Source organism: Cryptotermes secundus, unplaced genomic scaffold (genome assembly GCF_002891405.2).
Source record: "Cryptotermes secundus unplaced genomic scaffold, Csec_1.0 scaffold346, whole genome shotgun sequence".
Lineage (NCBI taxonomy): Eukaryota > Metazoa > Arthropoda > Insecta > Blattodea > Kalotermitidae > Cryptotermes > Cryptotermes secundus.
Window position 1 is genome coordinate 360,646 of NW_019727093.1, and position 61,972 is coordinate 422,617.

At 40.8% G+C, this 61,972-nt stretch overlaps 1 protein-coding gene across 1 annotated transcript; it reads right to left on the bottom strand.

Annotated features, from left to right (window-relative positions):
* Window positions 1-16,491: 16,491 nt before the first annotated feature.
* On the bottom strand, window positions 16,492-51,210 carry LOC111864369. The gene is made up of 12 exons (XM_023851579.2): window positions 48,891-51,210; window positions 38,431-38,614; window positions 35,124-35,241; window positions 34,258-34,503; window positions 31,425-31,637; window positions 29,272-29,459; window positions 24,869-25,105; window positions 23,900-24,139; window positions 19,875-19,994; window positions 19,656-19,738; window positions 18,410-18,451; window positions 16,492-18,291 (listed from the first exon to the last, which is right to left on the bottom strand). Exons 1-12 carry the CDS (start codon window positions 50,846-50,848, stop codon window positions 18,159-18,161), a joined length of 3,762 nt encoding a protein of 1,253 aa, XP_023707347.1. The 5' UTR covers window positions 50,849-51,210; the 3' UTR covers window positions 16,492-18,158.
* Window positions 51,211-61,972: the final 10,762 nt, after the last annotated feature.

The window sequence follows — 61,972 nt, forward strand, 5'->3', positions numbered from 1 at the left end:
GCTCATTTCTATTAGAGGCTGAGTCGATCCCAGAGACATAGTGCGGCTGGAAGGATTAGGTAAATTGAAAAAATCCACCTCATCGGGACTCGAACCCGCGACCTTCATACTTGTAGCATGGTGCCTAAACCAACTACGCTACGGAGTGTCCCTACAAATATATCAGCACAGCCCTTAGTAATGAATCCAGGGATGTCAACTCGAGCACATTCAGGCGCTTAATGGCTTCGATAACATCAGAATCAGAAACAGACTCTGAAGATAAAAATTCAGAAGATGACAAAAGGGTGGAGAAGACAATAAGACAAGGATTCTGGTATTTTTTCCTTTGGCGCAACAACCCCAGTTTGGGCCTTTGCCTGCCTCCATGAAACTCTCCGTTTCAATTCGGTTTACTAGATCTTAGACATTTGGTAGGACTCATCAGCTCGTAGAAAGATCTCTACTTACGAGGGCTGGAACTTTAATAGTGGCAACACTGCTGTTGAGACGCCATGCAACGGACCCAAATAATGTCGCATATACCTCACGTTAGTTACATACCTACCATTTTTTTTTTTTGTATTATTGCTAGTGGGGTGGGACTAAGTACCTTTTACTGCGGCCACGTCTGGCCTATTGTACCAGCACCAGATGATAGGTGAGGGTGATTGTGGAGAAATTGGTGGAATGAAGATTGGCAGGGAAAACCGAAGTACTCGGAGAAAACCTGCCCCAGCGCCACTTTGTCCACAACAAATCCCACTTCACTAGACCCGGGATCGAACCCGGGCCGCCGCGGTGGGAAGCCAGCGAGTAACTGCTTCAGCTATGGCGCGGCCGTTACATACCTACCTTACCTCAGAACAAATGGACTCTCCCTTCCCACATCACGCGCATGCGCAGTGACGAGAAGAACAGAGCCTCGGGTTAGCTGGCGGTCTAATTTAGTGTTGTCACGATGTTCTCGAAAGAGGAACAACGGAATGGATAAAGATTGAATGTGCAAGAGGCCGTACAGCACGACAGTGTCATCAAGGTCTTCAAGAGGCTTGCGGGGAATCTGCATTGCCTTACAGAACAGTGGCAAGGTGGGTAAAAGCCTTCAGCGAGGGACGCCAAAATGTGGCAGACATGCGTCGGCCAGGTCGTCCTAGTGTCAGTGAAGAAGTGGAGAGTGATCGACGCCATACGATTCGTGAGCTGGCCCGAGAGACAGGATTAGCGCACACAACTGTGCTTCACATTCTGAAGGAATGGGCATGAGAAAAATTGCATCACGATGGGTTCCGCATTATTTGACGGAAATGCAGAAATGGCTACGATACGACGCTGCTCGTAACCACTTGGGGCGCTATGAGCGCGAAGGAGAGGCTTTCTTACGACGTATCATTACGCTGGATGAGACATGGGCCAAATCGTACGAGCCACAAATGAAACGCCAAGCGAACGAATGGCGTCATTACAGGTCACCACTGAAATCAAAAGTTCGTCAGAACCCCAGCAATGTGAAGTTTAGGTGATTCTCGTGTACGACTGTGATGGTGTTATCCTAACGCATACCGTTCCCCGACAGCAGACCGTCAATGCGCAGTATTACTGTCCATTTTTGGAACACAACTTGCGACCCATTTTGAGAAAGAAGCAGCGACACTTTCTGCAGAACCCACCCATCATTTTGCAGGACAACGCTCGGCCGCATGCAGCGCAAGCTGTTGCTGATTTGTTCAAACGATGAGGCTGGGAAGTGCTGTACCTTCCACCATACTCCCCGGACTTAAGCCCTTGTGACTTCGACTTGATTCCTAAAATGAAGGAACCACTTCATGGCATTCGCTTCAGAACTGTTCCAGAGATTCTTCATGCAGTAGACCGCTCCACTCGAACTATCAACACAACAGGCGCTGCTAAAGGCTTCCACATCGCTGGCAACGGGCTGTACACAGTGCTGGTGACTATACTGAAGGACAGTAAAACTTCGAAACATGCATCTATTTTGTATCAGTTGTAAATAAATAGTTGCCACTATTAAAGTTCCAACCCTCGTATAAACAAACAAAGAAAAACGCACACACGCACAAACACTACATATCCATGCACTGAATGGGATTCGACCCAACGATACCGGCTTCCGAGCGAGCGAAGATTGTGCATGCCTTGGACCGCTCGGCTACCGTGACCGGCCAAGGACTGTTATATACTGATTGACAATGCTTTGAAAATTCATCAACAACATTAGGTCCGATTAAATGCTTACCATCAACCTCAAGATGGATGGAATTAGAATTTATCTTCATAAAGGACGTCACATATTTCCAGAATTGCTTTGGTTGCGACTTTAAATTTTCGTCCACAGATTTCAACCATTTAAGTATGTCAGACCTAATAGTAGTTTTAACAAGCTTACAATAGAAATAAACTTTTTGGTAAAGGCAGAAGGATTTATTTTTTAAGTCTGTAAAAAAAATTATTTTTCTTAATATAATAACTTAAGGGAGCACAATACCAGTGTGGGACTTTCGAATTAGAATTTATGACGCCACGGGGAATTGCATGTTCCATGGCATTTTGAACAACAGTATTCAGGCAGGCGATGGCAAAATCGACAGAGATGGTACCATACACACAAGACCAGTCCAAAGTTGTCAGGGTATTACAGAGCAATGCATAAACCCATACGAGAATTTACGGTACGAATATACGTAATTTTGAACACAGGTGGCAAAGGGCAGATAAACTGATAATCAGAAGGGGATGATAACTGTCAGACTTTATAAGTCCAGGGTCGATAGGAGTAATACCTCAGTTAGGTGTACTGCTGCTGCCGACAGTATCAATGCACTGGTTAGAGTTAAGAAGACATGTGGACGTGTAAATCGCATCTCCCTTAAGTTTAGAGTCTGGCTCGTGTGTCCGGCTCGGCGAGGAGCCGGGCTCGGATTAATTTCACCACACACGGACGAGTTTGGCTCATTGGAACCCGAGCCGAGTCGGACTCGCGAGCCAGACTCGTACGTGTATGGGCCCTCTAATAATGGGAATTGGACGCAGACAGACCATTTTTCCAGTCAATACCAGGGGCGTTGAAATCCCCAACCGTAATTACAAGAAAATTATGGGTATGAAGCTTATTTTCTAAATATAGAAAGTAGACAGTAATGTTTTCAAGTTTAGTGTCGGGTGGAAAGTAACAATTTCCAATGGGCAAGTTAAGACGGTCTAAAGTGGGGACTATCGCAACACTTATAATGAAATCAAATATTAATATCAATGGAATTTAAACCTAGACGTGTTGCCCCCTCTTTTGATATCTCACCCGATATTTATTAAAATTTTGTATTTAACATGGACCTGAACAAGCAAAATCCTATGTTCTTCTAAAAACATGGAAAAGGTTATAGAATCAATTAGGCCGATATGGTTTACCATCTGCCAAACATTTGACTTGGTTAAAGCTAATATAATGCTTAAAGATAACATACTTATATAAGATCCTGTGGATTGCAACGTTTCAATAGTATAGTATAATTAGATGTAATTTGGATTATGGACTTTGGGGTTATGGAATCGTGAATTTCTAAGTTATTACCACCGTTTAGAGGAATAGGTTTCCTCCATTTTCAGAATAAAATACCCTGAACAAGACGGACACAGCATTTACCACCTAATCATTGGTAACTACCTCCCGGATTACATGGTGTCATAATCCAGAACACAACCTAAATCGTCAACCTTGTTAAAACCTAAATACAATCTAATAGTTGTCGAACTGCTGCTTATTCTGTGGCTCTATGTTACCACAGTAAAAGACTACAGTTGGTAATAAAAGAGGCAGTTAACAAATCCTTCGAAAACGCAGAAACGTTGAAACATTTGGAATGACAAGTAGATTCCAGAGGGTCCTGACAATGGTTTATAACACTCAGAATTGCTGGGGTCTCGGACTTTTTCCATCGTCCAGTATTCTAGAAACTAGAAAACACGTTTCGGAAGCTGGATATATTTCCGTCCTCAAGTAGGGGGAGGGGGGTTAGCTCTTTGTAAGGGACCCAACAGAGTAGGTGAATGAACATGAAGCAGTTGGTGGAATCAGAATTTGTAGGGGAAACCGAAGTACTCGGAGAAAACCTGCCCCAATACCACTTTGTCGACTACAAATCCATGACCTGGCCTGGGATTGTAGCCGGTCCTCCTCGGTACGAATCCGGTGAGTAACCGTCTTCCCCACACCGATCTGTATACACATCTTCGGTGACGCTGCGTCACGCGTGTGCTTTGTCTGTTATGCATACCGTGAGAAACAGTAAGACAGAAGTTGGGTTCTGCGAGTGAAATCCGACGGGGGAACGGGCATAAAGTTCCCTCATTGCACTGAGCATTAAACAGAGACACAGTGAGGATAATGATAAATATTTCTGTGCTCACCATTTGTTCCAGGTTCTCCGCTGCCGGTAGAACTCGAAGAGCCTGCGTTTTATCCTGCTCATAATTTGTATCATCACTTAAAACGATAAATTTCAATCTACTGCCTCCGTAAATAATTACAATATAAAAGAAATTTAACCTTTTCCAAACACAGAACAACAGACCACTTCATAAACACGTCACACCGTATCACGGATCAAGTGATAGAACAAGACCAGCCAGTGAATCTGACCACACACTATAACGGTGTTATCTTCATATTGTTAATTATAAAGTTTTTACGTCACATGATTTTAGAACTCCACTCATAAACCTTACATTATATCTTTGTTAAATACGTCCGTTCTTATCCCAGCTCCAGCCTGTTCTTTTCAGACTGCAACAGAAGATTCATGACCGCGCTAAACGTCAGTGCGCTGTCATCAGCGTCATCGGTGCGTTCATAAAGCAAGATAAAAGAAAAGGCACAGGCGAGAATGTGACCAGGCTGAGGTCTCAGAATGCATAGTCTGTGAGAGGAAGACATGCACAGGCATATCAAACTCCGTGCTTCGACGCGAATATCTAACATATGAAATGACTTGAGTACTAAGACTTGGTACGAATTCATGTAATAATACTTCCCCCCCCCTGGCACTACATCGCCAGTGGGCCTAGGCCTACCTCCATGAACTTCTCCATTCACTTCGGGTTTTCTAGATGTTACACATTCGGTAGGACTCCTTGGGCGGGTGATCAGCTCTTCGCGAGGCCTCTACCTGTACACAAACACAGAAAAACGCGCACACAAACTAAACATCCATGCACTGAGTGGGATTCGAACCCACGATCCCGGCTTCAGAGCGAGCGAAGACAGTACATGCCTTAGACCGCTCGGCTACCGTGACCGGCGTAATAATACTTTACAGCTTGTAAAACCGTCAGTTTTCAATTAAGTCCACTACAGGAAAAACAACCTATTAAGCGAGGCGCACAATCTGCGTCTATCAATAAGCTCTTAATGGTGTTTCAATGAATAAATGGTTGCCTAGAAACTTTGCAGGACGCAACAGCAGCAACATATTTTCAGTCTGAGCCAAATAATATACGATTTTCCGCGGGTTATAATCCAACAGAATACAAAATGAATTAACTGTCAATATATGCTACTGATTGCATCGTAAGTTGTTTAACGATGGTATCTCAACGTCATACTCGTAAGTCAGAGCACATTCAAAAAGATGTAAATATGCTCATGAATTAGTAGAGAGGAATTAGAAAGGAGACGGTCATAGCCTATTTCAAAATACTGGCCTGGTATTCGACGAAGAGGCTGAGAATAACCATGAAAAGACATGGAGGTCCCGGCCAAGATCTGATGAACGGATTTCCCTTATATTGTGAATGTGCACCACTACACACACAGACTGGGTACAGTAAAGTAAAAAAAAAGTAAATCTATCCCCGAAGCAGACCGTGAAGGCCCATAGGGTTGTGAGACGTTGAGGGTCCCACACTGTCTACACAATCGGCTCAAAGATGGCGGCAAGGTTGTCAGTCTTAGGCGCTGGCCGCGCTTTACTCCCCAGGAAAATTATTTAATTAATTCCTGGTACTCATTTCTGTCTGGAAGAAGGAATTCATTTTGCCGCATTATTCAGAAACGGTCGTTTCTAAAAGTATATAGGGCTATTAATATACGACAAAGATAGTAATTTGAGAGATTAGGGGAAAAGACAGTAACTTATTTTGAACTAATATATACAAACAATTTAGTTTTCAAGTCTCTTCAAAATGATCTTCACAACTTCCATGTTACTTTAATTTGAAGAAACAGAAACTATAAAAGTAAATATCAGCCTGTCTACCTATCATCACGCAAATCCGAACTAGGCGAATTATTTATTGAAGAAGTTATCTGTTCCAATGGTCCGATATCAAATTGATATCCTTACGGCCAAATGTTTAGCGCCTGTGCCTCCCATAAAAATCAGACAAAGGATTCTGAGACACGACAAAGAGTATCATCGACGCTTAATAATTATGGTTTTCATGTTTAAGTTTTGCACAATCATAACTGAAGTTCGGCACGCGGTAGCGTAGTTGGTTGAGGCACTATGCTACAAGCCGGAAGGTCGTGAGATCGAATCCCGATGTCATTGGATTTTTTCAATTTATCTAATCCTTCCAGCCGCACTATGGCCCTGGGGTGGACTCAGCCTCTAACAGAAATGAGTAGCAGGAATATTCTTGGAATGTTCTTGGGGGTAAAGGGCGACCAGCGCGTAAGGCTGACAACCTTACCGCCATTTACGAGCAGACTGTCTAGAAAATGTGAGAACCTCAACATCCCACAACCTTATGTACCTCAACGGCCTGTTACAGGGATACGTTTACTTACTTACTTACTTTTTTATAACTGAAGGTCTTTCCTAGTCGCGATTTGCCTTGTTCAATTATTTAACGACACTGTATCAACTTTAGAAGCTTTTCAGCAGAGGGAAAGGGTGAGATGAAGTTCCGTAATCTACTTGAAGATACCACACGCCGGCATTCGCCCGGAACGGCCAAGGAAGACCACGAAGCGTAGAGTGAAGATGGTTTGTCATTTGGACAAGAACCGAACAGGGCACTTTCCGAATGAAAGCCGCATGCGAAAGTGTCGATGACCGTTTGGTAACTTTGAATTGTTGGAACGACCCTGCTGCTCTTGTCAGAATACACATGAAGAAAACGCGTCTGGCTTTTCATCAATTTACAGCTTCCGTCCCCGTCACACTGAAATTTCCCTCTCTGCTGCCATCACGCTGCTGCTTGGCGGGTCTCCCGAGGATAGACGCGCGCTTCTCTTAATGTGATTCAGCTACCAGAACTGCAGTAGAACGGGACAGAACAAATGGAAAATACGTCAAATTTGAAGGCTCGTTATTAGGTTATACAATATAAGCTTCATGGTTCGTACAGGTTCGCTCTCTGTGATTAGCTGCGGTGCTGCTCGCAGCGGAAAACTACGGAACTCACTGAATCACGTCATTGTTACCAACCCGCGCCTCTGACCAGCTTGATTCTGCAGCTTGTAAAGCATGAGAGGGTGGTGTTCCCCTACGTCCCTTGGTGTAGCAAAAACTGCGTACTTTTTGTTCCATCTTCAGTGGTAAAGGTAAAAAGGTACAGCTGTTCCTGTGCTTTATTAAGCAATACACCGTGAAGGGTGGATGTATAGATCCACATTTTCTTGACCTTGGCACTAGATGGAGGTGAGTTGTCAGCTTTATGCCCCAGCACCCATTGGATAGGAGGCTGGGTGGACTCCAGAGCCAGTCTGGACTACACAGAGAAGAGAAAATTCTTCACCCCACTGGGACTCAGAACTCAACCTGTCATCCAGCACGTAGCCAGTCACTATACTGACTACACTATCCTGCCTTCTTCTGTCTTCAATGGTTCTAACAGACAATCAAGCTCCTAACACACACCAACACCCCTACCACTAGGGCCTTGCAAACCCGCACACTGCCTATCACTAGAGACAGAGTTCTGCGAAAAACATACTGTTGCAGACTTCTTGAAATTTGCAGTGGTATTTTATACATACCAGATACAATGGTTATATCATCATATACTCAGGGCTTGAGGTGGGGCAGGATGGTATCCTGGTTCTTTTCTAAATGGCTTAAAAGCATCCCGTTACTTCTTTGGCAGTAAATGCCTATGAATGAAATGTCTATGAATTAAAAGGGGAAAACCATCCCGGTTCTATTTTCATTCCACCTCAAGCACTGCATATACTCCACATTAAACAGCCATTTTGTCACCTGTAGTAATAACATTCATCATTCAATTGCATGCTAGTTCATATTAATAAGGCATTATCTGATAATACATTTTAATTGTGTTAAATATAAAGTTTTATATGGTTTATAAGGTACATAAATTCATAAGTAATGTAAATAACAACACTGATTCATACAAAACTACAAAAATACTTTTAAGGAACTTGATATACAATTATGCCTTGATTTATATACTTAAAAATAGTAAATTCAGATTAGCAGCAGAAATATATCAAATGCAGAATAAAGCGTATGCAGTACTTAATTTGCCACACAAGATGCAATTATGGTTTTCAAAGACTCTTCATTTCCTAGGTATTAAAAAGGCACAATAAAATAAAGAAAAATAAACCCCTTAATTGCTAAGACATTTAAATATCAATGAGCCAGGAAGTCAAGCCTACATAATCACAAACACAAGCTTCTCAACTATATAAAAACATGATACTAACAAACGTATGTAAAAAAATGCACATGATGGGTCAAAAGTTGTGGATTTGTGATGACTATGGGATTCTGAACAGTTTCCACAGGCTTAAAACAAAGTTAAGACCTAAAAGTTTGTGATGATGGTACATTAATACAAATATTATGTTTCAGACTTTAGCCATCATCCTGTTCTTATCTAAAACACTGTCCTGTTTATATTACAAAACACATCAGTTTGGAGACTGGATTCTGTCTGCATCTTCAGGTAAAACTTGATACAGCCAGTCCTTATCTTCGGACTAGCTCTATCAATTGGGCCCAATTGAGTAGGTTTTACTTGAAGACAAAGATAGAATCCACTCTCTGAAAGGATGTGCTTTTAAACAAAATCAGGATGATGGGCAATGTCCAGAAACATAATATTTATATTAAAAGGATGTGCGTCATACTGATCTGTTGTTTGTGAATTCTGCTGTAAACATCCAGAAAGACTATATTAATCAAATTAAACATGCATCTGAATATTTATCACCATTAATGGAATGCCTGCTGAAAGTTCAGAAGAAAATCTGGCAGGTCCCATCTCTAGCTACAATTCCCACACACAATCCCCCCCATTGATACATTCTTACACATTACTGCCACTGAGGGACACTCTGAAATTTTGATTTCACTAAATATGCACTCTGTGAACTTGCATAAAGTTCTAGAAAAATAACTTGAAAGAATAAGCATAATGATGATAGTCTAGGAGTACCTTTTACAGCAAAGGTGAAGACTAATACTGACTGATGGTGCTGTAAAACCAGCTACACACTCACTTATTGCTGCCATTTTGTGTCTCTATTTCTAACCAAGGACAATTTTGCTTTTGGTTTCCACAAAAACAACATAACAAACATTATAATATCTTCCTTAGACTAATTATACATATATATAAAATTTTTCCTTCTGAATAATAATTAAAATCTCTATGAAGGTGGGATTGCAAAGCCACTCTGTGTGCACAATGATTTCCTGAAGCTTGTATTATGATCTATGAAGGCATCTAACATCAGGATTAAGGAAACATAAAATAGTTCAACAAGAAATAAGATGTAGTGAACTGTCCTGTGTTGAGACGTGGGCTTTCTGTCCTTTATGCAATGAATTTTCTTAAACATTTCATTGTTTATAACACAATTATTATGCACTTGCAGCGGTTACTAACAGAAAACATTAACCTGTGCTGTGCCTTACAAAACAGAATGAATTAAAATCAGCTGTCCTCTGTTACACATAATATATCACATTTTCCAGCATATTAGATGCATAATGGTTTATGAAAGATAAGTTAGAAAATATCTTTTCAAAGCCACACCGACGTATAAGGCACTATGACTTTTAGTATCATTTTACAGGAAAATTAACATTCCTTATACACAAGGAAATATGGTATGAAGGGAATTTCTAGTAACTTGCATGACAGGTATCAGGATATAGAAAATTTCATGGCACAGCAAAAAGTTTAAATTAATTCCTGTATTACTCGTTGAATCCTACATTTAAAAAAAAAATGTAGCAACAGTGATGTTATACGAAGAGTTTTACATCTGGATGCATCCAGCATGCATGCAAGAATACTGTATCCTTAGACAAGCATACTATTTACTCTTACTTCTAATATCTTCTTTTCCATCCACCACTTCAAACATTTCTGGCCTACATTATAAGGTCATTTTTTAAAACATATTTTAAAATAAACACTCTTTTATGAATATATACATATATATGTAAAACAATTTCATTATTAAATGGTAAATTTGTATGTACAGCATATGTTTAAAAAAGATGAACAGCATTATAAGAGGAATGTAATTTATAGTTTGAAATTAATTGCTACTAGCAGTACAGTAATCCTTTGCTAACTACAGAGACTTCTGTGTATGTTTGTATCTGAAACCACAAAAGAAGAAACTGCGGTCTATGGTAGCAAGGAACTCTGGTAAACTGAGGATCTATGGGCAGTGATCACTAAGGAGTACCTGAAGTTCTACAGAACACACTTGAAGCCTGGAACTGAATCACCTACACTTCAAGTATACAAAAGTGTAAAGAAAACATAAGTACAAAGAATACAGAAAACAGGTCTGCATGGTGAGATTCACTAACTGTGAAACAGATTAACCTTTTCAGCAAGACTCAAAATTCAATTTGTTGCCTAACTTGACATACACTGTTGCTGCATCCAGAAAGCCATGACATACTACTACACATAGTATGACCATCTTCTGAGAAACATAAGAACTATGTGCAAGAACTGTGACACTGCCTATAGAAACACTGGGGTATAACAAACACTTTACAGCACTGAGCCCAAAAGTTTTCTGAAATATGCCAGGTAGGAACAGACAGTAAATTACAAAAAAACTCTCAGAATACCACTGATGCTGTTCACACAGAGCAGAGGTGGAGAGGGAGAGAGATGTTCTCCTACGCATTTATATACGTATGCATCCTGCAGTAATGGTTAAACTTAGCCAGAGTTGTACTTAGAAACATGCATACTGGTAACATGATCAGTAAAACTGTATGTAATTAATTAACATAGCAAACAAAATTTGTGGTTAATCAAGGGACTCCTGTACTGCCTACTGCTGATCCTTTCATCTCAGTAAATTCTGTTACTTGTCTACACATGCATAGGATCATTTCCATAAATGCTACATCATCACATTTCATTCTAGCATTAATTTGTTATATTGTAAAATTGCACATGAAAGTCAATTTAAGTGAGCAATTAAATATAGCACCAATAGAGCTGGTCTTCTCAGTTGTGACACCAAGTTGCACACCAGAGGAACCTACTGCCTCCATCTTCAGAGTTGAAATGAATGTAATCTCTCAGATACATGGGAAGGGAGGGGGGGATGTCCAAACCAACAGGAATGGTGAACAAGAAATGTGAAAGCAAGAAAAAGCTGTTATAAAGGTTCTAAGCTGTAATGTTGCAAGAGAGACATAAAATTATGAGCCTGGTCCAGGCCAGTAGGAATGGGGAACACGAAATGCACAAAAACCCAGATCTTATTAGGGAACAGAATGGTGATGTCACAGGCAGGACAGATGTGATAAAACTCTTTTGACACTGAAGCTGGAGACAGCATGCTCCTCTAAAATGTTGGTATCAACCTTGAACATTTATTACTACAAAGTAGCATAACCCAGATCACTATCTGCACACTCACCGCCATTAAAACTTAAAAATTATACAGTAACAACATTCCCTCTACTTGCTTTTACCTTTGCAATATATGAACTGAGAAAGTCAGTCCAAGCAGTAATGTGGATAAAGCATACAAAAAAGTTGAGTGGTTGATTCTTGGGCCACTTAGCAATGTGATATCAACTGCAGACTATATAAGGTATAGTGACTGCGAACGCTGAGTTGGGAAGGAAGTGAAATTGGTTGTGGCCTACCTTACTGTACTACCTCAGCAATGTTCTGAAGAGAAGATGGAAAACCACAGAAATCCCAAGAATCATCAGTCTATAGCCCAACATTCCAATGCAGGACATCCTGCATAAGAACGAGAAGTCCAAGCATTCAATCTCAATGCTTTGTACACATGACATAACCAGATGAAAACTTAAATAGGCCCTCCCACTAGTCTTAACAGGCGTTTCATGGTATTTGTCCAAATGCACATGATTCCTCATTCGTGGCTACAGTGCTTAATGTCATGACCTGCTCATCTGAAAAGTTAAGCCTGCAAATTTGTAAGTTCCAGGTTCAGGTAGACAAGCTAGACAAGTCAAAAGTTGAGATTAGATGAACGGCAGCCCCTGGTCCTCCAAGTCTGCAGTTGGGCTTAAGGCTGACAGTATAAAAAAGATAGGTTAAGCAAATTCACAACAGTTGTCAGAGGAAGAATGGACATCTGTTGTTAAGGAGACAAAGGTTCTTAGAGATCTGTACAGCCAAGAGAGTAAGAATGTCAGAATGGTACAGTGGGATAGGCCAAGATCACTCAGTCCCAAGTCCTATTCCCTTTATCATGCATAATCAACCTCTAATCTCACTGGACATGTTATTGCACTCAGCTGATATTCAAATGGATCACAAGATAAGAAGCATAGAAGAGACACATTAAGTCAGATATCTGTATCTTAAGAAAGATCTCCTAAATGAAGAAGAAGAACTGTATTACTGAAGGAAGGATTTGATAGTGCGGAGAAGAGACTGGCAGACCATAACTGAAGGAAGCAGAGGAAGAACTAATCAGCTAGCAAGACCATGTAAACAATGCAAAATGACAAGCTGGACCAAGATCAGGACTCAATTCAAGATCAGCATCTTAGAAACCTACGTATAAACTAAGAACTGTGTTAATTCCACAGTGGATAAACACTGCCTGCACATTATGAAGACTGTGGAGCATAGTCCCACTTTCGGATGGAGCACTGGCTACTTCATGCTTCTCAAGCAACTGTCAGAACTGTACTTAACCCTTCAGCGTGGTTTGCCATACACGGTATGCTGGTATTTAAATGGTCCTATCTGCGATTTGCCGTACACCGTATGCCAAGGTGTAAGCTTAATTTTGAAGGCCCATAAATAAGGAACGAACCAATCCAGCATGATGACGATTGCACTGGGCTGTTGTGAAAAGAATGTGCTCTCTGTTCGTGTAAACATAAGATTCAATTTCCTGCAGCTCTGCCAGTCAGTCTAACTAGAATGCTGACCTCACAGTTGCGATGGCTGAGTGACTATGATATCAACATACCACAAAGATGATATGCGTGTGGTTGTGAATAAAGCAAACAAGAAACAAAGCCCTTGGTTGTTTGTGATTACAACAAAAACATGCTAGGAGTGGATCTGATGTATCAAATGCTACAGCCGTACTTTCTTGAATGAAAGAAGTTTACTAAGTGGTATCAGAAGTTATTCAAGAGGCTACTCAATGTAGCAATACATAACGCAATGGTCATATATTGGTGTCTCCCGAATAACAAAAATATGGGCACGCTAAAGTTCAGATTTTCACTAGCACAAGGCCTCGTGGAAAATCACGGTTCTGGTGTTCTTCGTCCTGCATACGGCCGTCCGTCAGTTGATCCGCCGCCTAAAAGACTCACAGAAAGACATTTCCTGGAGCGTATTCCAGCCAAAGGAAAAAAGCAAAGCCTCAAAAAAGATGTGTGGTGTGTGCAAAACATGGCAAAAGGAAAGAATTTATTTTTGGTGTAGTGAATATGAGGCAGGGTTGTGTTTAGAAGAAATACCATATGAAACTCAACTTCTAATCCACTTGCTTCCATTGCTCTGATACAGGGCCCTCATATTATAAGGTAAGATTATAAAACCATATTTTAAGATGATTTCAGTGAAAAATTCATAATTATACCTCATATAGTTCAAAAGTTATGATACATAATATAATTTACAGCAACATTTAAATGGGTAATTAAAAAATACTACCACAGGAGGCCCCACAACAGCAAAATTTAAATGCCTGCACTGAAGGGTAAATAACAGGCTGCCACTGCCACCACCCTTACTGCCTCACCATACAAGATGATCCTCATTGCATTTGGTGCTATATAATGTCTGCAGCTGACAAAGTATCATTAAACAACACAAACTGCTCTTTTCTGAGATCTGTGGTCTATGATGATACTACCTAAGACTACATAGCATCTAATGGTAGGATAATCAGTGAATAATGAATTGGAATGGTTATGGAAGGAAGAAGTTTTTTATTATTGCTAGTGGGGTGGCACTAAGTCCCTTGTACTGTGGCCACTTCTGGCCTATTGTACCAGCCCCAGATGATGGGTGAGGGTGATTGTGGAGCAATTGGTGGAATGAAGATTGGCAGGGAAAACTGAAGTACTCAAAGAGAACCTGACCCAGTGCCACTTTGTCCACGACAAATCCGACTTGACCAGACCCGGGATTGAACCCGGGCAGCAGCAGTGAGAAACCAAGGAAGAAGTTACCGGACTGAAATATATAAATTCAAAAAGTAGTATGTATACCATATAGAGAATTATTCTTTCATATAAAAGAGGGAAAAAGGAAGCACTCTCTAATGTTGGTTTAATTTTTGCTACAAGGTACTTTTCTGGAGAGAATGAGGAGAAACACAAATCCCTCAGTCAAAACAGAAACATTACTGTTTGAGCCAACTTGTTCCATAAAATCCTCTTTCCAGTTAGTTATTATGTGATGAAGGCACAGCTGTAATAAATTAAGCACCATGACATGGAGACCATCATCCTTTAAATTCCCGTCTTTCCTTTCCATTTCTCCATTCAACAGTTACTATTTACTACATGCAATATTACATTACTTTTCAATCCACATTCTTGGGAGTGGGGTAGATTTTCCAAGATGTTTCCACTTAATCCAGATTTTGTATCAGACAGGTTTCACTGTTTACAGGTACATTTACATGTTAAGTCTATAAACCTATTATCAGACTGTAAAGGTAAAAGGTGCCGGTCATGGTAGCTGAGCAGTCTTAGGCATGCACTGTCTTTGCTTGCTCGGAAGCCGAGATCGCGGGTTCGAATCCCACTGAGGCCGTGGATGTTTGTGTGCATTTTTCTGTGTTTGTCTACAGGTAGAGGCCTTGCGATGAGTTAATCACTTGCCCAAGGAGTCCTACCAAATGTGTAAGATCTGGGAAAACCGAAGTGAACGGAAAAGTTCATGGAGGTAGGCCTAGGCCCACTGGGGCTGTAGTGCCGGGGGGGGACGTAAAAGGTAAAGTTGACCCTGTGCTTAACTAATTAAGCACTAGCCATGAAGGCATATGGGGGAGTGGATGTATACTTCCACATTTTCTTGACCTCGGCACTAGTTGGAGGTGAGCAGTCAGCTTCACACCCCTATTGCTTTACCCCCAGGACCCATTGGATAGGAGGTTGGGTGGGCCCCAGAGCCGGTCTGGACGCTGTGGAGAAGAGAAAATTCTTTACCCTACCAGGACTTGAACTCTGATTGTGTTGTCCAGCCTATAGCCAGTTGCTATACTGACTACGCTATCCTGGCTCATCATCATCAGACTGTACAAAAATAATTTATAATACAGTTTATTTTCTACACAAATCAAATTAAAACTAAATGCCTAAGATTGGAATATAAATTTGTAGATTATATGCTCATTTCATCCATCCTTGTTTTGTACGAAGGTCACGTCTTCTGGGAGGTGACACCCTAGAGTTTGGTAGGTAGGTGTAAATGCTTCAGAGGAAGAGGAAGTGGGCAGCACACTTGCTACCTATCAATCAAACCACATGGTGGCTCATTCAAGAAGACCAGGATCTTAACAGTCACTGCTGTGAGAACTTCAAGTTTGGTATGTTGACTTATATGACCAAGATTTGTCATTGTCATCATGATCCAGTATCAAAACTCTGCACATTAAGTCACTTATTCATATGATACTACTAACCATCATACCGCATAAAATTTAGAATTTCACTAAAAGTCAGTAAACTAAAATTCATTTCATCGATTTAAAGACAATGTTATCCCATCATCAAACAGATCCTTCACCTGAACATACAGAATTCTTCATAAAATACCGCTCATCCTAGAGGGAACATGAACATAAAAACCTCAATTTCTTTATTAAAACCATCACAACACAACAATATTAAGGTCAGTGCTTAGTGTGGCTCTGCTACATGTTTCAGCTATTAATAGCCATCATCAGGCAAATACATGGCTAATATACATATTGAACTGCAGTACTAATAGCCAAAACATGTAGCAGAGCCAAACTAGGCACTGACCTTAATATAGTTGTGTTGTGACAGTTTTAATAAAGAAATTGTATATTATAAGACAACAGGATGCATGAAACGAAAAAAATACAAACCTCATTTACCAAAATGATCCCTCTGAAATTTTATATTTTAATTTAAGGCACTGTGATTCCAAAGGTGTCATCAGACATCATTATGGAAGTATTTCCTTTGACAATCATTCACGTGACATCCTGTTGAATTTTGTTCTCAAATATAATTAATTGTAAGATCCATCTACACAACGCACAGTCATTATGTGCTATTTCTTTTTTTCCATTCCATGGTTCACTCCCTGACAACTGTTTCATATACTATGTTATCACAGAACGTCACTGATCACAACGCACCTTTACTTCACAAAGGGCACTCTGTGAAAGTTTACACAACCACAGTGAACACTGTCACCAAAATATTATGCACATCCCAATATAATTAAATCCTGACATTAATACTTGTTCTTATTTATTGTCTCCTCAAACTGTTGCAAATGTGGCAGTAGGTGAAGATATAATCGCTGAATGACAAACATCTGTGAGAGGAAGGGTTTTTTCTTCTGGGATGCAACGCCCAGTGAAAGTCAAAAGGCATTTTAGGGGAACTCGTCAGCTCCATTCTCTGAGTTCAAGAGTAAGCCAAGGAAGAAACCAGGATGAAGTAGACAGCAAATACAGCAGAGCTACACTGGGTGACTTTCACCAGACTGCAAGGCATTTTATCCCGGAAAACAGAACTCTTCACAACCAACCCTGTGACAACTTCAAATCCTACATTCATGGCAGGATTTGAAACAATGGCAAAAGCATGCACCTGAACCTGGGACTGTCTTAAAGTGTGCAATACAAAGACCAGTAAGTTTCTATGTTTCAATGGACCTTATTATGACCAGGAAGGTTTGTATGGTGTTATCACATCCAACTTACACCTAGGGGGTACCCAGGTTTAATCTTGGCAAGGGCAGTGCCTTTCCTATCTGATGTTATACGATTTTCCTCTGCCACTCGAGTTCAATACTGGGATAGTACCTGGACACTAGAGACCAGCAATTCCTGCTTCATTCTTTCCAATTCATTGTGCATAATCATCCTCTCATCCCATTTAACATTAATAACCTCTGCACTTACTTCTGTCACTGAAGGGCTTAAAAAAGGACCACAGACAAAGTAAATTATTCAGAGAACCTATTCAAATGTAATTCACAATATCTATCTTTCTGTTAATCTCACACTGTACCTTGGAAAAAATACAAATACAAAAGCTGTTTTGGGGGGGGGGTAGGGGCACTTGAGAAAATTTTGTTGTTCCATCCATGTGTCTTGATCCAAGGTCATTTCTCTCCAAAATCTTTCCCCTGGGACCAAAACAGTAAGTACTGTTATAATCAATAAGCAAACAGAACTAAGTTCACAAACTGCAGAATGGCTACTTGCATAATGTTACTTCTTGATTAATCTATTTTACCAATTGTAAAATTAATGGTTACAAAAACAGTAAAGAGGTATTGCAGAATGATTATGAAAGACAAATTGACAGGAAGTGGTCGTGACCTATGTGAAGTACCATTCCAGCGCTTGTTTGAGGGAGCTGAAGAAACTTGCACAAAAGCTCGAGGCAGATAATGCACTTACCAAATCCAAAACCCTTGTATGTAAGTCATGTGCATTACAAGTCTGTGATTTGCTCGAAGGCCAACTCTATTTCAGACACTCATTACTGCAAAAGAACAGGAGATGGCAGCAAATTCTGTGGATGTTCTGCAGCCAACATTGCTCCTATCCATCGAACCTGCTCTTCCTTTGATGTCCCAGCAATTGTACATCCAAAATATGGGTTCTCTTTTGACCTGTTAGATAAAAGGACTTTAATCAGGCACCCCCAAATAAAAAGCAGGCTACATGTCTAAATGTAACATTTAGTTTAAGGGGTAATGAAATTGCTTGAATGAGCATTATTTAACTTACCTTTCCGGCTTGTTGTGTTTGTCAATGAAGGTGACAGCCCACCTGCAATGTTAAATGAAAGTAAAATAGACCCTTCATGATAAATGAAAAATCTGGGTAACAAGTAAAATGCCACCACATGCTATATGTGATACATATGAATTTTTTATTTTCTAGTAAAATGTTCTGGAAAAAGTAACATTTCTGCTGCATTCACCCGAATATAAAGTGAACTCCCTTCTGAAAACTTAAATTTATGGGGCACTAATTTACATTTGGTTTAAACACTAAGACTGATTTTTCCTCCAAACCCATATAAATTACATGTAAACCAATTTATTCCCATTACAGTATTGATATTAATATGCATCAGTAGTACACATATACACAATCAGAAGTCCACATTCACCCTCTACTGCTACAGTATTTTTATAAACTATAACTAATATAACAGAATCCAAAGATTCACCATGAATATCAAATCCACCAAAGTCTTGATGGTAGACTTCATTATGAATGTAAATCTAAATTTATAAACTCACTTTGGAGTATGCCAAAAACGGCCAATTTAAAGTTTAGAGAGACAGGGGGAAATATTTCTGTTAACCAATAAAGTCTTACAGTAAATATGTAAAAGGTCTAAAAACAATATACAGCAAAACTGAAATTTAATGCCTCTTTGGGGAAAAGTGGATATAACACTTTCAATTGCATATCTGTAGTTGACCGTTTATCAGTGCTCTGTCCAGATTAACATATCTGACCAAGGTCAGACAGTAAAACACCATAACAAGGCAAAATATTTCTCTTTCAACACACATTTTATGATTCTTTGGACATATACAGATCACCTGCTATTCATTTTTTGAAAGCAAAATACTGCAAACCACTAGTCTGCTATGAAAAATGGCCATGAGACAAGTAACATAACATCAGAGTTGCAGGGAATTAAGAGAGTAAAATTATACTGAGGAAAATCTAAAATGTAGGATATTTTACAATGAGATTACTGACTTGGGCTCACTGAAATTGAACACTAATGTGGATGAATCTTAAATCAGAGAACACTAAATGGGATTTCCACTGTAGATCAGCGTTAACATGTTAGTGTTATGTAAAGGTTTTCTTGTAGATGCAAAATAGTTTTTCAGTAACGGCGGCTTTTATTTTTTTTTTTTACCAGAGGTTTCATTAACTTTGAAGTGTTGAAAAACATTGTCTTACATCATTTACAGAATTCACATCTTTCTAAAAGCAAAGTACATACCTCATCTGCGGATTTCTTTTTGGCTCATATCCCAAGTACCATACAATGTCTTCGATTTTCCATTCACCCAGCTTTACGGAACCCTGTGGCATAACAGAAATCATGACATCCTGGTGACAGCATTAGAAAAGAATACAAGACACAGCCACCATTAACACTCCTAATATGGAGAATGGCCAAATTATTTCTCAATTTCCTTAAATTCTTTGGTATACTTACTCTTTTATCTTTGTAATAACAGAGCTTTGCTTGACTGAATTCGAACAGGTATGCCTTGAATGACCTGGTTTTACGATCAGCAAAACGAAGATCCCCACACAAAGCCAATGGATATTTGGCCTGAAGAAGAAAGAAACAAATTGGAATTTACACACAAATTTAAAATTCTCATGGTGGTTATGATCTTCTGAGATGTGACGCTGTGTATCTGGTACACTATTACTAACATTTCACAGTGCTCTGCTTGTCACTTGCTTGCCCGACTTATTCATCAACCCTGAAGATGGATGCAGTACATTCCTCTTCGACGGCATTAAAATTCTACCAGACTATATGGCGTCACAGCCTAGAAGACAGTACTCCTCAACAAACTGTATGCTTTGCAGATTTAAATTGCTAAAGTGAACATCAACAATTTTCTCTTATTAGTCAGAATATCTACTACAAACAAGGTAGTTCAAATATGACCCAGGACTGATTTCTTTTTTTAGACCATAACTGCCAAACACTTACTTGCACATGTCAGTCTTCAACGTACTCCCCTCCAGAGTCAACACATTTTTTCCAACATTCTGGAAGCATCCTGATGCCCTTTTCAAAAAAAGGCTTGTGATTGGCAGTGTATCCACTACCGAACAATCTGGATGATGGCGTTGTTGTCCATAAACCGCATACCTTGCAAGTCTGATATGAGCCTTCCAAACAGGATGAAATCACTTGGGGCCAAATCGGGACTGTATGGCGGACGTGTTAGAAGGTTCCATTTCAATTTCCAGAGGGTTACCATTGTTGTTTTGGCCATATGGGGGCATGCATTATCTTGAAAGAAGGCTACCCGCTTTACACCTGTCTTCAGCTTGGATCAGAACTTTTCCTTCATGTCTGTTGCCAGGAGGTCTGACTAATAAGCTGCATTGACTGTTCTGGCATCTGTCAGAAAGTCTACACGAATAACCCCCTGCCAGTCCCAGAAGAACTGCGCCATCACTTTTCCTGCCGAACAGCTCCTCCGTGTTCTCTTGGGTTTGTGAGAACTGGTATGCCACCACTCGCGTGATGACTGCTGGGACTCAGGAATGAAGTAGTGCACCCATGTTTCATCGGTGGTCACTACAAACTTCAAAAATGCATCACCTTCGTCTTCAAACTGCTGTAGGAGATGACTGGCAGCTTGCATGCGCACCATTTTGTTCAAGTCCATCAAAGTGCGTGGTACCCACCATGCATTCACCTTTGCAATAGTGCAGGTGGTATTTCACAATGTCTTCTACACTACCAACACTGATAGACAGCATCGCTCGAAGTTCCTTGATAGTGATACGCCTATTTTCATAAATAAGCGCGTCTGCACGATCATGCGCTTCATTCTCCACACGCTATCTGCCCTCTCTGAAGCACTTACACCACTCAGACACACGGGTCCGTGAGAGACACTCTTCCCCATACTGTTGTTGGAGTCTGTGGTGAATTTCAGCTGATGGGACATTTTCTTCGAGGAATTTGATCACAATGCGTTGTTCCATGCTCCGTGGTACCTTCTGTTCGCTCATCACTCTAGCAACTCCCAGACAGGACTGAACAGGTTCTAACCCGAACAGGAGGGTGGGTGGAGGTTGTGGCTTCATTCTCTCAAGGTCGCACGACTGCTGCACAGTGTGACTTGTTTACACACAAATCAGTCCCGGTCATATTTGAACCACCTGTACATTTACAAGTGAATTCCAATTTAATGTTCCTCTCGTCAAGACTGATCCCCTCTATGGTCCAGTGGTCAGAATTCCTGGCTACAGATCCAGAGGCCCCGGGTTCGATTCCCGGTGCTACCAGATTTTCTGTGAAGTAGTGGGTCTGGAATGGGGTCCACTCAGCTTTGTGAGGATAGAGCGGATAGAGCTATTTCAAGGAAACAGTGGTTCCGGTCTAGAAAATCGAGATTAATGGCCGTGGGGATCTGTTGCACTGACCACACAACAGCCTCTATCTGCAAAAGTGGACATTAACTTCGCCGACAAGCGGCAGATGCTCGATCGGCATAGTTCGCTTTCAGTGTAAAGGCCACAGAGTTTGTTTTGTCTGTTTGTTCTTAGTCAAGATTTTTCCTTAAGTTACTTTCATTTTCTGCCATCCTGGCCACAGCCCCATATAAATTACATGGCACATTGCCACCATTCTTGTGGCAAACCAGTGTTCCATTGCACACACTTTGAGAAACACTGTTGCAATCTCTTCTGATGCCATAAAACCTTTGCAGCTGAATCATGCAATCAAGGAAATGAACCTAGCACAGGCTACATGCAATACATACATTTATTTTATTAATTATGTGTAATTTAGTGAACAATACTGTCAAACTATACAGCATACTATATACAGAACAAGCTGTGAAATAAACTTATAAGCCTGAATTATGGGGGGGGGGATCCGCACACGCGCACACACAATACCTTTAGTTCGCAAAGAAAGCAACTTCATCCAAACAGCTGTAAAAGATATTACACCCGGAATAAACATGTTCATATGTAAGTAAGAAAAGCAATGTTACCCTTAGGCTCATATAATTAAGCACCAAGCCATGAAGATGTATGGAGGAGTGGGAGTACAGCTACATCACTCTCAATTTCAACACTAGATGGAGGTGAATGGTTAACTCCTCACACCTGCCACTTTACTCACATTGAAAGAACCCTCAGTACCAGGGGCGGCCTGCGTATAGGCACTGCGGAACTGCAGCACCCCCAATTTCCACTTGATATTATCGATAACATTTATATAATGAGTCCTTTTTTCTTTAATTCTTTCTTTATACTTGTACAATACAATATATAATCCTTAAGCTTAATGTCAGTAGCCAAATCTTTGTATGGAACTGCGCGTTTTACAGTTCCAGCGGGAGAGGTGTTTGTTGACTGTGCGCATGCGCACATAGGAAGCTGCACGCGAGATAGAGCGAGAGAGAGCACTGTCTTTCCCGCAGTGCCGACCACGCCAACCCTGGCGTACTGATGGTAGTTTTTTTTTTACTCCGCGTGTGTTGTGCTTAAAAACCATGTACCATATTCTTGAATGTGAATTAATTGTAGAATTAGATTATTATCCTGCTTCCAGCTATTCTATTTGATTCATTTCTTTTCGGTTCTTTTATTTAACAGAAAACTTTAACCATGGCCTTGCATCCCCGAGAAATAAGTTCTGTGACTGTAAGTGAACTTCAACAGCTTAAGTTTTCACAACTGTCTCTCCATGAGAAAGTTGCAGTTAAGAAAAGAGGTCGTTTAACACCTGATATTCTAATATCTCAGCCAGGCATAAGCAAGAACAAGAAATATATTCGTAGCTTTAATTCTGAATGGTACAAACGGAAAAGTTGGCTTTGCGGCTGTGAAGTAAAAAATGCACTGCTTTGCTTCCCGTGTTTGCTGTTTGGGGGTGATGTAACGTGGACAAAAGATGGTATTAGAAATATAAACAAAATGAAAGAAAAAACTGAAAAGCATGAGAAGTCAAAGAAGCACGCTGATAATGTAGTTTCACTGTCACTTTTAGGAACCGTAAGTATTAAGGAGAAACTTAGTGAGGCATACAGACTTTCAATCAATGAGCATAATATAAAGGTTAAAAAGAATGGATTTCATTTTTAAATGAATAGATTAAGCTTGAACTGTAACAATTTAGGTTAAAGTAAGTAAAAAATGTTTGATTTTCTTCTTTTAGGATTTTATCAAGTTTCTGAATAAATTTTCTTTTTATACATGTTTGTTTCCTTTTATACAATTTTAAAACAAAGGCTACAAATTTTCTGGAGCAGCACCCCCACTAATTTTAGCTACGAGCCGCCACTGGTACCCAATACATGAGAGGCTGGGTGAGCCTCAGAGCTGGTAACATTATGAAGAAGAGAAAAATATCTTGCCCCTGCTAAGAATTGAACACTGAGTCTTCAGTAATCCAGCCCATAGAATAGTCACTACACTGACTGCACTGTCCCAGATTTTTGTTAATAAACATAACCCATGATAATTACAGACCTGTACTGCTGCTTCTTTGAAGACTGTGTTCTGACAAAGAACTAGGCAGTTGTCCTTCCGATCGATGTCACTCCAATAGCCCCAACGCAGCACGACATCCAGCACTCTTTCCATGTGATGCAATGGTCGTGTGAGTGCTCCCCCACATACAACTTCTTCAAGGCAAAGCTCATGTGCTGGGAGAGAGACTTTACTTGCCAATTCTGCACACACTTCTCCAGCCAGCCTCTGTGGTCCTACCTGTTCCCAGCAACAAACACAATGAAAATCCTTAACATGTCTGTGGCTAAGTGTCACTACTTAGAGAATAATAAGTGGAAAGGTGGAGTGCACATATCATATTGTGACATGATAGCTGAAAGCCAGAATGGTGGAGCCAGAGCAGACATCCATTGATGAGCAACAGCTTGGAAATCCAAGCTCCCGCTACAACGAATAGCACTGAACGAGTCGTTGCCAGGTGGCAAACTGCTAGACACAAGATGTTTTGTAGCAACAGATAACACAGAATAACAGAGGACAATTAACGGTTAAACACGGTGGTGACTTATATTCAGGTCACGTGGCAGTTATATTCATAAATTAGGGAGATTCAGATTAGTCCGAGATTCTTCATACAGCATTCATCAGACAGGAGTTGTAATGTGTAAGCTGTTATAATTGACTGTAATTGTAAAGTGCCAATAAACCTAAACATCAAATCCAGAACCCATTACTATTAGTCACACAAACCCTGAATATGTGACAATATTTTGAATAACAGGCCCACAAATTAAAAAAACAGAACACTTACAGGATGCCTGAAGTTTGGTACCATATATATAAATGCATGTATATTAGTGAAGGATAACTAATATCCAGTGGAGGGAGAGCAACTGTGAATGTTACACGGCGCTATAAGCAACACATGCTTCCAAATACAGTAAGAAAATGTCGCCCTTTTTCCTTCTGCACTACATCCACACTTACTGTTATGTTTACACAGTTGGAGCTATCTTTATGTTCCAGATGAACCCAAATCTTCAGATCACCAGACGATTTATTCTGTGGGGTTGAGCTGTTCGCAGAATGATAACGCTCCAGCACCTCCTGCATACGTTTCTCAAGTGATAATTCAGCTTCATTGACTTCAAAGATTTGGGAATATAGCAGGATCAAATCTGACACAACTTCAGACTCTGATTTTGCCCACACTAAGTTGTCACCCTGGAAATTCAAATACACAAGCAAGTCACTCCAAAGATCTGTTGTTTACTGAATGAAATTCAAAGTGGTAAAATAAATGTGCAATCCATAACAGATACAACAGCCTTTTGTTCATTTGCTTTACAGTTAATCAAACAGGGCTGGTAGTCTGAACTGGATTCAAACTGGCTAATTATAGGATCCAGCAGTGGGTTCTTGCAAACATGGTAATGATCACTCTGGTTCCATAAACAGCAGGGAATTTCTAGACCAGCAGAGTGGCTATTAGCTTCTTAAGAGGGTTTATACTCCATGGAGTTGTTAATTCACACATTCACTCACCATACCCAATAACAGTTGTTTATTAATGCTCCTTCCAGATGATATCCAATCATTAACACACCGTGACAAGACAAAATATTCATATTTGAGAACACAGCTATTTTCCTTTGCTGCTAGATGGAGTTGCAGCTGCCAACTGCAATTCTACAGGCATATGTGGATCCTGCAAACCACTAGTGTACATATATAAATCACTGGGCTGGTAAGTAAGTAAGCAGCTGGTGCCCTGGTGCACAAATCTGCTCCATTTCAGTTCTTACTGTTGATGCTCGCTGCCTCAAAGAAAGACAGCATTTTGTTTTCTTCAGATGCAACGTGACCAGCTGCTTAAGAGAGTACGAAGGGGGACCCAAAAATAACCGGAAACGACCTGTTGCGCGCGCATGCTTTGTAGTTACGAGTTGTGCTGCTAGGTGGTGTTAGCTGGGGGTCTCTCGCGACTGTTAGTGAGCTGGCATCAGTCTGAGTTAAGTGGTTTGTCTGTGGTGCTCTGTTGTGTGCGTTCCTGTTTCAACCCTTTGGCGATTAGTGAGATGGCCGACCAGAAGGAACAAAGAGTGTGCGTGAAATTCTGGATCGTTCTGCACTTCACTCTTCAAGTCGCGGCAAACATTCACGCGGTTTTCTCTCTGGTCATCTCCGAGCAAGCGAGGAACAAATTTTGCAGACACCCGTCTCATGTGCAAACCTTCGGTTAAAATTCGCTGGACCGTGCTCCATGAGATGTTCGTTTCCTCAGAAAGTTGGTCAATGGTCTTTCGACGATCTTCATCAATTTCACGCACACTCTTTGTTCCTTCTGGTCGGCCATCTCACTAATCGCCAAAGGGTTGAAACAGGAACGCACACAACAGAGCACCACAGACAAACCACTTAACTCAGACTGACGCCAGCTCACTAACAGTCGCGGGAGACCCCCAGCTAACACCACCTAGCAGCACAACTCGTAACTACAAAGCATGCGCATGCAACAGGTCGTTTCTGGTTATTTTTGGGTTCCCCCTCATACACTGTGGTCAAAGTTCCACTGCATGCTGTAAGGTCATTAGAACTGAACTGCAAGCCATTACCTTCACTATCGTACTATTTTTCCAACCCACTTGTAAGCTCCACCTTTGGCAACTCTATAGATAAGGCATGGTAATATGACTTATACGGCAGCAATTGTTCGAACTGTGACATCATGTAGGCTTGTGGGTGTATATTAATGTTCAGCAGAACATGCTGCCTCCATCTTCAGGGTTGAAGTGTGTATAATTAGCATGTGGTTAAGTCTCCTCTTCCCATCACATGGATCTGAGTTACCACTTTCATTTCTTGCAATTCTGTGTTCCTCCTCTGATGTGGGACCCCAAAAAACTGTATTGTCACAACTCCTGTTCACTTATCCTACAGGCCTGGAATGTGTGCTGTCTCCCCTGTCTCACTGTCGTGGTGACATTCGTTGCAACTTGCCTGTAGAGCCTAACCACATACTCGCCATACTCACTTAGATTCAGAAGACAGGCAATATATTCTTCCTAAATACTGTTAGTATTCCTTTAGAAGACTAGATGATGCCACAACCCAGATGATCATAATTTGGAGATAGCATATTATTTTTAATTTCTCTCCCATAAACGGAATTTGTTTACATGTATGGAAACATGTCTGGTGTACCTATCAGGGTTGAATGAATGATGCAGTCTGTTAGAATTAATTGTACAAAGCAGACTGAAAGACATAATCGTCTGCAGCTATAGCCAGTGGTAAATTTCTGATTGTTCAGCATAAAGATAATTTTATGAATGTAAAATTATACATAAAACATAAACATTTGGATGCATGTACAAGGTGGTTCAAATATGACCTGGATTGATTTTCTTTTTTAAAAAACATAATTGCCAAACACTTACTTGCACATGTCAGTCTTCAACGTACTCCCTTCCAGAGTCAACACATTTTTCCCAATGTTCTGGAAGCATCCTGATGTCCTTTACAAAAAATGCTTGTGGTTGGTGGCATATCCACTCCTGAACGGTCTGGATGACAGCGTTGTCCACAAACTGCATACCTTGCAAGTCTGATTTGAGCCTTCCAAACAGGTATAAATCACTTGGGGCCAAATTGGGACTGTACAGTGGATGTGTCAGAAGGTTCCATTTCAATTTCCAGAAAGTTTCCATTGGTGTTTTGGCCATATGGGGGCATGCATTGTCTTGAAAGAAGGCTACCCGCTTTCCACCTGTCTTCTGCTTGGATCGGAACTTTTCCTTCATGTCTGTTGCCAGGAGGTCTGGGTAATAAGCTGCATTGACTGTTCTGGCATCTGTCAGAAAGTCTACATGGATAACACCCTGCCAGTCCCAGAAGAGCGCTGCCATCACTTTTCCTGCCGAACGGCTCCTCCATGCTCTCTTGTGTTTGGGAGAACTGGTATGCCGTCACTCACGTGATGACTGCTGGGACTCGGGAATGAAGTAGTGCACCCACTTTTCATCAGTGGTCACTATAGACTTCAAAAATGCATCATCTTCGTCTTCAAACTGCTGTAGGAGATGACTGGCAGCTTGCACGTACACCATTTTGTTCACGTCCATTAAAGTGTATGGTACCCACCATTTTGTTCGTCCATCAAAGTGCACGGTACCCACTGTGCATTCACCTTGTGATAGTGCAGGTGGTATTTCACGATGTTTTCTACACTACCAACACTGACAGACAGTACTGCTCCAAGTTCCCTGATAGTGATGTGCCTATTCTCATGCACAAGCGTGTCTGCACGATCAATGTTTGGTTTGGTGACGGATGTTTGCGGCCGACAATCATGCGGTTCATTCTTCACGGACTCTCTGCCCTCTCTGAAGCACTTACACCACTCAAACACACAGGTCTGCGAGAGAGACTCTTCCCCATACTGTTGGTGGAGTCTGTGGTGAATTTCAACGGACGCGACGTTTTCTCCGAGGAATTTGATCACAATGCGTTGTTCCATGATCCGCGGTACCTTCTGTTCACTCATCACTCTAGCAACTCCCAGACAGGACTGAACAGGTTCTAACCCAAACAGGAGGGAGGGTGGAGGTTGTGGCTTCACTCTCTCAAGGTAGCACAGCTGATGTGCAGTGCAGCTTGTTTACACACAAATCAGTCTCGGTAATATTTGAACCACCTTGTACAATAAGGGTCAATGTTCTGAAAGTTGAGAAAGAGCAGATGGAAGATTCTTGGAAAAACGATGTTCACTTCTGAGATACAAACCCCCAAACAAATTGTTCTGTTACTAATAATTCAGAAAAAGAGAAAAACAATGAGAAGTAAGGAGTTCAAAAAGGTATTTCTACATGATATGTTTGGTTTTCATATCAGAAAAAACCTGAACTGCATTCCTGTGTGATGTTAACATTGTATGGGTGAGACAGCACAGAAATACACTGAAGATGCAGGCAGCATTCACTACATGGTGTCATGAACAAGAAGACATAATTTAAGTTGTAGGCGTTTTCAATTAAACAATTTTTATTTTTGTGAAAGACATTTCAAAATAATACAAAGTACATGAATCCAGGGAATGCCAGAACTTACTATGGTTAAGAGTCCAATGTAAACTGTAAACACCACAGTCAGCCATTACCTTCGAAATCGTGGATCCCATCTTACAAATACTCCCATGTTAAAATCATTCACCCTCATCAGGTGGGCACAAACCATAACTGGTGTTTATTAGGAATTATAACAATAAAAAAAAATAAATCAATAAGTAAATAGTAATGCAAACATTACTCTTCATTTTGCCGGTTACTGTACTGAAATGGGGCATAGAATTGAACCAGAAAATCAGATATTAATCCAAACCATTCCAGTACCTCGATATGCATGAGGGTTGGCCCCCAGATGGCTGCCAAGTTCTCCACTGGCATCAGATTCTTCTCATGCTGCTCATGAATGAAGTGCAGGTGGCCAATAAGTTTGCGTGTTGTCAGGTAGTTAATAGGCGGAAGTTGCTCCAGCACTCGACGATAAGGTACCATTTTATCAGAGCCCCTCTTTCCAGCTAGAATATTAATAGCAGGTCACTCTGAGACTGGAGCAAAGTAAAGGTAATGTAGCCCCTTGCACCTAAGCTTGGTTATTTGTTTCTTAGATTACATGACACTGTTTCAACAGCACAGCTTATATAGAAATGAATGAAGAGATAGATGATCATGAATTATGAGAGATGAGGATATGTAAAAAGGAAGACATGACTAATGTGAAGATACTAACAAAACATTCACCTGGAGGTCTTACATAAACATTATAAAACAATAAAAAACTTCAGTCAGAATAGACAATAGTTCAGAAATTATTATTTTTCTTTTTCTTGGGCTACATAATGACACTTCCAGTATCAAAACTATGCAGCGCTGGATAGCAGGACAACAGATGAATTGGAAAGGTTCAGTCATGGACCAATTAAGAATCTGGAAGGTGTCAGTTACAGCCTGAGGTACTGTCCTGACATTTGCCTGGATGGACTGAGGAAAACCATGGTAGCCAGCCAGGATAGCCAGTGTCCCAGCTGAGTTTTCAACTGAGAATTTCTCAAACACAAGCCCAGACCATTACCTCTAGACCAGTTTTCAACCTTTCACAACTCATGGCACACTGAACTAGGCCCTAAATTTGTCAAGGCACACCATCAATTTTTAAGGAGAGATTTTACCCTTAAAAAAGTAGCATTAAGATTGTGTTTAGAAGTTCAATGGCTAAAATTCTACTTGCTGTGTTTTTTAAAATAGTTGATCATGGTGTTCGATGATTTTTTATTCCCAAATTTTTCTTGCTTCTTTCTGACCTTCCCCCAAACTCCCGTGGCACACCTGCAGACCCTTTGTGTCACACCAGTGTGCCACGGTACACTGCTTAAAATCACTGCTCTAGACCAGCCTGTTCAGCAGAAATGGCCGAAACTTGTAACACTTGATGTATGTCTACAGCAACCCTGCTGCTCCAGCCCTCTCAGCACTTCAGTACCATGTATAGTTGCTCCACTGCTCCATTAAACACATCATCATGTATGGGGAGTGGGAATACAGCTCCATGCATTCCTCATCGTGCCGGTCACAGTATCTGAGCAGTCTAAGGCATGCACTGTCTTCGCTTGCTCAGAAGCTGGGATCGTGGGTTCCAATCCCACTCAGGACACGGATGTTTAGTATTTGTGTACAGGTAGAGGCCTTGTGATGAGCTGATCAGCCGCCCAAGGAGTCCTACTGAATGCCTAAGATCTAGTAAACTGAAGTAAAACAAGAGAGTTTCATGGAGGTAGGCCAAGGCCCAAATTGGGGCTGTAGCACCAAAGGAAATTCCTTATCTCAGTGCTAAATGAAGGTATGTAGTCAGCTTCATCCCACAGGAGAAAAAAACTCTTGGTAATTACTGTTCGAGATGTGTCTATTCATGAAGAAACAGTTTTGATAACTCCTTACGCAATGAAATAATACGATTACACACTGTAAGCCTTGTAAGAAAATGAACAGTTTCTTGACACAATTTTGAATATTATCTATTTAGTGAAAGACATAGTATTTCCTCACAGATTCATTAAACAGACTTCACTGTGCTTTCCTCCAACTGAAGGCCACGCCATAGCTCAAGCGGTTAACCACTGGCTTCCCACCGCAGCGGCCCGGGTTCGAGCCCAAGTCTGGTCAAGTGGGATTTGTGGGGGAGAAAGTGGCACTGGGGTGCGTTTTCTCTGAGTACTTCGGTTTCCCCTGCCAATCTTCATTCCACCAAATTTTCCATCATCATAATCACCCGGGGCAGGTACAATAGGACAATCAGTGGCCGCTGTGCCGAGTGGACCCAGTTGGACTCCACCCCCCCCTGAGCGAATTAAAAAAAATTCCTTCAACTGAGGAATTTCATAAAATGCATCACTCAAACAGCCAATTTTGTGCTGGGAAACAAACAGAGGAACATCCAAAATACTGGATACATACATTACCATGCACCATGGGAGAGTGAAAAATACCTGCAATTTCACATAGTTGAGAGTGTAGCTCTGTGGTAAGCAGGGGCTCTGGCAGGTCTCGTAAGAACCGCTTCAGCACACTGGCAACATCATACTCGTTATACTCCTGTCGTGTAAGCTGAACTGCCCATGCATCCTTCCGGAACAGTGTCAATAATCGTGTGACGCTTGAATTGGCACCACTACGGCGATAAATGCCTTCAGACATGCTACCTACACAAAATTGAGCCACCTTGGTAGAATAGGTTTCCTTTTTAGTGATACTTTCTAAACTAAACAGGTTTATATCAAATTGAAGGACATTTGTCAATTATTATTAATTCTGAAGGAAGTAAATGGAGGATTGTTGCATATTTCAAGGTACAGTACACCCCACTTCAAAGAAAGAGTGGTCACTGAAAATGGTTGTGTACTGTGAAATTCCTTAATGCAAACCCCATTCCTCAACTCATGCCCATAATGTAAGTGAAGATGTGCTCCTATGGAAATCTGCTGGTCTACAGTTGCAATAAAAACACAATTTTTTACCCATTATAAACAACAGTTTGTATATTTTCTATGCTATTTCACTGTTCCACTTGAAGCTGAACTTAATGACATCTTTCAAGACATAACAAATAAGGACAACAAACTGAGTAATTAAAAATATGGGAATAGCAACTAAGGCACCAAGCATCCCTGTCACTGACACACGTGCATAGGCTTGCCAATGGCCAGCTACAAATCATGATATGTCATTGATTCATAAACATATGCCACCCACATTTCTTAACAAATAACAATTCTATAACAAGTTGAATACGTTGTTTTGCATTTTGTGTTTAAAAAAATTGTAATATTGATTCCAAAATTTTATAAGAGCAAAATTCTTTATCATCAATCTTCATAGCCCAGAGGAAAACTAAAATAAACTAAGAGATCTGGGAAAATGGTGGAAATCTTGAAGTGAGATAGCCAGCTCAAAACCAACAAACAAACCCCAAATCTCTCAAATTCAAAGTAAAAGTGCTAACCATTCAACTGTGATGTTAATTATTAAAATTTTCATTCAGAACTTTTGTCATAAGATTTGTTACAATTAAATGACATGCATATCCAGGTCCTACAGAGGAGTAAAATACAGATTTCATGATTATGTGTTCCTGTCACAAATGTGGAGCATTCTGGAGCAATAACAAAATGACCCAGGACCAAAGTAATAAACATTTTGCTGAACTCATATAATTATAAAACACATGCTAAATCTTCTCTCACACTCACACACACTAAAACTCCATGACCTGTAGTCCGCAAGAGAACTATACTGACTGAGCGACCACTCCTTATCGGCGAAGTTAGTGCCAACTTTAGCGGATAGAGGGTGTAATGTGATCAGCGCAACAGATTCCCACTTCCATTAACCTCAGTCTTCTAGACCAGAGCCGCTATTTCCTTGAAATAGCTCCTCAGTTATCCTCATGAGGCTGATGAGTGGACCCCGTTCCAGACCCACTGCTTCTCAGAAATTCTTGTAGCACTGGGAATCTAACCCGGGACCTTCGAATCTGTAGCCAGGAACTCTGACCACGAGACCACAGAGGTGGTCTCATGCACACTTGCACACATGCACACATGCACACATGCACATACTCACACACATACTAAAATGTTAATACGTTACAGAATACAGCATTTACTACTCTACTTTCGTGATAATACAAAGGCAAATCGAAAAGTCTTCACCCCTATTTTTTTCCAGCCACAATAATACTGTCACGTATCGGGCTNAAAGGGAAATCAAAATATAGGCAGTGTTCTAAGTACTTTTGACTATTTTTCCACATAGTCACCACCCCGGTTCAGGCATTTGTCCCATCGCACCACTAGTTGTGAGATGCCGCTGTTATAGAATTTGGCCGGTTGAGCGCAGAACCACCACCGGGCAGCAGTTTTTGTGTGGTCACCAGATATGAACCTCTGGCCTGCCAGGAACTTCTTCAGTGGGCCGGATATGTGGTAATCACTGGGGGTGAGGTCTGGACTATACGGTGAATGCTCCATAATCTTCCATCCAAATGACTGCAGTCACTTCCGGGTATTCTCATGGATGATGTAGTTCTCCATGAACTCCAGGCCTCGTGTGGCAAACAGGACTGCTGCCCGACTGCAGTCATTCGGATGGGAGATTATGGAGCATTCACCATATAGTACAGACCTCACCCCCAGTGATTACCATCTGTTTGGTCCAATTAAGAAGTTCCTGGCAGGCCAGAGGTTCATTTCCAATGACGATGCGAAAACCGCTGTCTGGTGGTGGTTCCGCGCTCAACTGGCCAAATTCTACATCAGTGGCATCTCCAAACTAGTGGTGCCTGTGGTGGACAAGTGCCTGAACTGAGGTGGTGACCATGTGGAAAAATAGTCAAAGGTACTTAGAACACTGCCTGTATTTTGAGTTCCCTGTATGTGTATTATTGTGACTGAAAAATATAGGGACAAAGACTTTTCGAATTGCCCTTGTATATGTGTATATCATAGTAGTCCCATAACACCATTAATACTGATCATGAATGAATACGGACTATCTGTGCACACAAACAGTTAAGTCTATTATTCAAATACAAATAATATCCCAGCATAGCAGTGACATGAATTAACAGACTTCACATGTATACTTTACAGATAAAACAAAGATGTTGCAGACATTATACCATAATGTTTAATGTGTTTTTTCATGATCAGGAAATGTGTTCATCCATAATTACTGAGATATGAAAGGTACAAAATAAAATGTGTCTTCCATTTCATACAGCACCCAAGTTGTTCTGAAATTGCAATCAAATGTAAAACCTACCATGTGCATACACAAAGTTTATGCACTTGTCTATTATGACTGGTATTTCTTCACGAGTCAGCTGCTGCTGGGCAAGATGGAGTCCATTGTCGACTGCAGCTGCATGAATGACACTATGCCAAGAAACAGTCTCCCTTACAACATCCATCTGCAAGTACAGAGCTTGTCCTGGGAAGTCTACCAAGATTAGCGGACCTTTCTCTGTCACGCATAATGTTGACGCTTCATGTTTGGTGTCTTGCAGTACTATAACAATAATTTAATTCAATTCCTTTATTACAGAGCCTGACTCTAGCAAGACGTAAGTGCATAAAAGGTAAACAGTGCCAAGGATTACAACAGATGAAAATCGGGAGAAAAGAAACAAAAAATGTAAACAAATTAAAATAAAGCAGAGTATATAATACTTAAGACGAAAAAAATTACAATAATGGAGGTATAACAATGATAGTATATGTGTAAAACAACACAGATACTAAGTTTCTAAATTTTATAAAAAGAAAATGGTTTTACAACTAAAAATATTTAACAATTAATAAATTATATTTTCTGTGCAAAACACCTTGTGGTATGACCACACTTAAAAGCAAAAGATTGAATATTGGTATTAACTAGGATTCTGAAGGGTAAAACCTACCATTAGTTTTAGTAAATATATGCGTAATGTGTGGTAACTCAGTCATTAAAGTGACTGCCTACAGAGTGGATGACCAGAATTAAATTAATGATAGGGACAGTGACTTCTCTCTTCATGCCACATCCAGACGGACTCCAGGGTCCACCCACTGCTATTTCTTCTCCAATCATGCAGCTGGTCAGAACTTACTTATGAAACAGAGAAGAAATAATACACAATTACTTCTCACCTATACACCTTGCTTTCCTGAGATCTGCCTCTTGCAAACTTCCATCTTGCACACAATAGAACAGCATTCGCCTTTGGGCCAAAATCCATGCAGATGTCCAAGCTCCACTAATACCCTCCTGATACCAAACACACAATACACATATTATAATAATTAACTAATTAGCTAACTCCATGGACCAAAGTTCTTCTTGTGAAGCTAATAGTTACATGGACTGTCAAGAAATTCCCAGAATTTTATGCAACCCAAGGATTCACTACTTTGCTCACAAGAGCCCACAACTAGTACGTGTCCTCAGCCAGATGAATCTGGTTCACACCCTCTCATCATGCTTCTTTAAGATCTACATTAACATTATCTTACCACAACTGTGCCTGATCTGTTGGCTTGCAAATATCCTCCCTCTGCACCTAGGTCTCTTCCTTAACCGATTTCCCATTAACACTGTGTATTCCCATGGAAATTTAACATTGCCAAAGGAACCTGAGTTTCCATAAGTACAAAAAACCGAGGTAACTGAAATTTTAGGGTTTTATTCATGACTCTTCAGACTATTGCTGAAGAGGACAAACAAATGTCTTGATTTCTGGGTTGCTCAACAGACAAGAGAAAAATATTAAGACATATTTTAGACAAATACATCGTAAATATATGCAATGGATTAAACTGCCTTGGGACAGGTTCAAATGAGCTTTTGTAAACCTTTGGATTCCATAAAGACACTTTCATCTTCACCAACTCACACAAATTCCTCAAGAATGATACTGGACATGCAGTTAGTCTCTTGTAAAGCAAGGAATACCTATGTTCACTGCTGACCTCATGGCCTCAACCATGGCATATTTACTCACATCGGGATTACTGTCTTCTACAGTCTCATCACCTGAAGGTATATTTTCATCACGAGGTTAGTACATATCCATATTCATCTTTCAGCCCTCAATCAGTGCTTTGAGGCCATTTTAAATCACAAACAAATTCCATGAAATTTACAGCTTACTAAAGAACAGTACAGCATCATCTATGAATGGCTAAATGTGACAACAACACATATAAAGTGCCAGAAATGACAACACTGTGTACTACATACCTCAAGAAGTGATAATACATATTGCAACATGCCTGACTCAGTATGTTATACTTTCCTGTTTACAGATAAACTCTACCTGACCTAAGTTTACTAGACACCCAAGCTCTCTTATCTATGTTTATCCTACAGATTAGGTTGGGCAGAAGGTACAGACAGAAGAAAAACTATTCTTCTTAAAGAATGTACATCACACACAGTGTATCTTAAGATTTATACATGAATATCACCTTCAGATTTCAACACTGTTAATCCGCACTAAAAGTTTTCATGGTGGTATATCATGCTTTGGATTACTGGGTTTCTGGACTTTGCACATCGTACAGTATCCTAAACAGAAGACAAAATCTCGGAAACTGGATCCATTTCCGTCCTCAAGTGAAAAGACTGGAAGCCTCTACTCAGTTGGGTCCACTAGAGATAACAAATCACAGTCTTAAAGTAACCTTCTTCCAATAAATGCAACTGTGCAGGTGCCTCCCCCCTTTTCACCTGGGGACAGAAACAGATCCTGATCATAATACTAAGGAAAGAGACCTATGGGATGATCCAGAATAAGATGGTTTTTCCAGGTACTGGAAGACATAAAGAAGAAAAAAATAAGCTGGCAAAACTGAGAAGGAGAAGTTATGAGGCAGAAGAAGATACTGGAGACTTTCCATCCATCAACTCATAACCCTGAAGTGATGGCACAAAGTGTACCAGAAACCCATTTCCTATGACATTATACAACTGAATAAAACTACACATTGGGTTCTGAGGTCAACAACACAGAACACACTTCATAGAATGTTTGAAAATGTGTTTAACATACTAAATATGGGTTTGTGTAACTAGAATTCTCTGCATGTGTGTAAAGTGTAAACATACATTACGTGAACTATTTCACTTGACTTTATTCTGGATCACACTGAACATGCAACAGAAAATGAGCCTCAGGCAGTTAAAATCGTGACAGGCCCAAGAGAACTTGCCTCACTGATTCATATGATTCAATTTGAAGGAAAGGATCAATACAAAATATGTATACTTAAATGTCATGTATGCCTCTCAAGGATCACTTCTTCCAGTTCCGAATTTTTTATAGTCCTGGTCAGTTAAGATTTTCCTAACTGTTTCTCTGTAGAGTGTGCTGTGCTATGCTCCTGACAGTCAGCTGACGATTTTCAAGAACAATCTGACAAACTTTTGCAATGTTTTCTTCAGTTCTGCTGATTGCTGGCCATTGTGATCTCTCTTCATCAGTGACACTTTCTCTTCCCTCAGAAAACCGTGTCACCCACTTGTAAACTGCTGTATTCTCCCCAGCATTATCCCCATAAACTTGCACTAAAATTTTTCTGATTTCACTTCCACTCCTGCCAAATTTAACAAAAAATTTAATGTTTGTTCCAACATTCTCGCAATGGCACACCAAAACGCACTCAGATAATAATAGACACTACTCAGAAAGAGACTGCCACAGATCAACAACAACACAGCTGTGAAACAATGATATGCCAACATCATCATACCATACTGATTTTTCTGCCCACTACTGCCATGGCAAGCACACAGTGGTGACTTCATGAACTTTATTATCAGGCCTCATATTGTGACATGATGGCTGAAAGCCAGAATAGTGGAACAAACAAATGTGGCCATTGCTAGGAAACGGCGCGGTAAACATGTTTCTGCGGCAATAGATACTGATACAACAACAGAGGTGGTGTTTTCTATGCGATCCATGCTGAGCAGCAACTGGACAAGCAAGTCAGTTGACAGTCAGTTGAAGGTTGGAATCAGCAGGTAGCAGACAGTCTTGAGTCACACTGTTAGCAGCTGTTACCTAGCAATAACTAGCGACTACAGAAATATAAACAGAAGACTTTATATGTGCTGTAGTTGTAGTGATCTACAAGTGTAATTGGTGAAACTGTAACAGTTATTTGTAGCAACGGGCTGTAAGAGCTCAGTAAATCCAATTATCAATCCAAACTCCACAACCAGTCAATAATACATGACAATATTTTAATTTCTTAATTTAAGATCAAATGTATTACTGCAGGTTGGCAAATTTATAGAGGCCTATTACAAAACATATTTATGCACTGACTGCACTGTTTTGCTATATGCTGCAATGCTAGTTTCCTTAAGAGCAGTACACTTTTCTTTCCACTGAATAAGGTATCAGTAACATTACTATGAACAATTATTTTAATAATGGTTATTACACTATACCTTTATGTAGCACCAGCCAGCTCTTTTGTATTCTGTCAAGAGGCGAACGGGCAAAGCTGTTGTGAGGCTTTCCAAGATTTTCTGCATCCAGATTCGTCGTTCTGTTGGACCAGAGACCCCAAACAAATAATTACTCTTCCATGCCAAGTTCAGCTCGAAGAAGTGCAAGTCTTCACCATCCAAACTGATTAAAGTAAAACAAAAAAACTGTTAAGAGTGACAATCGGTTGGAACAGAAATAAAGAATGAAAGAAAAAGAGTAACACAACAAAGAGACAAACTCACTGAATATAGTGAAATGAAATTTCTCCAGCACCTCAGAGGTTTTATGAGGGAAGCAAAAATTACATTACTCTGGTTACATTAGGTTAGGTAGATAGTTTATTTATGAGTTCTATGAAATGCATCAGCTAGACAAGATTTCTTTTCTTTAATACAGGTATACTAATTTGTGTATTCATATGAGAAATCATGTCCTCAAATATCATGATCCTTAGTTTATTTAGTTAACTAATAACACAAGGCTGAGTCCTTCTTCAGGAACCACCCATTGTCCAACTTATTTAGTTAATGATCCCTCAGTCCCTGCAGACAAATGATGGGATAACACAACAAACTGGGTCATGGCTTTCTGCTTCCACATCCTTTATAATTCATTATTCTCTACCATCCAGTCATTCAATATTATATAGACAGAATTATTATTAGCATCTATAAATTAACAAATATACAAATACAGGGTGGGGGCGCAGAAACTTCCTTTAGAATTCAGCGCATTAAACGATTGGATATGTCTAGGAGGTGACTGCATGTTTGCGAGCGGAGAGTTTTGGAGATCTCAAAATCGACTGTCGAACTGCCCTCACATTTTCTGGCGTCGTAATGGTCCGTTGTCATCTGATGATTTTTTCACCACACTCCCAGTTGTCCTAAAGTTCTCTACACACAAAACAATCGATTTCTGGTCAGGAACCGGACCTCTGGGCTTAATTCTGAAGTGAGTACGGAACGCACGCTGCACCACCACGTAGGAATGGTCGTTCGAAAAATAGGCTTCGACAGCAAACGCACGCTGCTCACTCGTCCACCTCATGTTTCCTACTGAGGGGTATTATTAGACAGAAACTTCCGCGACTGCTGCGTTCGCCGAGCCTATCCCCACTTTTCTGCGACCTCCNGGGCTGTGAGGGCCGTGGCACCATCCTGTTGGAACCAGACATTTCCTAGATGCATTTCTTCAAAAGCTGGTTCGAAAAAGTTTTTAATCATGTCCACATACCGCTGTGAATTGACAGTAACTGCATGATTGTCTTCTCCAAAAAAGTAAGGACCAATAACTCCAACTCTCAACAACGCACACCATACTGTCACTTTATCCTGTGAAGTGGCCTCTCATGGAGCTCTCTGGGATTGTTACTACTCCAATAGTGCATATTCTGCTTGTTGACATATTCAGATAGGTGAAAATGTGCCTCATCACTAAAGAAAACATGTGCATCAGGGGGTAAAGTTTCCAATAACGTTTCGCACGCTGTTATTCGGTTCTGGAAATCACATGGTGACAATTCTTGCACAAGAACCATTTTATAGGGATGGAAATTAAGATGTTTGTGAAGAATTCAGTGCATTAAACGATTGCATATGTCTAGGAGGTGACTGCATATTTGCGAGCGGAGTGTTTTTGGAGATCTCAAAATCGACTGTCGAACTGCCCTCACATTTTCTGGCGTCGTAATGGTCCGTTGTCATCTGATGATTTTTTCACCACACTCCCAGTTGTCCTAAAGTTCTCTACCCACAAAACAATCGATTTCTGGTCAGGAACCGGACCTCTGGGCTTAATTCTGAAGTGAGTACGGAACGCACGCTGCACCACCACGTAGGAATGGTCGTTCGAAAAATAGGCTTCGACAGCAAACGCACGCTGCTCACTCATCCACCTCATGTTTCCTACTGAGGGGTATTATTAGACAGAAACTTCCGCGACTGCTGCGTTCGCNCCAAAAAAGTAAGGACCAATAACTCCAACTCTCAACAACGCACACCATACTGTCACTTTATCCTGTGAAGTGGCCTCTCATGGAGCTCTCTGGGATTGTTACTACTCCAATAGTGCATATTCTGCTTGTTGACATATTCAGATAGGTGAAAATGTGCCTCATCACTAAAGAAAACATGTGCATCAGGGGGTAAAGTTTCCAATAACGTTTCGCACGCTGTTATTCGGTTCTGGAAATCACATGGTGACAATTCTTGCACAAGAACCATTTTATAGGGATGGAAATTAAGATGTTTGTGAAGAATTCAGTGCATTAAACGATTGCATATGTCTAGGAGGTGACTGCATATTTGCGAGCGGAGTGTTTTTGGAGATCTCAAAATCGACTGTCGAACTGCCCTCACATTTTCTGGCGTCGTAATGGTCCGTTGTCATCTGATGATTTTTTCACCACACTCCCAGTTGTCCTAAAGTTCTCTACCCACAAAACAATCGATTTCTGGTCAGGAACCGGACCTCTGGGCTTAATTCTGAAGTGAGTACGGAACGCACGCTGCACCACCACGTAGGAATGGTCGTTCGAAAAATAGGCTTCGACAGCAAACGCACGCTGCTCACTCGTCCACCTCATGTTTCCTACTGAGGGGTATTATTAGACAGAAACTTCCACGACTGCTGCGTTCGCCGAGCCTATCCCCACTTTTCTGCGACCTCCCCTCCCTTCACAATGCGTCTTCACAAAAAGGAAGTTTCTGCGCCCCACCCTGTATAAATATACAATGCACTTCCTGATACACTTAAGGAAATTTCTAATGATATAGAAAGGTTTAAGGGCAATTTAAAGGTATTTTTGTATTTTAGTTCTGTTTATACATTGGAAGAGCTTTTTATGAGATAATGCTTGCATAATTATATTATATTGAAATTTTAACCAACATGTTAGTTGACTAAAGCTTTTTTGTAAATGACTTCAATTATCTGTTATAACAGATCTTATCTGATTATACCGTATTATTTGTATTCTTCATTACCTTTATCTTATATTGTAAATTGGTTACTGTAATATGACTAATTATATTCAACTTTCAAACTTGTCTTATATTATAAAACTGGTTCTTAAACAACTGTCATATTGTATAAGCATGATTAGTAAATAATATTTTGACTGAATTTTTTATCTCAAAATTGTCAATGTCTTACTTATTATTTTCAAGATAAATTTTTAGATGTGACTTAAATCTTGTATACTACAAACTTGTTATTTTGACAACTGCTTGATTTCTAAGCAAGATGAGTTTATATTTCTGGACGATTTCTATATCTATTGGTTATTTCAAACTTGTATGGATTTTATGGAATGTGAATAAATGTAAATGTAAACTATAGTGCAGGTGGTATAGCGACAGGCTACAGGTTGGACAACAGAGGGGTCGGGGTTCAAGTCCCGGTGGGGTCAACAATTTTCTCTTCTCAAAGTCATCCAGACTGGCTCTGGGGTCCACCCAACCTCCACCAAATGGGTACCAGGGGATCTTTCCCCAGGGGTAAAGCGGCAGGGGCGTGAAGCTGACCACTCACCTCCAACTAGTGCCAAGGTCAAGAAAATGTGGGCCTATACATTCATACCCCCATACGCCTTCAACTTTGTGATACTTAAAACTGAACGAGAAATGACAGGCTGATAATGAATGCTGAGTTGCAAATATTATGAAAGAATAAATCATAATCTATTGTTAAGTAACTCAAAACATCATGCCTTGAGGAACTGAGGAAATTAAGAACCAGTCTTGAGCTGGTCTCCCAGCTAAGATTTAATCTGGTGAACCAAATATAAAGCAGGTGTGCTAACCACCACACCTCTCTGTCAATAAAGGCTTGGTAAATTTACACTGGGAAACCCTACTCCATATTTTGCTTTCCGACATACTGATCATTATGGGCCCAGATCAGAAGAGCAACAAATTCATGCATCAGTGTATACATAACGAATAATGATAAGCAATTTAAAAGATTTCATTTCTAAGAAGACTCTAATCACATGCAGATATCTATCATAGCTCTTTAATGGACACTTCAGAATAGCAGTAAAGCAGCTGCAGACCAAGTTGCCACATGATGGCCATTAGTACTGGGCTTGGCAGTAATCTGCCCGCAGAGTCCATTTTTGTTTACCAGCAAACTGGGTAAATCCCACGAATAAAACAATGACTACTCCTTATGCATGATCTACAGAATTCCTATGTTCATTCACTTAACCTCATTTTAATGAAGTTCAATTTTAATTCAAGAAGCATAAATTAGGAAACAAGAAACACACAAAAATGTAGTTGAAAAACACACAAAGAAGAAACCAGTCAGAAGAGGAAGGCACATAAAACAAACTCCGTGGCTTTAGTCCGCAAGTGAACTATACTGACCGAGCGACCGCCTTTCGGCGAAGTTAGTGCCAACTTTAGGGGATATAGGATGTCGCGTGGTCGGCGCAACAAATCCCCATGGCCATTAATCTCGGTTTTCTAGACCGGAGACGCTACTTTTCCACTCAATTAGCTCCTCAATTATCCTCACGAGGCTGAGTGGACCCCGTTCCAGACCCACTACTTCTCAGAAAATCTGGTAGCGCCGGGAATCGAACCCGGGACCTCTGGATCTGTAGGCAGGAACTCTGACCACTAGACCACAGAGGCGGTCTGATTAAGGCATATATGGAGGCAAAAAATCATGCAGGTGTCACAGGCAAGTTAACAGAGGCCATTAGTGAATACTGTATAAGTTTGTTCAAAATTGAACACGTCATTTAGTTGAGGGTTGTAAGCAAACAAAAGTAAAAAAAAAATACTATTATAAAATTTGAAATTCAAAATTTAATACCTTATATTTAATTCTAAATGGGTTCTGATGATGGTGGATGACACAGAATTACTGGGGTTTTGGATTTTTTCCATTGTCCAGAATTTTAGGTAATAGAGGACAGGACGTTTCGAAAACTGGATCTGTTTTCGTCTTCAGGTCAGAAAGGAGGACACCTACTCAGTTGGGCCCCTGAGAAAGAGCTATTCTCAATCACTGGACAACTGCTGTCAGATTTACCCAGCTATAGCCTAGTCCTATATGTTGAAAGAGCTGGGTATATCTGACAGTAGTTGTCCAGTGACTGAGATTAATCAATCCCTCTTTTCTAAGAAGCAGCATCTGAGAGAGAGAGAAACTCATACTCCGGATAAAAACAGCATGTTCCTCCTCAGTCCAAATGCATTAAAATCCAATAAACATATAATTTACACTATTTTTTTACAATACAATGACCAGTTACTAAACACTGTGGTCTGGGTTGATCCCAATTCAGGTAACGTGGGATTTATGGAGAACAAAATGGAACCAGATCAGGTTTCTTCATATACTTCAGTTTCCCCTACCAATTCTAACTCCATCAACTATTCTGTATTTATTAATCATCCTATCACCTACGCTATATAGACTGAAATACTGGTAGCATCAATAAATAATAACAAAAATTGGTGAAGTTACTTGCAGAATATTTCAATGTGGCCGAACATCATTTCTTAACAGTTCTCTGTGGTTTAACCAGTGAAGTCTAAATATTCTATTCCTGTATTTGAACACATTCTACATTATTTTCCTAAAACAACAAGAATTGAGACACAAATTAAATGGCTAGGTCTGTCTGCAAGGTTGCTAAGTACATTAAGATAACATTCTAATATCGGGAAAGGCGGCGCCACAGCTCAAGCGGTTAGTCGCTGGCTTTCCACCTCGGCGGCCCGGGTTCGATCCCGGGTCTGGCCAAGTGGGATTTTTGGTGGACAATGTGGCGCTGGGGTGGGTTTTCTCCGACTACTTCGGTTTCCCCTGCCAATCTTCATTCCACCAAATTCTCCATCATCATAATCACCCGGGACAAGTACAATAGGACAATCAGTGGCCGCCGTGCCGAGTGGACCCAGTTGGACTCCACCCCCCACTAAGCGAATTTGTTTAATATCAAAAATATTTTATCCCGATATCACAACTTCTACTGCAAAAAATAAAATATACGTGGTTTAAGTCCGTAAGCAAACTATACCGACCGAGCAACCGCCGCTTGCCGGCGAAGTTGGTGCCAACGTTAGCGGATAGAGGGTGTCGCGTGGTCAGCGCAACAGATCCCCACGGCCGTTAATCTCTGTTTTCTAGACCGGAGCCGCTATTTACTTGAAATAGCTCCTCAATTATCCTCACGCGGCTGAGCGAACCCCGTTCCAGACCCACTACTCATAAAATCTGGCAGCTCCGGGAATTTAACCCGGGACCTCAGGATCTGTAGCCAGAAGACCACAGAGGAGGTCCACAACTTTTACTGCAACAAGGATTAAACCAACTAAGTCTCAGTAAAAAAAACACCTTACATAAAACCTTTCACCACTCTCTATGCCTTGCCGGTACGTGAGCAAATGGGGCACCAGTGACAATATTCAAGGTCAAGCTACGGACAAAAGCCCCAAATAATTTGAAAATAATACGAGTTTCATTCCTCACAAATAATTATCTTCACGATGTAAGATTTAAGGTTTTTACAGCGTGACTATGAAGAACGCCGTCTTCTGGCATGTGGCGCCGCGTAGATATTTTGTTGACCGACGTTTCGGAGGAAAGTATCTCCTCCAACTTCTGAGTATAAGAAATCCGTGAGTGATGAGCCAGCGATGAACAGACACCTGCTGGCGCTGGTTCATCGCTCGCGGATTTCTTAACCCTGAAGATGGAGGCGATACGTTCCTCCGAAACGTCGGTTAACAAAATATCTACACGGCGCCACATCCCAGAAGACGGCATTCTTCATAAAAAAAAGTCTTCAATTCTCATACAGGAAGGCAGAATATTTTGAAACTTGTGTTTTAAAAATGACTAAACAGGAAATTTTCAATATTCACGAAAACAAAATACTGTCAAGATTAGTACATCAAATTTGGAGTATGACTGTTTCAAAAATTCTTACAGGATTTTAATTATAAGAACTGATAATGCTTTGCACATGGGCCAGAGGGGAGTTTTTATGATGACAGAGATGAATATTCAGATTGATTCTCTGAATTCCTTGATCAGCCAAATGGGCATCAACTGCTTTTGCAAGAACAGTTGTCATGGAACAAGCTGAGATGCTCTATCAAATGTAAAGGTTATGCAATGTCAAATCTGAGAAGTATGAGTCACAAATGTTGAAGAAGAATGAGTTCAAAGTCTAGTTGAATGAACTATCCCACATGTGAAACTGAATGACTCATGAAAACCACAAAAACCATAAACACATGCCTCATATCCTACTCAACTGTTTTCTTCACATTAAATTTATTGACAAATGCAGAATTTTGCCACTAAATTTACCCACTTTTAAATGTATCTGCATAAATTTCCAAGTCTCAAATATGACACAATGTTCAAACTGAATCACATGCCTGTTCTGAAAACTTTGCATTGTGAACTCAATTACATTAACTTATATACTTCTGCTCTTTTTACTTGCCTCTGATTTGCATTTAGGCCAGCAATTCAAAAGTTATGAATTGTGGTATCAGTACCCCTAGGATTGGGGCAAGTGGTGGTGTACTTGGTTGAGGCACTATGCTACAATCCACCCGATGAGGTGGATTTTTCATTTACCTAATCCTTCCAGCTGCACTATGGCCCTAGGGTCGACTCAGCCTCTAAGAGAAATGAGTACCAGGAATCTTCCTGGGGGTAAAGTGTGGCCAGAACATAAGGCTGATAACCTCACTGCCATCTGTGAGCTGATTGTCTAGATAATGTGGGACCCTCAACATCTCACAACCCTATGGGCCTCCATGGCCTGTTACAGGGATAGCCTTAGCTTTGCCTTACCACTAGGATACAAAATTATGCTGATAATAAATTGTTACTACTAGCAAATCAAGCAACTAATAACGTTTCATAATGTTCATTAAACAGATTGAAATATGAAAAATAATTAGTTACAAAATAGTAATATGAGGTAACTGATTCATGTCCAGCAGGCACAGAGTAACATTCTCAGAAACTGGTGTAATGATTTAAAGTGCTTCCTTGTCCTTCCAATAAACGGGCCTTCTTCATTAAACAAACACAATTAATTACAATTTGGAACTAACTAACTAACTAACTAAATTAACTAACTCCGTGGAGCTCAGTCCTTCCTGAGAAGCCACCAGCTGCCCAACTGAAGAATTTCACAACATCTTATGGAACCTGAAGGTTCATTACTGTGTTCACAAGATTTTGCCACTAGTCCCTATCCTGAGCCAGATGAATCCAGTCCATACCACCCCATCCTAGTTCCCTAACAATTTTAATATTATCTTCCCATGTCTGTCTAGGTCTTCCAGGTGGTCTCTTTGCTTCTGGATTTCCCACTAAAACTCTATATGCATTCCTCTTCTCTTCCATATACTACATGTCCTGTCCACCTAATCCTCCTTGAATTGATCATTCTAATTATGTTCGGTGAATGGTACAAGTTATGAAGCTCCTTGTTATACAATTTTTTTCCAACCTCCTATCACTTCATCTCTCTTCAGTCAAAATATTCTCCTCAGCACTCTGATCCAAAATTCTTCTTAGTCTATGTTCTTCCCTTAATGTGAGATACAAAACTACATGCAAATTATAGTTTTGAATGTTGTAACATAATGCCTGAGAGCCAGAACAGCAGAGCCAGAAGAAGTGACTATTGATGGTCAATGGCTAGCAAACAAGCTCCAGTGTCAACAAACATGCAGGCCATCACTCTGAAACAGCCTGCTTAATATGACACACAGCAGAGGAACTCGCTGGCATCAGTGTTCTCTATGTGGTCTGTGCCCAGGCTATTTAATGAGAACACCAGTCAAAGTGACTGCCTGTGGAGAAGGGTTCGAATAGCTCGACCGTAGCCCTGATAGTCATAGGAGGCAAAGAAAGGGAACCCAGTGCCTGTGGGTATGATTGGGCCACCCTGTTCCTGGGGAATATAAATATAGGTGCCTGGCCCTCCAGGTTGGGAGAGTCTCAAGTCTTAGACAGTAAAGTATGGTCATGAGTCTCGTGGGACTTGGACCTAGAATGCTACTAGGACCAGCAGCAATTATAAACAGCAGACTCATCCTCTTGTCATAGAGGGCGCCCCACATCAACAAACCCGCAAATGTTTGACAGTAATGAAAATCTAGTCTTGGGCCCCAGATTTGGCTTCACACCAAGACAGACTGGCTAAGTGACTGTCGGTCATAACACAACTTTGACTTTGACTTGTAGGAGTCTGTTGTGAGTCAGTCACCAGCCAGTATGGACATGCCCATGGAAGCAGAGGTACAGCCATTGTAAGAAGCTGTTACCAAGTAACAAATATGTGAACACACAGCAAAATGGGAATGCTTGGTGAATGCTGCAGTTATCAGTAGACTGCAGAGAACAGTGGAAGTGTTGTAATTACTTGCAGCAGTGAATATCGAATGTCCAGTAAATCCAGCCCAAACACTGTGGGCTTAACCCAAGCTAACCGAGCGTTCAGAGGGGAACTCCACCTACCATGAAGCCTGCTGTTCAGAGCTCCCCCAATAAGAAACCATCTGCCATCAACCACGAAGCAGACATTGCAGACTGGTTACATATATCCATCATTACGCATGCCAACATTTGAATCTGGCCAGCAAGAGAATAAAAGCATGCTATGACCACCAGGCCAATTTCATGGAATTCAAGGAGCAGGCAACAAATACATGTACATACAGCAGAATAGAAACACCTGGAAAATGCTGTAGTTATTTGTAGATTGAGTAGAGTAGTAAAAGTGTTGCAATTACTTGTAGCTATGAACTTCATACATTGAATAAATTCAACAATGAATCCTGTGTCTAGTCACTAACACATGACCATATTTCAATTTTACATTTTTTGACAGGTTCTGAACTGAATGGTAGCAAAGCATTAACTGAGTTTAATCTGCTCTTAATTTTCTTATGAATCAAATTTTGATTTGTACCTGTCATTCCCAAATATCTGAACTTTTGCCACATATTCAAACGCTCTATTAGCTAAATAAAATTTGGAACACCTTAAGAAGAGGGTGAATGTATATTTGACTTTTGTTAGCGGATTGCATCATCTACCACCAAATTTGACACGAGACATGCTTTATTTATGCCTATTAAACATAAGAGAAATGAAACATAATCTAACCTAACTTATTAACAAATTTATATTTGTTGCTGGTACAACTATGGGCATGTATCAGTAAATACAATGTTGAAAAAAAAATGAGAAAAAGTTAAATATAAATAACTTATCACTCTACTGTAAAAAATGAACTAGGATACCGCAGAAGTTAATCCACTATAAGCAATTGATTTTCTAAGTATTATGAAGCATGTAAATTGTGATATGTTAAATTATTCTCACACATTTTATAACAGTTTATATAATGATTACTCACCCAGTTTTATATTCTGGTACAAACTGAATGCTGAGAAGTTTATTTAGTGGAATGACCTCACTTATGCTTGTGCCACTCTTGTCTGTAAAACATGACAGCTTTCCTTCTGCCAAGATGCAACGACGTGGTGTGTAATCTTTGCTACCACAAGCTGCCCGGTACAGGATACCACTACGTTGTACAGCTGCATTAGGTGTCCAATTTGGGCGGCTGACAAGTGCGCATGCTTCATTTTGCCCTCCATAAAACAGACTGTTCTGGTAACCAAGTTTATCTTCTGCTGCCGGTTGTTCCCTTACTGCTCTCCTGAAAGATGATCCATCTGCCATCATCTGAATAGCTCGCTTCATGCTTGCCCAGCGAACTAATGCTGCTTTACGATTCCTCCCCACCACACCGTCAACATTTCCATTAGAATTATTAATACCACTTGTAAACTCTGATTCTTTCTCCTGGGATGATTCCTGACGGTCCACATCACTGTCAGGTATTGCAGCAATTTCGGATGAATCCTCATTTTCAGGCTCATCAACTATACAGTTTTCTTCAGCAGGTACTACTGATATGGAATCGTACCTCCTTGGGGGAACTGGGGGACACACAAATTCTTCATTCTCTCCTGTCTTCTCTTCCGGCACTTCAGGTATAACCACTCTGTTAATTCTTCCATATGGAGAATCTGTCTCACCTGTGTCAGCTGGTAAGAAGACTTCAGTGTAATTGCTCTTTGCTTCACCAGAACTATCACCAGTTTCATACAGAGGGTCAAATTCTAGTATAACCGACTTAGTCAACACTTTATGTTTACCTTCCACCCTTCTCCGAGGAATATTAGTTTCCCAATTTTCATACATTTCATTCCATATATTTACCGAATGTTGATGACCAAACTGCGAATTCGAACAGGATTCACCTTCAGATATTCCATCACTGTTGTCACAGTTCAGATCATCCTGGGGTGACGATGGAGCACTCTCAGTACAACTTAGTTTGCTACTGCAGTGTCTGTTATAAATCATTGAATCAGAACCACTACAACTTGATATGTCAGAAGGTGCAACATTCTGGTAAATGTCTTTCTCTTGAGTAGCATCATAGAAACTCCATGAGTCTGATCTTGATATAAATTTGTGCTGACTGTCAACAGATGACTCACTGTTTTCCAAAAAATTTCGTTCAGTTTTCTTCTGTGAAGCACCAGAAAGTTCATGCCCATCACTTTCCCTAATTTGTGTTATATCTTCATAAACTGTCTCAAAGTCTGTTATATTTAAATCACAATATGGTTCATAACTACTAGAATGACTTGAGACTACAGAATGAACTTCATCATATACTGATTCATCAGGTAAAGGGGGAGGAGGGTACACTGGTGGCGGTGCCCCCGATGTTGACACACACTCTTCTTCTACTGTATCGTCGCACACTTCCAGTTCAGGTGGAGCATCTTTAAGAGGTGAGATGAAAGATATCGACTGAAAGATGTCTCCTGATGGAAGAGACTGACTTCGGCCACTTTTCTTCGCTGAAAAATCATTTAACTTATTTGGAGTTGTTGATCTAGTTGTCAAACGTCTAGCAATCATATTACGAACAGACTTCTCAATAGAAGCACCAACAGTTTTTGTCCTTCCTATCACAGATTTTCCTTTCAACTGAGCATCATCACATTCAATTTTCCAATCTTCTTTCAAATTTTGCGATCGTATTCTTTCATTATACGGCATTCTGTTACTGTTTTCACTAACGTGATTTGTAATATCACATGTCTGTCTTTCACTTAGGACTAGATTGTCACTGTTTATTTCCGTAGATTTGCAATCTGATTCATTAAATATCTTCATACGTGGTAGCGGTACTGGCTTCTTAGACGCACTTGTTATCATTTTACATGCTGTACGTTTTTGCTCCAGATGACTTACTCTAGGTGTAGGTACTGGTGGTATCCTATCCATCATACGTTCTATTCACATTAACTGCGCCCCCTTGCCATGAGTAACAGCTGACAAAGCAGAAGGTATGACTCATATTTCACTGCTTCATATCTATCAGCAAGAAAATATGTGGTTTCATATCACGAAGATTCTACACATTATACGATCACACTACAAGCACTACACTGATCTGGATACCACATTTCAACATAACAAAGAAATGCGAACATTCTACATCCACATTCTCCAGCAGTAGCACCCGTGCGTAGTTGTAAATAGAACCTGTTGATCCTGTTGATAGTGTTCATTGTTCATACCAACCAATTATTCTCTCACACCAAATGCAAAGGCAGCACAGAACTAACTCCATGTCACAGACAAGAACGGCATTAGGCTAGAACGGCTAGAACTAATCCCTGGTGTGGAACGCCATGCAACCTTATCCTACTTGGGAAACGCAGCTGCACGCTATTGTGCTGCCATCATTTGGTGAATGGGCAATTGTCGTTGGGTAACTTCGCTTAGTCGGTAAGAAAGTCTATTACTACTTTTTTTTTTTTATTTATCATTTATTAGCAATCTGAATTTACATTCTATGAGCTAATTTGCTGTCATGTACAATAATTATTCTATTGTACTAAGTTGGCTTGAAGAGCAGTAATCCATCGATTACACCTCAGTTTCCCTGGAGATCGTTTGTCCAAGTTCATCTTAGTCTTCTGTATTGTGTAGATTGAAGGAGAGCTTCTATTGCGTTGTTGGGATGAGATTCCAGTGATAATGTTTTTGGATTCTGTCTGTGATTACGGTTCTTACATATGGGATCTTGAGGTCGGTGTGAAGAGTTTGGTTTGACACATACCAAGGTGCGTCAACTATGGCTCTAAGTATTTTGGATTGACTTCGCTGGATGATTTCTATGTTGGACCTGCTGGCGCATCCCCAGAGCTCAATGCCGTATGTCCATATGGGTTTAATTATTGTTTTGTAGATCAGCAGTTTATTATCTATTGTTAGGTGAGATTTCCGACCTATTAGCCAATTTATTTCCTTGAACTTAATTTCGATTTGTTTTCTCTTCTTCGCTATATGGTGTTTCCAGTTTAATGTTGAGTCCAGGTGTAGTCCTAAGTATTTTACTACATCCTGCTGTTGAATGTTAACATGATTTAGATGTACTGAGGGGCAGTTGCCTTTCCTGAGAGTAAAAGTCACATGCGCCGATTTGCTTTCATTCACTTTGATTTTCCATCGGTGTAGCCATTTCTCCATTAGATTCAGATGTTCTTGTAAATTAGATGAAGCAATTACCGGGTCTTCTGACGTAGCGAAAATTGCTGTGTCGTCTGCGAACGTACCTATTTTTGTTGATTCGGTGGTCGGTATATCTGAGGTGTATAGCACGTAGAGGAGTGGACCCAAGATACTGCCCTGAGGAACTCCTGATTGTATGTTTCTTCGGTTGGATACTTCAGCGTTGATTTTTATTTCGAATTCTCTGTCTGTTAGTTACGACTGCAGTATTGCGAAATATTTGGCCGGTAGAATTCTTCTGATTTTGTAAAGCAGGCCTGGATGCCAAACTTTGTCAAATGCCTGACTTACGTCGAGGAAGGCAGCAGTGCAGTATTGTTTGTTTTCCATATCTTGGTTGATTATATTAGCTATTCGGTGGCATTGTTGTACTGTGGAGTGTGCCTGTCGAAAGCCAAATTTGTGATTAGGGATCCAGTCATTTGGATTGGCGTCGTGATTAATTCTATTGAGGATAAGCTTTTCAAGAAGTTTCGATATTATGGGTAACAATGTAATTGGACGGTAGCTTGTTACGTCAGTGTGATTTTTCCCAGGCTTTGGAATCATTATTATTTGTGCGATTTTTAATGGTTTGGGCCAGTAGCCATTCCTTAAGGTGGAGTTGAATATGTACATGAGTTTGAGTATTCCCTTTTTTGGGAGTTCCTTTAGTAGTGTGGCTGTGATGAGATCAACTCCTGGCGTCTTTTTTGTATTTAGCCTGTGAATTTCTTCCCTTATTTCTTTCGGGTTAAAATGTTTTGGGTGTTCTTGATCCTGGATATGTAAGTTGAGAATCTGGTCAACTTTTACGTCTCTGTTATTATTTAGTGGTGTGAAAACTTCAGTTAGATGTTCTGCAAAACGTTCGGCTTTTCCTTGGTCATTTTTTGCCCAGGGTCCAGGAGGGTTTGTGTTTTTTCTCAGTGGAGGTGTGGATGTTGTTGGTTTATTTCTGCTTTTTATCGGTTTCCATATGGAGTTGTCATATCTGGAGAGGTTTGAAACTTATTGTGTAAATGAATTGTTTCTTGTTTCTCTTAGTTTTGATATCAGCTCGTTACTTAGTTGGTTGTATCTTGTTTTGCTATTTGGGGTGTGAGTTCTCTGCCAGATTGATCGTGCTCTTCTCTTTTGTGCTATTAGCTTTTTTATTTCTCAGGAGATGTGATGGGACTCGTTTTTTATTTCAATTCGCGGGGTAGCCTCTCTTGCAGCTTGTTGGATGAGATTGATAAAGTCTTGAGTTTCCCTTTCTATGTCGTCTGGGGATTGCAGCCTGACTGCTAGTTTAGTGTTATAATCGCACTTCGGCTATCACTTCTCGCAACCGTTGGGCGCCACTTCTCGTGACCGTTGCCTATCTATCTTTATGTTTATTTATTTGCCCGGTTCGGTAGAACACTTGACTCATTTATTTGCCCGCTTCGGTAGAACACTTAACTCATTGATTTGGCCGCTTCGGTAGAACACTTTTGACTCTTCTCATGGTTGTGTCACGGTAATAACTAGGAGACTGCACATTTAAAGCTAGTCCACTGATATAAATTAAATACTCTAGTTTCTGCTTAATCACAAAATGTTTATTTCGGAAGAAAACACTATATCGTTATTGGCAAGTACGGAGTAATGTCTCCTTTTTATTATTATCAAAGATTAATGGAACCAAATAGACTGATAAATTTAGATACTCGTATACTTGGAGAGCGCAAGCCCGATGGTGTCTGCCTCTGGTGAATTCTAAGTGCCAAGTCCTTCTGCCCACTCTATTCTGCGGGAGCGTCGCTTCATCACCGTATAGGATTTGAACCGACGGCCTTTTTCCCAGACAAGAATAGTTTCCTAATGGCTGATTTTAACTGCCAATTCATCATATCATCAGTACTAGACAATCACTTTACTAACCTTTAGAATAAATAATAGATCCAAAGATATTGAACCCGGAACCCTACATGTGAAAGCGGTTATTTCTTAGTTTAGGGTCTAATTACACCCTTCCGAAGACACTTTTATAACAGCTACCCTATTAGCAAACAACATTTACATGTTCTGCAACTACAGACATGTCCTTTCATAATTGCCTCGACCCTTTAGCGGTCACCCAAGCTGCAGGTAACGGAACAAGACAGTTGGTCCTGTCTAAATGCTAAACGCATTTCATAACTTCTTAATGGATGGGTCTCCCTTATAAATCAGTCACTCTATTGAAATGGCTAAAGAGGAACATAGCGTCCATTAAAGAGTATTAAAAGGTTTGGACTGTTACAGTGTTATCCTGGATTATTTGTCGGTAAGTATCCCAATTGGTTTTTGGGTTGTGTAGCCTTGGTAAGGGGTTTCTGTTTAATAGGGTTGTGCCAATTATTGCAATTATGGTGCTGTGGTCAGAGCTTAGGTCGTACCTAGGTGTTATGTCTGTATTTCATTTTCATCAGTAATCTGTCAGACGACAGGTCCACAGTCTCTTCCAAAACAGTTCCTCCATTTAATGCGATCTCAAGCTTATGTCTGTATATGTTGTGGAAATTCCGTTGATTACAAAGAAGTCCAATAGGTCTGGAATTTTATTGGCATCTGTGGGCCAGTATGTTGGCGAACCAGATGATAGAACCGAGTATTTGTTTTCTTGAATTACTTGTGCAAGTTCCCTTCCTTTGGTGGTAATTAAGCGTGATCCCCATAGCGTGTGTTTGGAGTTGTAATCTCCTCCTGCTATGAACTTAGGTCCTAGGGTTGCGAAGTAAGTTTTAAATTGGTCTTTCTTTATGTTGTGTCGTGGTGGACAATATACTGCTGACGCCGTTATTTCGTATTGTAAGCAGCTTACTTTTATTGATGTGGCTTGGATAAAGTTTTCTTCGTGTTTTAGTAGTTCGTAATGTTTTATATTGTCCTTGATGAGTATTGCTGATCCTGCATGAGCTGTTCCATCTGGGTGGTTAGTGTAGTATAGCTTATACCTCGGAATGTTGAAGTACGTTCTGTTGGTGAAGTGAGTTTCGCTGATGAGGAGTACGTCAATTCGGTTTTGTGTTAGGAATAAATCTACTTCATCTTTGTGGCTTGGGAGACCATTGGCATTCCATTGTGCTATTCGTAGGAACTTGGTCGTTTTTTTATTTAAGTTTGTTGATTAGCATGGTTAGCATGTTGAGTATCATACTGTTCTGTTGCATTAGCTGGTTAAATAGGTTTTTGAATTCGTCTAGGAAAGTAGAGAATATGTTGTGTGTGTTTTCTGTCTGGATTATGTTTTGTTTGGTTACTTCGGCATAACTTGGCCGCTGCGGGTGTACTATGGGTTGTATGTTTTGTGAGGTATATTTGTGTTTGTTGATGTAGCCGCGGTGCGTTGTGTGATGGGTTTGTTGTTGCCAGTGATTAGCCTCTGGTAATGCTCACAGCCTTTGTAATTTGCAGGGTGGTCTCCTCCACATAGTGCGCATTTAGCTGGGGTGTTCCTTGATTTCTTGCCCTCTGTTGTGTTGTGCGAACCTCCGCATTTGACACAAGCAAACGGTCTGTTGCAATACGATTTTGAGTGTCCGTATTGCTGGCATCTCATACACTGGATCATGTAATTTTTTGTTGTTGTGCGAGGTGGTTCTATTTCTATGATTTTGTTTTGTAGTCCTTTAATTTTGTACACTTCTTTGTTGTTACTGGCTGGTTCGAGGTCAACAAAGAACATGTTCAATGGTTCCTTTGTCAGTCTGTTCCGTACGTTTATTATGTTGCGGACTTTGTGTCCTAGTCGGAGTAGTTCCTCTTTGATGTCATCTATGTCAGTGGAGTAGTGGAGATATCTTATGACAATTCTATATGCTCTGTCTTCCTTCAGTTGGTATGTATGGTGGTATATGTTTTTTTCCTTGAATTCTCTTACTAGTTTGCGGTAAGTGTCTGGTGTATTACAATTGATTTTAACTACGTTATTCGCTAGGCTTTTTGTGTAGTACTGTTCATGTTCTACCAGTACTTGTATTTGTTTAACCATTTCTCTGTAGTTGACCACACCGTGTACAAAGATTGGTGGAGGTTTTGGTTCTCTTGCTGGGGTGGGGTTGTCGTTATTGTCAGGTGGAGTGTGATCCTCAATGGTTAGACATTCATATCTGTTGTTTGTTGTTACTGTATTTGTGTCGTGAATGGGTTTGTTCTTGAGGGTCTTTTTTCTTTTGACGCTTTTGACCACTTGCCAATTACTGGAATGTGTTGGTGACCTTTCTTCTTCCTCTTCGCTCGTGGATGTCATTCGTTGGGATTGTCGATTGTTATGTTGGTTGGTTGGATGAATACCAATTACTGGTGTTGCTTGAGGAAGTGGTGGGAAGTAGTATTCAGTTTGTGGTGCAGATTGAAAGGTTGGTTGGATAACCTGCACTGGTTGTGTCAGTGGGTATGCTGAGTTCTGCATGGCAGGTATTGGGTGCCACTGACTTGGTGGCTGGGTGCTTATCATGTTGGTTTGGTCGGAATTAGTTCCGTACAGAAACATGATTACCTCTAATGTCTACTTACATTACTTTGTTGTACGTGCCCGTAGTCAACTCCTTGACTACAGTTGATTCTTGATGTTTGTTGTTGAAATTCACTAGTAATTCACTAGTTATTGCACTCACTGGGTCGGGTTGCAGCTACTTGTTTATGCTAAGAGCCTCTAGCGAGTACTCTGTGTCTTATAAATTATACTGTTTACTATGTACACAATTCACGGAGAGATACACGAGACACATCCTCACCATTCGGTGTGCGCAGTAGAAGTGTATTACTACATGTTCGTAAGATTTGAGGTTCACAGAAGATCTACATGACGTCACATCCCAGAAGACTGCATTCTTCATAGTACATGTTTGGTACCCCCTCAATCTGCAAATCCCCAGAACAACTATTTATAGCATGCCATTGAGTAAGTTAGGAGTCCTGCTGGTTCTGCAGAGGATTTTTTTTTATATGTTCTGGATATTCTAGGATGAACAGTAAAAGTAGCCTTAAATGGCTTAAATGCAAGTTTTTTGCATGCCTTGTATTGGATAAGATCCTGCGGCACTTATGACTATAAGCCTATCCCGTACTAGGCCGCCATATGATGTCTGGGCTAATCCAGACAAATATAGATAGGCCTAATCATAAAGTACATCTCTGAGATCCATTTCAATATTATCTCCCGCTTTACACTTAAGTCTTCCAAGTTATACCGAGCAGGTCATCTCTAGCAAAGATTCGATCTGTATTCGGGAGAAGCATGGTGAAGCCTAGACCGCCTAGACAGAGTTACCCCATGAATGAAGTTTCTCACCGTTCTTTCAGAGCAATGGGTCTGGAACGGGGTCCACTCAGCCTCGTGAGGATAATTGAGGAGCTATTTCAAGGAAATAGTGGCTCACGTCTAGAAAACTGAAATTAACGGTCGTGGGGATTCGTTGCGCCGGTCACGCGACACCCTCTATCCGCAAAAGTTGGCATTAACTTCGCCGACAAGAGGCGGTCACTCGGTCGGTATAGTTCGCTTGAGGACTGAAACCAAGGAGTCTGTTTTTTTTTCAGAGTTTTATCAGAGAATGCCTGAGTAGTACATTGAAAGAGGTCTCGAATATCTTATCCACGACTCTCTGAAGTACCAGAAAAATCGTATGGGCACAAACATAAGCCACACAATACTACCGACCTAACTGATTCACAACTAACGTTCTGTAAGGGCCGCGCCATAGTTCAAGCGGTTAGTCGCTGGATTCCCACCGCGGCTGCTTGGGGCTAACAACTCCTCACCGTAAAAAATAAGCTTGTTACGAAAAAAAAAACCCTCGGACCTGGACGGGTCCTGTGGGTAAACGACCTAGGCTGATCTGGCTTAGAATAGGGACCTCTAGAGGCTCTTGTGAACACGGCAATGAACCTTCGGGTTCCTTAAAATGCTGGGAAGTTCTTGAGTAGCTGCACAATTGGCAGCTTCTGAAGAAGGCCTCAGCTCCAGGAGTGAGTGAGTGCGGTCTGAGGTTCCCATGGCGATGACTACGAAGTTTAATGTCTTCTGGGATATGACGCCGTGTGGTTTTGTTGACTCTGCTATCCTAAATATGGAGAGTGCAGGTTCCTCTGAAATGTTGACATAAGTTTGCAAAATTGATATCTAGATCTGAACTCCCTTTTGTAATTTCAGTATATGTTCTTCTCCTACTTTCATCATTAACCTCATTCTCTTCTAAGTAACGACAGGTAAACAAATGAAAAATTTCCCCAAACTATAGATACAACAAAAGTAGTTAGAATTACATATATAACTGCGCCGTTAAATAGATGTTATCTGTACAGAGGAAGTGAAATGAGTCATGGTCGAAAAGGTAAAGCTCAAAAGATCCTGATAAAACTGGAACAGCAGCTCCATCTTCTCCTTTTCCATTCAAATGATAATTAACTAAAACTATACAGGGTGTGCCAGACTCAATTAGGCAGTTTTTGATTATATGTTATTTTTATTTATAAATGTTAACAATTGCAATGGTTACAAAAATGGAATCGCACACACATAAGTCATCGATTTTCAAGATGCTGGTCAACCTGGGCACCACCTAAGTCAACACAGGCTTACAGACGCAAAGCAACATTTTCACACGCTTTTCTACACATATTCACCGGAACTTTATTGAACTCCTGAACAATCACCTCACGCAGATGTTTCACAGTCAATGGGATTAGCGTACACCTTGTCTTTGAGGTAACCCCAAAGGAAAAAGTCTGGTGGGGTGATGTCAGGTGATCAGGCTGGCCACTCCACAGGCCCTCGATGGCCAATCCAGCGTTGAGGAAAAACTTGATGCAAGAACGCCCGAACAATATTGGCGAAGTGTGGTGGGGCCCCATCTTGCTGCCACCACAGTTCATCAAAGTTCTCTCTCCTCTGAAGTTCTGGGATGACACTTTCCCTCAGCAACTTTAGGTAGGTTTCCCCCATGACGCAACCTTCAAGGAAGAACGGGCCAATCAGTCCTTCATACGTCACACCGCCCCACACCATCACTCCCGGGGACTGGAAATCGTATTCAATGGTGGCACTGGGGTTCTCTGGCCGCCAAAACACGCAATTGTGTCTGTTGACCGATCCTGATGTGTGAAATTTGGCCTCATCAGTCCAGACAATATTCCGGATAAGGTCAGGGTTCTCCTGAAACTTGGTCAGCATCAACTCGGCGAACTCAAGTCGCCTGTCAAAGTCGTCCTCGTTAAGAACATGAATAAGCCGTGGATGCTAAGGCGTCAGCTTCATGTCACTCAAAACTCTCCGCAAACTTGTCCTCGAAATGTCCAGTAGGGCCGACAAAAGCGGGTAGACTTTGATTTCTGAAGAGATGATGCCAGTTCCGCAGCAACACATGCTTGTGTGTCAGCAGTTCGGACAGTTCTCGGCTGACCAGGATGCTTGGGATTCAAGACACTGGCAGTTACATCAAACTGCTTGTTTATTCGGACGATTGTGTCCATGTGGACTGCTGGCAGTCCAAACTCTTCCAACATGCGCACTAAGTAGGCAGAGTATTGACCTCGTTCCGAGCATACCGTATGATGCTGCCATCTATCGACAACAAAAGGTACTTTCCCATTATCCCGTGTGTTGTTGGATTGGTTAGTTATTAATGATCAAAAACTGCCTAATTGGGTCTGGCCCACCCTGTATATATGCTTTTAATAATAATTATTCCCATTGGCCATTATCGCGAACGATTTCAGTCCAGTCCACATCCTTGCAACATATTTCTATAATGGCCCATTAATACCAATCTCCCAGTTATATCTCGCTCGTTTAGTGGATGCTTTCAAAGACGACTCTCCGTCAAAAGTACGTATAATATACATGCTTTCTCTTCTCCCTGCTCCTATAACTGAAGTTCATGGTCGAATGGTTACCATTCCTAAACTGCACTGGGGAGATCTCGGTACTGGTCACTTGAGGATCATCACTCGGTTCAGCAAACGCTGTGATTACGCATACTTCCGAGATGAAGTGACAGGAGGTTGGAGAAAACTACATAATGGGGAGCTTCATAACTTGTACTCTCCTCCAAGTATAATTAGAATGATCAAGTCAAGGAGAATGAGGTGAGCATGGAATGTAGCACGATTGGGGGAGAAGAGGAATGTATAATGTTGGGAAACCAGATGGAAAGAGGCAACTGGGAAGACCAAGACGTAGGTAGGTGGACAATATTAAAATGGATCTTAGAGAGATAGGATGGGATGGTATGGATTTGACTGATCTGGCTCAGGATAGGGACCAGAGGAGTGCTCTTGTGAACACGGTGATGAACATTCGGGTTCCATGCAAGAGTACTTCCTTCCCAATTTTCCTCCCCTCTAGCTCCCACTGTGGAGCACAGGACTGATTTCTCAGTTTCATGATAATTTATACAGACGGTAGGACTCCTTGGAAGAGTGATCAGCTCGTCGCAAGGCCTCTACATAAACACAGGACAACCCAAATACAGAATAAACGCATACAAAACATACACGCCTTGTGTGGGATTCGAACCCACGAACCCGGCTTCCGAGAGAGGGAAGACAGTTCACGCCTTAGATGGCTCGCATACCGTGACCGGCCATTTCCAACTGATCATTCACAAATCATCATATCATTTGATGCTACCTAAAGTAGGTAACCAAAAAATTCTTTTTAAGTAAAGCAATAATCAAGTGATCCCATTCATGTTTACCTCCGTGCTGTTACTACCATAAACAATACTTTTGTCGCTGTAGTACGCCGACATTATGAAGCTCCTGTTTGTTTAACACTCTCCATTACTCGCTTCATTGGTCTCAAGTTTAAATATTCTGTTGGTAAAAAGGAAGGTAAAGCTATCCTTGTAACAGGCCGTGGAGGCTCATAGTGTTGTGAGACGTCGAGGCTCCCACATTTTCTAGACAATCGGCTCACAGATGTCGGTGAAGTTGTCAGTCTTACGCGCCGGCCGCCCTTTTCCCCCCATGGAGCTCCATGGTACTCATTTCTGTTACAGGCTGAGTCGACCCCAGGGCCATAGTGCGGCTGGAAGGATTAGGTCAACTGAAAAATCCAGTGACTTCATTGGGAATCGAACACGCTGCTTTCCGGGTTGTAGCATAGTAACTCAACCAACTACGCTACGGCGTGCCGCTTAGATATTCTGTTAGCATTTTGCTTCCAGTATCTGCAGTAAATATTTTTTATTCAAATTTTCCATTTGTGCTGAAAAAATCTTAAAATTGTTATTTTATACATACGTGCATCCACCTAGGAGGCAGACATAACGCCAGCAATTTCGGAAAATATTCTTTTGCAGGGAGCTGAGAGATCTCAGGAAGTATAGTGACTGTATAGGGGCTGGACAGCGGAGGTATGACTCACGACAAGAACTTTTCTCTTCGTCCCAGGCCTCCTTTGGGGCACACTCAGTTTGTGAACATGTAGCGTGATTTACTGGCAGAGGCATGAACTAGCGCTGTAGCTAATGCGTCACGGGACTTAACGTTTACACCCTCATACACCTGCAAGGAATGGTGACTGTTTCAGCACAGAGGAACTAATATTTTTTCTCTGTCATATTAAACATTTCGAAGTATGACTGAAGCACAAGACCGCGCACCAACTGACCTTCAGTAAACTTGAATTCTCATGGAGCTGAGCCCTTCTTGAGAGACTTCCAATTGTGCAGCTACTCGAGAACTTCCCAGCATTTTATGGAACCCGAAGGTTCATTACCGTGTCAACAAGAGCCCTCCACTGGTCCTTATCCTGAACCAGATCTATCCAATCCATACCATCCCATCCTATCTCTCTAAAATACATTTTAATATTGTCCACCCACCTACGTCTTGCTCTTC

Excerpts from the sequence above, each read along its gene's own strand:
- LOC111864369 (XM_023851579.2), bottom strand. The coding sequence starts at position 50,848 with ATGATGGATAGGATACCACCAGTACCTACACCTAGAGTAAGTCATCTG. Across the intron at positions 35,242-38,430 it reads CTGGCTGGTGCTACATAAAG|GAGGGTATTAGTGGAGCTTG; the intron begins GTATAGTGTAAT and ends GTTTGGTATCAG. Across the intron at positions 24,140-24,868 it reads CCAACTGTGTAAACATAACA|GTAGGACCACAGAGGCTGGC; the intron begins GTAAGTGTGGAT and ends TGCTGGGAACAG.